Below are 72089 nucleotides of genomic sequence, written 5' to 3'. Positions count from 1 at the left end.
GGTCTCTCTGACAGCCCGGTAGCTTTGTTCTGGACCTGGACCCTTCCTCTGACCTGAAGGTTTCAGGACTTGCGACAGAATCTTGCCATCATTCCTGCTTCTCTGGACGTCGTCAATCTCAACACCCTTGAGGAAGAAGGCTGCCATTGGACCTGCCATCTGGGATTCATCATCCACTGGATCTACTTGATCAAGGATAAGAGTCAAGACTGAAATCTGAGCCTTGTCTGCCTCTGCAATGGTGAGGTAGACTAGGGAGTAGCATGAAAACTCTGTAAAGTGGTTCTGAGAATCTACGTGCCGAGGGGCCTAGATTTGATGGCCGGGTTCCAAGCTTGTCTCTCTGGAGCCCTCTGTGAAGTGAGTGCCTCCTCCAACGTGTTACCATTCTTGCTTCTGAAGAGCTCTTTGTCCGTGTGTGCTAGCACGGTACATCTCAAGAAGGACTACAGGGGATGGATAGATCGTTAGCATTACAGAATTGATACATAGCTTAAATCACTGAATCTGAAACTGGTGATTTCCAGCATAAATGCCCACTGATTCACAATCAAGAATCAATTGACAACAGAAAGTAAAACAGAATTATTTCTATTATCTGTTCTGAGACAGACTAGCAGTCGCCACTATATGCCATCTTGTGGACTGCTGAGTGACCTGCCACCTTCACTCTCCCATCATGGATAGTCCACCTAGTGATTGGTTTTTGGTTTTGGTTTGTTTTTTTAAAATCATTTCTTTGGGGGCTCTTACAACTCTTCTCATAACCCATACAACCATCAATTGGGTAAAGCACATTTGGTATATTTGTTGCCATCATCATTCTCAAAACATTTGCATTCTACCTGAACACTTAATGTCAGTTCCTCATTTTTCTCTCTCCATCCCCACCCGCCACACTCATGACCCCTTGATAATTTATACAATATTATTATTTTGTCATATCTTTGATAGTCCGATGTCTCCCTTCACCCATTTTCTGTTGTCATTCGCCCAGGGAGGAGGTTATATGTAGATCCTTGTAATCGGTCCCCCTTCTCTACCCCACCTTCCCTTCCCCCCTCCCAGTATCACCACTCTCAGCACTGGTCCTGAAGTGGTCATCTTCCCTGGATTCCCTGTGTTTCCAATTCCTATCTGTACCCTTCTACAGATACTCTGGTCCAGCCAGATTTGTAAGGTAGAATTGGGGCCATGATAGTGGCAGAGAGGAAGCATTTAAGAACTAGAGGAAAGTTGTATATTCCATCATTGCTACATCGCACCCTTACTGGCTCGTCTCCTCGCTACAACCCTTCTGTTGTCATCGCTGTGTTCTCTTTTGTCACTTTGTCTTGCTATGCCTCGTATTTTTGGTAAGTATTATTATCTCTTCAGCTCTCTCTAGATGAGATTGGCTAGATGAACAGTGTGGAAGAAAACAATTGGTCTGATAGTTCTGGGGTGGGGGTGGAGAGGACGGACAGTGATTGGTTTTAAAGTGTGCTCTTATGTTCTACAGATTAGCACATTGTTCTCAATAATGTTGATTTTGATGCATAACCAGGATATTGCTATTTTTGTTTTATTAACCGCGATGTTATATCAATGTTGTACCATGTAAGGCTCACTAACAATGTAGAAAAATAACATTCATTTTCCTTTGTGGTTCTGTCCACTGTTGATTGAGTCTTAGACAAATGATGTATGAGTGTTTTGCCTTTAAAGATAGACTCAAATGTCCACTTCAGACTGCAACCAGAGTCACCTTTAGTAGATAACTTAATAAAGGGTCTTTAAATCATCAAGACATGCTCATGGCTGTCATCTATTGGAACCAACCAAACTTCTGCCAAAATGCTCATGTCTGAAGGGCAAGTTTAAATCTTAGTCTTCAAACTCTCACCGGGCCCCAAACATCATGTCCCACAAATGAAGAGATTGTAAGGAGGACAGACTCTATATTAACCGTTGTCTATATACTTTTCATTGGATAAATTCAGGCAAAGCTTTCTTGGGCTGCGAGCCTACTCCCACCTCTCCTTTCTCTACCACATCTAGAGAACGACGTGCTCTGTCTTCTCACTCTTATAACTTTGATGATTTAGCCCCGGGCAGCATGTTTCCCTCTAATACTTCAGTTTGTCTTTGAATTGTTCTGTTAGCTCGTTCTTTCATCAATTCTACCATTTGCTTTAGCTATGATTTTCCCAGTGGCAACATTCAGAGTCTCTTGATGTCCACCTTGGTCATTCTTCCTTTTCTGCCTTGTGAAGGATGTTGTTCTCTTCATAGTGATATTATTGATGTCATTCCACAGCTGGTCCAGTTCCCTGTAGTTAGTGTTCAGTTACCCATACCTGTTCTTGGGATGGTCTTGACATTCATGCGGGATGTGTCTCAGGTTATATTTGAACTCTTGTGTATTGGATTCATTTGTTCAGCTTCATGGTCTCAGCTTCATTTTTGACTGCACATAACGAGCTCCCCCAAAATCTCCTTTATGTTAGTGGTTAAGTCTGAACATTTCCTTTTTGGGAGGGTAAACATAACATTGAAATGCAAAAAAAAACAACAACAACCAAAAAACGCCAAATTAACTACAAATTCTTTATTAAATTCCTTGAGATCATGGAACAATAAAGCAGATCATCTTGCCCACAGGGAGAGTGCATTGGAGAGTGGGTTACCTCCACCCTCCTACAGGCCATCCTGGGAGCAATAGTCTCTCACCAGATTGGGTGTGTGCTTGATGGTTAGTCCAGTACTGGAAGTTTCAGTCAAAAGGCATACCCTAGCCCTGTTGCTTAGGCGGCCTTCTTTGGAAAGATCAATCATCTAAGCTATATGAAGGCAAAAGTATCTTTTTAAATCTTGGACTTCTTTGGGTTTCCATAATCCCTCCTCCTATTGTGATTAATGAGCTTCCAATGCTTCATGACCTTGAGAGTTTCCTGTATTCCATGACTTAGTGACAGAATATCCTGACTGAATCTTTGGACTCTACCATGGCTTCATGCTAATAGCATTCTTCATTGAGATCATGTATGTTTGGTTTCATTTTGATCAATTTCATACTGAGATGGTTTGAAGAATCCTTCAGTTCTCTCGTTTAGCGATTGGTGAACAAATTTGACTGTTCAGTGTATTGACAAGACTTTCATGTCCTCCCATAGATAATATCCCTAAACAGAGAGCATAGTAATTCAATATAGATGTAAAATTTCCATTTGAGGAATGCCCAGCCATTCCTTCTGAATTGATCTCTCCTGCACAGTAAGCCATAGGATTGTTGGATTCTATATGCAACCACCATACTTCCTACTGATCTTTGATTTATGCATTTCCACAGCTGCTGAGGTCACTGTCCACCATCGGACCTGCCTATCTTGGATTCTACAACTCGAGGACCCACTTGAGTCTGCGAAAGTATCCACTTTGAAAACTTTCCTGCCCCTACCTTGCCAGCCTCTACCACTGTGAGTTCATAACAGGAGTGGCATAGCCAGGAAGCTTCCCTCTGAGGAGCTAAAGCGGGCAGGTTCCGGATTTCAAAGTGCTGGAACAACCAGTGTGGCTGTCCCAGAAGTCTGAGCACACCCCTCTTTTTATTCACAGGTCTGGACTCTCTGTGGAGCTGTTTGGTCAACATGAGCAGCAAGAACCCACCCAGGCTCCTGGACCTGGCCATCCAGAGTGTGTTGCAGGATGAGGCCTCAGCCATTGGTACCCTGGAGTGGCTGCCCACAGAGCTCTTCCCCCCGCTGTACATGGCATCTGCCATTGGGGGACACGGAGAGACAGTGAAGGCCATGGTGGGGTCCTGGCCTTTGATCCGGCTCCCACTAGGGGCTCTCATGAAGTCTTCGCATTCTCACCAGGACATCTTAAAGGCTGCTCTGGATGCTTTTGACATCCTGCTTTCCCCAAAGGTTCCCCCCAGGAGATGCAAGCTGAGAGTGCTGGATCTATGCCTGGACACTGACACCAACTTCTGGAAAGTGTGGTCTGGAACCGAATCCATTGCCTCTGTGACCTCATCAGAGGATCCAGTGGCCACCCGTCCCTGGACTCTGACCCACACCAGGAAGGATTCCAGAACAGGGGAGAAGCCTCAGCCCTTGGCCTCCGCCATGTTCCTCACAGACCTGCGTGTCCTAGAAACAGGCCCAGATGAAGTGCTTACCTTCCTCATGGAAAGGGCCCAACAGGGAAAGGACCTGCCCAATCTGTGTTGTAGGGAGCTAGAGTTTGTTGGTGTCCCACCACTTCCCGTTATGGAGGAGATCCTGAAGGCGGTGCAGCTGGGCGATGTGCAGAAAGTGGCGTTGCATTGCAGATGGGACCTGCACACCCTCGACTGGTTTCTTCCTTACCTGGCCCAGATGGGTCAGCTTCACACACTTCACCTCACGGGAATAATCCTGGAACCCCCGGTACCAGATCGCATGGCTAAGGTGGAGGAGCTACTTGAAAAACTGACCTCTCAGCTCCTCGGTCTGCATCAGCTCCAGCACCTCATCCTGGAATCGGACTTCTTCAGGGATGAACAGCTCGGCCAGCTGCTCAGAAGTCTGTCAGCCCCCTTAGAGTCCCTCACCCTCTCGTACTGCGTGCCTGTGGACTCGGACATGAGTAGTCTGTGCTCGTGTCCCTGCACCAGCCTCCTCAGCTACATCAATCTGAGTGGTGCGCTCAGTGCAGGCTTTAGCCGTAGATTCCTCCCAAGTCTGCTAGGGAGGGTCTCAGCCACCCTGACCCACCTGAACTTAGCTGACTGCGAAATTGAGGACTCTGAGCTCCGTGCCTTGCAGCCTGCTCTGGGCCACTGTTCCCTGCTGAGCACCTTGGTGTTGGGTGGAAACCCTGTCTCCCTAGCTGCCCTGCAGGACTTCCTTCTTCACACTTGGCCACTGTGCAAGTTCTCCCTTCTGGAGCTGCCTGTCCCTCAGGATTGCTATGAGGGTTTCCAAGTGTCTCTGTGCCAGGATTCTCTTATAGAGGCAATGCAGGCGCTCAGGGAGACCCTGCAAGCCTATGAGCCTCTCTATGTAAGCTTTGCTGGCAGCACTCCTTACAGAGATTGGGATGCAATCATCATTCACATAGACAGCTCACCTTCCGTACCGGCTCTTCTCAATCCTCACCATTGATTCTGAGTTTCTACCCCATTTGTCGAATGTTCATGTTTCTGATGTATACGGGATCATTTGGGACTGGGTTCGTGATCATGACATATGTGCTATGATAATGTGACTACGTGGAGGTGACGATTACGGCAGGCGTCTCACATCAGCAGCTTCACCCGAGACCACCCTTGCTGACATCCCATCTCTCTTCTGAAGCCATGAACAGAGAGGCCAGCACACAGATAGGTGCAGATAGGAGACAGAGCACAGCCTGTTTTGTGGACACAAGGTCCCTTCCTGCCTTGGGAACCTCCTGGACTCTGGAATGTGGATAACAAGACTCATGGAGATTTCCAAGGGAGAGGGGCGCTCCAGACGTTGAAAAGAGACCACTCCCTCCCACTACAGATGCTCAAATTTCTCCAAACCCATTCTGCATGCCTACAATAAAATAAACATCTCTTTGTAAAGCTACTAACTATCGTGTTCACTTCTTCTCCAGACTAAATACAAAAATCAAGCATTCATGACCTGGGAGGTGTTTAGTCTTTCCCGCAGAAGTAGGCATGAAAGGATGCCCATTAGGGTGCTGTGCCTGGGTAGTGGGTAGTGTTGGTCTATGAATCACTAGTTGGAGGCTTCTAAACAAGTAACTTCTACAATGCAAAGCGATGAGAGTCTGTCTCCACAGAGACATAGAGCACCAGCTCAGCCAATCTATGGGGCTTGGTGTGGCCGTGTACTCCTGGAGAGATTGACCATCCTTAGGAAGCCAAAGAGGCTCTTCGACTTGTTTGAACTGGGTCCAGACCATGCTTCACCTTCACCTAGCTCCCCCCCAAAGATGGCCTGCTGGATCGTGCGGCCCCTTCTCCTCGCCTCTCAAGGCCAGAACTGGATTCTGCAGTCCCTACCTCCAGCTTTCCAAGGAGCGTATCTCTCTGTAGCCCCTTCCCTCATTGTTCCAAGATGATTTACTCACAGACCACGTCCTGACTCAGACCCTGCAACTGCATCGTCAGAAGGCCTCCCTTCCCCTAATCAGTCCTTGGCTCAAGCGCTGCCTCACTGCCAGGAGCGATTTCCCTGACCTAATTCCTTTTGTCTCACAACCGGCCCAAGGGCTCAAGATGCTCCCCTGCTCTCCCTTCCTTCCAGGGAGTTCTTTTCCTGCCTCAATAAAATCTTTCTCAACTTCACATTCCTGGCTAAATTCTTTCTGTTCCATGCCTCCATCTCCAACCGTTCATCTTGGTGCTGACAGACCCAGGACTGACAGATGGGGACCCCGTCCATCCTCTGGGGAGTGCACTCCTGTCCTCCGTTTTCAACCTCTCAACTTGGTGCATGAATGTGGCTGGAGTAAGAGGTGTGCTGACGCGCCCCACCCACCCTTCCCAACTTCCCTTGAACCAGGACCTCTCAGCTGCCATCCTCCGCATCTACAAGTGAGTACCTAGCAGTCCCTGCACCTCTGACTGGACTAGAGTTCAGTCTGTCTGAGCTCTTTCTACCTGTTTGTGTATCTTGTGCTGGCAGTTCTGTGGTGCCTGCTCTCAGATTTATTCTAAAATCTACCTCCTCCTTCTCCCTACCAGTTCTGCAGTGCCTGCTCTCAGACCTTATCTAAAATCAACTCCCTCCTAAACTACTCCTCTGACCGCTCTTCATACATCTGGCCCAAAAGCCAGGCCACTCCCCTCCCTAGCTTCCTGCAGTGTCTTTCATTGTCACTGACCCAAAGTCCCTGTGTGCTAGTTAAAGCGAAAACTGCCAGGGAACCTTCCTGTACGGTGAGTCCAGTACTCTCCCACCGGACCCCTAGCTGTGACCGGGACGCCTCTCAAGTATACCAGGTCACCCCCTGACTGACGGGTGTGGACAGGGACCAGTAGACGCCCTTCTCTGATCCTACCCCTTGCAGCTTAAGACATCATGGGGAGCTCGCTCTCTAAGCCTCCCAAGACCAGTCCCTTGGGAAGCCTCCTGACCAACCTCACTGAACGGGGCCAGGTTCCGGATATTCCCCCTAAGCACCCGGTCTTTTTCTGTAAGCAAGTGTGGCCACAATCCCAATTGGACAATGAGTCACATTGGCCAGGACTTTCGATTCCAACATTCTCTGAGACCTCACAATTTTTGTCACTAGACTCCAAAATGATCTGAGGTTCCCAATGTTCAGGCCCTTTTCTTTCTTCGCTCCCTTCCCTCTCTATGTACTGCCTGTCACCCGGCTCAAGTTCTCTTAACCAAACACTCTCTTAATCAGGCCCCTGACATTACTCCCGTTGATCTTTCTCTAACCCCCCTGACTCCTTGTCTGCACCCCCAGTAAGGCCTCATCCATATTCTGGGTGCCCCTCAGCACCACCTCCCTCAGCTCTCAGTGGCGACATCCACAGCCTCCCAAACCTCACAGTCGCCCGCCCTAACTCAGGCTTACAAGCCATCGCTCATAAAGCAGTAAACTCTGACAAGCTCCAGGAAATTACCAAGCAACCGAGTGAGAATCCGGCAGCTTTCCTCACTCGCCTAGCTGGAGCCTTACCTGAGTACACCAGGCTAGACGCTCCCTCTCAAACGAGGCCTCCGGTGCTAGCCACTCATAACATAGTCAAATACCCAAAAGAAACGTAAGAAAGCTGAGGATGGACTTCAGATGCCAATACGTGACTTAGTCAATGTGGCATTTAAAGTTTTTAGCACCTGAGAAGACCAGGCTGAGGCAACTTGCGAATTCTGAGGCAAGATGGCAAGCCCAAGTCTTGAAGTCGTCTGGAGGGAGGGGTCAGAAGAATTCAGGAAACAGCAACTTCAGCAGTCACTTCACAGGCGGCCAGAAAGGGCACTAGACTAAGCATTGCTCACATCCCCGGCCACCCACCTACCCTTGCCCATCGTGCGGTCAGCAGAGCCACTGGAGAAGTGACTGTCCTTCAGTGCCTAGTCATGGAGAGTCAGTCCCTCCAAACCTTGAACCACTATTAACACTGCTTGACCTGGCCTCCAATGACTGATGAAGAAGCCCCTCACTCAGCAACCTAGTGACCCCTCCTTCTCCGTGCTCAGGGTAGTGACCAGGGCAGCAGGTAAGCCGGTTTCCTTTTGGTGGACACGGTCTTTTCAGTCCTCCCCTCCTTCTCGAGCCCGACTTCCCCTTGCCAGGTCTCAGTTATGGGAGCTGATGGTCATCTCTCCAAGCCTTTAGGCACCCCACCTTTAATGATGCCTTTGTATTACCATCCCCCTTAACCCAGCTTACCAGCATTCATTTGCCGTTACCTGCAGCCTCTCCTAAAACAGTTCTAAAGCAGACACAGCCCAACTCCCTTAACTTCTCTCTCCCTCCAAGCAGCAGCCTTCCTGTGCTACAACCCAAATGATTCCCAGCAGACCGTTAACTCCTTGCTGACACTTAGTTAATAAAAAATGTAAAAGATATCAAGTGGACAGTTCCTCGGGAACACAGGAAAGCAACAAAACAGACAAGGTCACTCATTCAAACCAGCCACCTGTGCTAAACCTGCAGACTCCTCCCCATTTACTCAAAGCAACTTTTTAACAAACTCTCCTCCAATCTCCGCCTTTACATTTACCAAACCCAGTAAACCTTTTTTACTTTACACGAACGCAAACCAAGGAAATAGCAGTTAAAGTCTTGACTCAGGTCCTGGGACCCACCCACTCTCCAGTAACTTACAAGTCTATACAGACAGATATGACAGTCAGAGGCGGGCAGCCGTGCGTTGGGACCTGGCAGAAGCTGCCGCCCTTACAAAAGAAGGTGTCAAACTAACACTAAGAGAGCCTATCCAGACGTTATCTACCCACAAACTGCAAAACCTTCCCTCACACCAAGTCCTGTCTTTGCTGTCTCCCAACAACCTACAAAAAATCCACCTTAAGTTTATTGAAAACCCTAATAGAACCCTGTGCCAGGCTCCCTCTCTCAACTCTGGCTGGTCATAAACTCTTCCTCAGAGTCTCTCACCTCCTTGAAGCAACAAATTGCATCCCTGGCTCAGGTAACCCTTCAGAACCACCATGCATTAAATCCGCTAACAGCTGACAAAAAAGTACACACACTCTATCAATGAGTCAAAAGCTGTTAAATAAAATGTTAAAGGACTCTATAACATGGTCAGGGAAATAAGGAAACCTCAGTGGGGCACCATCAACCCCTCCTCACTGAGTGCTGTAAAACCACGTCCTGGATTATGCCCCTCGAGGGATCTTTGGGAATAATTTGTGTACTGTTACTGTTGCCCCCCTCTGTTTAAATTTTTCCAGGACCAAATGAAAGCCATCTCCAACCTGCCCTTTAGCCAACTCTTGCTTCGCCCTTATAGTCTGCTGCCAACTAAACTGGCCCGAACTTTCCAGCTCTTAATCCCCCCTTCTTTGTCCTATCACAGCAGGAAATAGTGAACCATAGAACACCACACCTATTTCCACTATTAAGAGTTTTGATGTTTGGGCCAGGTCCGAACCATGCAGCCTCTTCCTCTAACTCTCCCTGAAGATGGCCTGCTGTTCTCTGGGGCCCCTTCCCCCCAGCTCTCAAGGCCAGAGCTGGACTGTGCAGTCCCTGCCTCCAGCATATTAAGGAGCTCATCTCTCCAGGCCGGGTCTGTACAGCCCCTTCCCTCAGTGTTCCGGGACTATTTACTCACAGACCACATCCTGACTCAGACCCTGCACCTGCAGCCCCAGAAGGCCTTCCTTCCCCTCATGAGCACATACATCCTTGGCTCAAGCCCTATATATGTCCCACGATTCACTGCTAGCAGCGATTTCTCTGATCTAACTCGCTGTGTCTCAGAACCTGCCCAGGGGCTGAAGATGCCCGTCCTTCCATGCTCTCCCTTCCTTCCCAGGAGTTCTTTCCCTACCTGAATAAAATCTTTCTCAACTTTACATTCCTGGCAGAGGAAAGTTGTATGTTTCATCGCTGATTCCCTGCACTCTGTCTAACTGGTCTACTCTCCACAACCTTTCTGTGAAGGGGTGTTCAGTTGTCTACAAATGGGCTTTGGGTCTGCAGTCTGCAATCACCCCCATTTACAATGATTAAACATATACTTTGTATTGAGCCCTTGATATTGGCTACTCTTTTTTCCTCCCTCCCCTGACCGTTGTGACACCTTGATAAATTATGCACTACTATTTTAGCAGTTCTGAAACTTTTATATCTGTAATCATTAAATTTTTTATTCTGATTAAAGAAATCAGATCTTTCCCAGGCATAGTGAGCCTGTAGGGCAGAGCAGAACTGTCCCAGTGGGTTTCTGAGAGTACAAATCCTGTTTTTAGTGGTTCTAGAGTTGGATTACAAACATCTGGAATCTATGTACCAGAGACCGAGAAGGAAACACGTCCCAGACCCGGGCCATTCTTACAAACTTTTTGTTTTAGCACAGCACTGCAGGCCCTGGGTCAATCCATCCCCTTGAGGGCCTTCCTCGTTTCACTGCCTCTCCAGATTGCCAAGTATGATGTCCCTCCCCAGAGACCACTCTCCTGATCACACCTTCAAAGAGCTCAAAACATAGCGGCACCAGCTTCGTTTCTAAAGAACACTCTGCTTTCAACAAGTACAAGGTCAGGCAAGGGACAAAACGGTGCATGCAATCTGCTCAGGAAACATGCTACTGAACTGGATTCAAATTTTTATGGTTTGACTGTGTCCATGTTTAAAACAGCAGCTATAGCATTGCTTTCCCCTAGAGAATGATTTGCAAAAATGCCTTGTGTGTTATTTGAGTGTCCTGGTGACTGAGAATTCTTCAACACCATCATCATAATGTACATAAAAATAAGACATGAAGCACATCTTGTTTCAGCTAAGGATACCCTGGCATTGTGAACTAATTTTTAATGATATCCAAGTAAACATGTTTTATTAAAGTTACACAGTGTAGTCTATGTTTTTAATTTTACAATTTTTACATAAATGCATTTGAATTAGAGGATAGTCACATCAGTCCTGGAAAATGCAGGTGATTGAATGATCGTCTATAGCAGTATCACGTTAGCAGACCAGCAAGCTGTTCCACTTTCCCAAGTCCTGGAGTGTCCGTTTCAGCTTGGCCATATACACGGGAAGCTTCTCCTGTTGGAGAGGGCCCTGGAGGTCCAGGTAACACTCAAGAGGGATAGAAAACTGCAAGAGTTGCAGCTTGCACAGAGGGAGGGTGTGCCGCAGCAAACCCTCCAGGGTAGCCACTGGGACCGGGATTCCATAGAACCTGAAGAGCTGGAGCTGGGAGCAGTGTCCAAGGGCAGGCAGGATGGCTTTGAGCTGGGAGTCTGTGATCCCACAGCCACCCAAGTTCAGCATCTGGAGAGTGTCTGAGGCGCTCTCCAACAGAACTTGCAGCGACTGAGGATTGAAGCCAGTCAACTTGATTCTACTCAAATTCAGGGATCTTGGGGACTTGGTGCTCAGACACAAGGACAGATCTATGAAGTCAGACTCAGAAAGTGAGCACTCCGTTATCCAGAGTGTCTTCAAGGGGGCCTCCAAGCATGCAAACACCTGGTCCACGTGACCTACCAGGAACTGAGCAGGGTCCAGATACAGCTCCTGGAGCTGGTGTAGATGGTGTAACTGTGAAGCCAATAGGGAGACTAGATTCCTCACTTCATCCTCCTCCCTCCAGGAGTTCAAGACGATTCCAGAGAGAATCAGTCTTCTCAGATGAACCATCTGGCCCAGGAGAGGAGCTAGCCTGGCCAGGGTAGAGAGTTCCCACGTGCAATTCACTGCCACCTCCTGGACACGGTTCAACTGCGTCATTTTCAGGACCTTCTCAATAATTTCCATTCTAGTTGACTTATTAAAAATGTCCAGCTTCCTACAACAGAGAAGGAGCTGGCCCTGTCTCTGACTGACCCTTTTAAGGAGGAATGTGAGCACTTTATCCAAAGTGGCTTCGAAGAAGCAAAGTTCTAGGACCAAGTCCACAGAAGGCCTGTTAGACATTGATTTAGACCTTCATGCCCTCTTTCGAGGGGGCTGGGCTGCCTCTAGGTCGTCTGATGAACCTTGGTCACCTGGATCAGACCACAGGTTCCAGGAATTGCTGTGCGCGTGTGTGCAAAAATCTAAAACTTTCAGCTGACATCTCCCAAGGTGAACCTTCTGGGCAAGCAGGACATCTAGTCCATCCAACACAGCTTTTAAAATGTCCTGGGGGAGCTTCTGAGCTCCTATCAGAGCCCCTAGGGGCATGCGTGTGAAAGGCCAGGTAGCCACCATCACCTTCAATGTTGCAAGGTGCCTTCCAGTAACAGCTGCTTTGAACACAGGCAGGAAAAGAGGACTGGGTTGAGGTCTCGTGTTTGGTAATCCACTGGGGTGCTTACCACCAAGTCACTGGTTCAAAGCTCTCAGCCAATCGGAGGGACTTGATGAGGCCTCTACTCCTGGAGAGATCGACAGTCATTAGGAAGCTAAAGAGGCACTTCAGTTCTGTCCCATAGTTGACTCCTAGTTGGAAGAGGCACAGAATACAAGTAATTTTGTGCTTTGGGAAATTAATTACACAGATGGGTATCCTTAAGGACAAAACCCTGTCCCATATGTGAGATTCTGGGCTCTAGAGCCATTTCTGCTTAATCCAATTGCTTAATCCACTCTCAGCAGCTAACCCACTCCTCAAAGTTTTCTATGTTGTTTCAATCACAGTGGGGAAGGTGTGATGGCTGAGAGTTTGAGTCACCAGGGTTGGGTCCAGAATCTAAGGGGTTGGTTCTTTTCAATAGCATCAGCCTCGTTGATGGAATTTCATAAAATGCCTTCAATTCCAAGCTGAGACATACTGTGAACAGCCAATGAGGGGGAAGAGAGCTACCTTGTGGGTGTGGCCTCATGATTTAAAAGGTCTCTCTGACAGCCCGGTAGCTTTGTTCTGGACCTGGAACCTTCCTCTGACCTGAAGGTTTCAGGACTTGCGACAGAATCTTGCCATCATTCCTGCTTCTCTGGACGTCGTCAATCTCAACACCCTTGAGGAAGAAGGCTGCCATTGGACCTGCCATCTGGGATTCATCATCCACTGGATCTACTTGATCAAGGATAAGAGTCAAGACTGTAATCTAAGCCTTGTCTGCCTCTGCAACGGTGAGTTGGACTAGGGAGTAGCATGAAAACTCTGTAAAGTGGTTCTGAGAATCTACGTGCGGAGGGGCCTAGATTTGATGGCCGGGTTCCAAGCTTGTCTCTCTGGAGCCCTCTGTGAAGTGAGTGCCTCGAACGTGTTGCCATTCTTGCCTCTAAAGAGCGCTTTGTCCGTGTGTGCTAGCATGGTACATCTCAAGAGGGACTACAGGGGATGGATAGATCGTTAGCATTACAGAATTGACACATAGCTTAAATCACTGAATCTGAAACTGGTGATTTCCAGCATAAGTGCCCACTGATTCACAATCAAGAATCAATTGACAACAGAAAGTAAAACAGAATTATTTCTATTATCTGTTCTGAGACAGACTAGCAGTCGCCACTATATGCCATCTTGTGGACTGCTGAGTGACCTGCCACCTTCACTCTCCCATCATGGATAGTCCACCTAGTGATTGGTTTTTGGTTTTGGTTTGTTTTTTTAAAATAATTTCTTTGGGGGCTCTTACAACTCTTCTCATAACCCATACAACCATCAATTGGGTAAAGCACATTTGTTATATTTGTTGCCATCATCATTCTCAAAACATTTGCATTCTACCTGAACACTTAATGTCAGTTCCTCATTTTTCTCTCTCCATCCCCACCCGCCACACTCATGACCCCTTGATAATTTATGCATTATTATTATTTTCTCGTATCTTAGATAGTCCGATGTCTTCCTTCACCCATTTTCTGTTGTCATTCGCCCAGGGAGGAGGTTATATGTGGATCCTTGTAATCGGTTCCCCTTCTCTACCCCACTTTCCCTCCCCCCCTCCCAGTATCACCACTCTCAGCACTGGTCCTGAAGTGGTCATCTTCCCTGGATTCCCTGTGTTTCCAATTCCTATATGTACCCTTCTACAGATACTCTGGTCCAGCCAGATTTGTAAGGTAGAATTGGGGCCATGATAGTGGCAGAGAGGAAGCATTTAAGAACTAGAGGAAAGTTGTATGTTTCGTCCTTGCTGCATCGCACCCTGACTGGCTCATCTCCTCACTACAACCCTTCTGTTGTCATCGCTGGGTTCTCTTTTGTCACTTTGTCTTGCTATGTCTTGTAATTTTGGTAAGTATTATTATCTCTTCAGCTCTCTCTAGATAAGATTGGCTAGATGAACAGTGTGGAGGAGAAAACAATTGGTCTGATAGTTCTGGGGTGGGGGTGGAGAGGACGGACAGTGATTGGTTTTAAAGTGTCCTCTTATGTTCTACAGATCAGAACGTTGTTCTCAATAATGTTGATTTTGATGCATAACCAGGGTATTGCTATTTTTATTTTATTAACCGGTATGTTATATCAATGTTGTACCATGTAAGGCTCACTAACAATATAGAATAATAACATTCATTTTCCTTTGTGGTTCTGTCCACTGTTGATTGAGTCTTAGACAAATGATGTATGAGTGTTTTGCCTTTAAAGATAGACTCAAATGTCCACTTCAGACTGCAACCAGAGTCACCTTTAGTAGATAACTTAATAAAGGGTCTTTAAATCATCAAGACATGCTCATGGCTGTCATCTATTGGAACCAACAAAACTTCTGCCAAAATGCTCATGTCTGAAGGGCAAGTTTAAATCTTAGTCTTCAAACTCTCACCGGGCCCCAAACACCATGTCCCACAAATGAAGAGATTGTAAGGAGGACAGACTCTATATTAACCGTTGTCTATATACTTTTCATTGGATAAATTCAGGCAAAGCTTTCTTGGGCTGCGAGCCTACTCCCACCTCTCCTTTCTCTACCACATCTAGAGAACGACGTGCTCTGTCTTCTCACTCTTATAACTTTGATGATTTAGCCCCGGGCAGCATGTTTCCCTCTAATACTTCAGTTTGTCTTTGAAATGTTCTGTTAGCTCTTTCTTTCATCAATTCTACCATTTGCTTTAGCTTTGATTTTCCCAGTGGCAACATTCAGAGTCTCTTGATGTCCACCTTGGTCATTCTTCCTTTTCTGCCTTGTGAAGGATGTTTTCTTCATAGTGATATTATTGATGTCATTCCACAGCTGGTCCAGTTCCCTGTAGTTAGTGTTCAGTTACCCATACCTGTTCTTGAGATGGTCTTGACATTCATGCGGGATGTGTCTCAGGTTATATTTGAACTCCTGTGTATTGGATTCATTTGTTCAGCTTCATGGTCTCAGCTTCATTTTTGACTGCAGATAATGAGCTCCCCCAAAATCTCCTTTATGTTAGTGGTTAAGTCTGAACATTTCCTTTTTGGGAGGGTAAACATAACATTGAAATGCAAAAAAAAACAACAACCAAAAAACGCTAAATTAACTATAAATTCTTTATTAAATTCCTTGAGATCATGGAACAATAAAGCAGATCATCTTGCCCACAGGGAGAGTGCATTGGAGAGTGGGTTACCTCCACCCTCCTACAGGCCATCCTGGGAGCAATAGTCTCTCACCAGATTGGGTGTGTGCTTGATGGTTAGTCCAGTACTGGAAGTTTCAGTCAAAAGGCATACCCTAGCCCTGTTGCTTAGGGGGCCTTCTCTGGAAAGATCAATCATCTAAGCTATATGAAGGCAAAAGTATCTTTTTAAATCTTGGACTTCTTTGGGTTTCCATAATCCCTCCTCCTATTGTGATTAATGAGCTTCCAATGATTCATGACCTTGAGAGTTTCCTGTATTCCATGACTTAGTGACAGAATATCCTGACTGAATCTTTGGACTCTACCATGGCTTCATGCTAATCGCATTCTTCATTGAGATCATGTATGTTTGGTTTCATTTTGATCAATTTCGTACTGAGATGGTTTGAAGAATCCGTCAGTTCTTTCTTTTAGCGATTGGTGAACAAATTTGACTGTTCAGTGTATTGACGAGACTTTCATGTCCTCCCATAGATAATATCCCTAAACAGAGAGCATAGTAATTCAATATAGATGTAAAATTTCCATTTGAGGAATGCCCAGTCATTCCTTCTGAATTGATCTCTCCTGCACAGTAAGCCATAGGATTGTTGGATACAATACGCAACCACCATACTTCCTACTGATCTTTGATTTATGCATGTCCACAGCTGCTGAGGTCACTGCCCACCATCGGCCCTGCCTATCTTGGATTCTACAACTCGAGGACCCACTTGAGTCTGCGAAAGTATCCACTTTGAAAACTTTCCAGCCCCTACCTTGCCAGCCTCTACCACTGTGAGTTCATAACAGGAGTGGCATAGCCAGGAAGCTTCCCTCTGAGGAGCTAAAGCGGGCAGGTTCCGGATTTCAAAGTGCTGGAACAACCAGTGTGGCTGTCCCAGAAGTCTGAGCACACCCCTCTTTTTATTCACAGGTCTGGACTCTCTGTGGAGCTGTTTGGTCAACATGAGCAGCAGGAACCCACCCAGGCTCCTGGACCTGGCCATCCAGAGTGTGTTGCAGGATGAGGCCTCAGCCATTGGTACCCTGGAGTGGCTGCCCACAGAGCTCTTCCCCCCGCTGTACATGGCATCTGCCATTGGGGGACACGGAGAGACAGTGAAGGCCATGGTGGGGTCCTGGCCTTTGATCCGGCTCCCACTAGGGGCTCTCATGAAGTCTTCGCATTCTCACCAGGACATCTTAAAGGCTGCCCTGGATGCTTTTGCCATCCTGCTTTCCCCAAAGGTTCCCCCCAGGAGATGCAAGCTGAGAGTGCTGGATCTATGCCTGGACACTGACACCAACTTCTGGAAAGTGTGGTCTGGAACCGAATCCATTGCCTCTGTGACCTCATCAGAGGATCCAGTGGCCACCCGTCCCTGGACTCTGACCCACACCAGGAAGGATTCCAGAACAGGGGAGAAGCCTCAGCCCTTGGCTTCAGTCATGTTCCTCACAGACCTGCGTGTCCTAGAGACAGGCCCAGATGAAGTGCTTACCTTCCTCATGGAAAGGGCCCAACAGGGAAAGGACCTGCCCAATCTGTGTTGTAGGGAGCTAGAGTTTGTTGGTGTCCCACCACTTCCCGTTATGGAGGAGATCCTGAAGGCGGTGCAGCTGGGCGATGTGCAGAAAGTGGCGTTGCATTGCAGATGGGACCTGCACACCCTCGACTGGTTTCTTCCTTACCTGGCCCAGATGGGTCAGCTTCACACACTTCACCTCACGGGAATAATCCTGGAACCCCCGGTACCAGATCACATGGCTAAGGTGGAGGAGCTACTTGAAAAACTGACCTCTCAGCTCCTCGGTCTGCATCAGCTCCAGCACCTCATCCTGGAATCGGACTTCTTCAGGGATGAACAGCTCGGCCAGCTGCTCAGAAGTCTGTCAGCCCCCTTAGAGTCCCTCACCCTCTCGTACTGCGTGCCTGTGGACTCGGACATGAGTAGTCTGTGCTCGTGTCCCTGCACCAGCCTCCTCAGCTACCTCGATCTGAGTGGTGCGCTCAGTGCAGGCTTTAGCCGTAGATTCCTCCCAAGTCTGCTAGGGAGGGTCTCAGCCACCCTGACCCACCTGAACTTAGCTGACTGCGAAATTGAGGACTCTGAGCTCCGTGCCTTGCAGCCTGCTCTGGGCCACTGTTCCCTGCTGAGCACCTTGGTGTTGGGTGGAAACCCTGTCTCCCTAGCTGCCCTGCAGGACTTCCTTCGTCACACTTGGCCACTGTGCAAGTTCTCCCTTCTGGAGCTGCCTGTCCCTCAGGATTGCTATGAGGGTTTCCAAGTGTCTCTGTGCCAGGATTCTCTTATAGAGGCAATGCAGGCGCTCAGGGAGACCCTGCAAGCCTATGAGCCTCTCTATGTAAGCTTTGCTGGCAGCACTCCTTACAGAGATTGGGATGCAATCATCATTCACATAGACACCTCACCTTCCGTACCGGGTCTTCTCAATCCTCACCATTGATTCTGAGTTTCTACCCCATTTGTCGAATGTTCATGTTTCTGATGTATACGGGATCATTTGGGACTGGGTTCGTGATCATGACATATGTGCTATGATAATGTGACTACGTGGAGGTGACGATTACGGCAGGCGTCTCACATCAGCAGCTTCACCCGAGACCACCCTTGCTGACATCCCATCTCTCTTCTGAAGCCATGAACAGAGAGGCCAGCACACAGATAGGTGCAGATAGGAGACAGAGCACAGCCTGTTTTGTGGACACAAGGTCCCTTCCTGCCTTGGGAACCTCCTGGACTCTGGAATGTGGATAACAAAACTCATGGAGATTTCCAAGGGAGAGGGGCGCTCCAGACGTTGAAAAGAGACCACTCCCTCCCACTACAGATGCTCAAATTTCTCCAAACCCATTCTCCATGCCTACAATTAAATAAACATCTCTTTGTAAAGCTACTAACTATCATGTTCACTTCTCCTACAGACTAAATACAAAAATCAAGCATTCATGACCTGGGAGGTGATCCGTCTTTCCAGCAGAAGTAGGCATGAAAGGATGCCCATTAGGGTGCTGTGCCTGGGTAGTGGGTAGTGTTGGTCTATGAATCACTAGTTGGAGGCTTCTAAACAAGTAACTTCTACAATGCAAAGCGATGAGAGTCTGCCTCCACAGAGACATAGAGCACCAGGACAGCCAATCTATGGGGCTTGGTCTGGCCATCTACTCCTGGAGAGATTGACTGTCCTTAGGAAGCCAAAGAGGTTCTTTGACTTGTTTGAACTGGGTCCGGACCATGCTTCACCTTCCCCTAGCTCCCCCCCAAAGATGGCCTGCTGGATCGTGCGGCCCCTTCTCCTCGCCTCTCAAGGCCAGAACTGGATTCTGCAGTCCCTACCTCCAACTTTCCAAGGAGCATATCTCTCTGTAGCCCCTTCCCTCATTGTTCCAAGATGATTTACTCAGACCAAGTCCTGACTCAGACCTTGCAACTGCATCGTCAGAATGCCTCCCTTCCCCTAATCAGTCCTTGGCTCAAGCGCTGCCTCACTGCCAGGAGCGATTTCCCTGACCTAATTCCTTGTTTCTCACAACCGGCCCAAGGGCTCAAGATGCTCCCCTGCCCTCCCTTCCCTCCAGGGAATTCTTTCCCTGCCTCAATAAAATCTTTCTCAACTTCACATTCCTGGCTAAATTCTTTCTGTTCCATGCCTCCATCTACAACCTCTCATCTTGGTGCTGACAGACGCTGGACTGACAGGGGGGGACCCTGTCCATCCTCTGGGGAGTGCACAGTCCCGTCCTCCGTTTTCAACCTCTCAACTTGGTGCATGAATGCTGCTGGAGTAAGAGGTCGGCTGACGCGCCCCACCCACCCTTCCCAACTTCCCTTGAACCAGGACCTCTCAGCTGCCATCCTCCACATCTACAAGTGAGTACCTAGCAGTCCCTGCACCTCTGACTGGACTAGAGTTCAGAGTCTGTCTGAGCTCTTTCTACCTGTTTGTGTATCTTTTGCTGGCAGTTCTGTGGTGCCTGCTCTCAGATTTATTCTAAAATCTACTTCCTCCTTCTCCCTACCAGTTCTGCAGTGCCTGCTCTCAGACCTTATCTAAAATCAACTCCCTCCTGAACAACTCCTCTGACCACTCTGCATACATCTGGCCCAAAGCCAGGCCACTCCCCTCCCTCGCTTCCTGCAGTGTCTTTCATTGTCACTGACCCAAAGTCCCTGTGTGCTGGTTAAAGCCGAAAAATGTGCCAGGGAACCTTCCTGTACGGGGAGTCCAGTACTCTCCCACGGGGCCCCTAGCTCTGACCGGGACGCCTCTCAAGGATACCAGGTCACCCCCTGACTGACTGGTGTGGACAGGGACCAGTAGACGCCCTTCTCTGATCCTACCCCTTGCAGCTTAAGACATCATGGGGAGCTCGCTCTGTAAATCTCCCAAGACCAGTCCCTTGGGAAGCCTCCTGACCAACCTCACTGAACGGGGCCTGGCTCTGGATATTCCCCCTAAGCACCCGGTCTTTTTTTGTAAGCAAGTGTGGCCACAATCCCAATTGGACAATGAGTCACACTGGCCAATACTTTCGATTCCAACATTCTCTGAGACCTCATAATTTTTGTCACTAGACTCCAAAATGATCTGAGGTTCCCAATGTTCAGGCCCTTTTCTTTCTTCGCTCCCTTCCCTCTCTATGTACTGCCTGTCACCCGGCTCAAGTTCTCTTAACTAAACACTCTCTTAATCAGGCCCCTGACATTACTCCCGTTGATCTTTCCCTACCCCCTGACTCCTTGTCTGCACCCCTAGTAAGGCCTCCTCCATATTCTGGGTGCCCCTCAGCACCACCTCCCTCAGCTCTCAGTGGCGACACCCACAGCCTCCCAAACCCCACAGTCGCCCGCCCTTACTCAGGCTTACAAACCATCGCTCATAAAGCAGTAAACTCGGGCAAGCTGCAGGAAATTATCCAGCAACCGAGTGAGAATCCGGCAGCTTTCCTCACTCGCCTAGCTGGAGCCTTACCTGAGTACACTAGGCTAGACGCTCCCTCTCGAACGAGGCCTCCGGTGCTACCACTCATAACATAGTCAGTCACCAATACTCAAAAGAAACGTAAGAAAACTGAGGATGGACCTCAGATGCCAATACGTGACTTAGTCAATGTCGCATTTAAAATTTTTAGCACCTGAGAAGACCAGGCTGAGGCAACTTGCGAATTCTGAGGCAAGATGGCAAGCCCAAGTCTTGAAGTCGTCTGGAGCGAGGGGTCAGAAGAATTCAGGAAACAGCAACTTCAGCAGTCACTTCACAGGCGGCCAGAAAGGGCACTGGACTAAGCATTGCCCACATCACCGGCCACCCACCTAGCCATTCCCATCGTGCGGTCAGCAGGGCCACTGGAGAAGTGACTGTCCTTCAGTGCCTAGTCATGGAGAGTCAGTCCCTCCAAACCTTGAACCACCATTAACACTGCTTGACCTGGCCACCGATGACTGATGAAGAAGCCCCTCACTCAGCAACCTCAGTGACCCCTCCTTCTCCGTGCTCAGGGTAGTGACCAGGGCAGCAGGTAAGCCGGTTTACTTTTGGTGGACACGGTCTTTTCAGTCCTCCCCTCCTCGAGCCCGACTTCCCCTTGCCAGGTCTCAGTTATGGGAACTGATGGTCATCTCTCCAAGCCTTTAGCCACCCCACCTTTAATGATGCCTTTGTATTACCATGCCCCTTAACCCAGCTTATCAGCATTCATTTGCCGTTACCTGCAGCCTCTCCTAAAACAGTTCTAAAGCAGACACAGCCCAACTCCCTTAACTTCTCTCTCCCTCCAAGCAGCAGCCTTCCTGTGCTACAACCCAAATGATTCCCAGCAGACCGTTAACTCCTTGCTGACACTTAGTTAATAAAAAGATGTAAAGGATATCAAGTGGAGAGTTCCTCGGGAACACAGGAAAGCAACAAAACAGACAAGGTCACTCATTCAAACCAGCCACCTGTGCTAAACCTGCAGACTCCTCCCCATTTACTCAAAGCAACTTTTTAACAAACTCTCCTCCAATCTCCGCCTTTACATTTACCAAACCCAGTAAACCTTTTTTACTTTACACGAACGCAAACCAAGGAAATAGCAGTTAAAGTCTTGACTCAGGTCCTGGGACCCACCCACTCTCCAGTAACTTACAAGTCTATACAGACAGATATGACAGTCAGAGGCGGGCAGCCGTGCGTTGGGACCTGGCAGAAGCTGCCGCCCTTACAAAAGAAGGTGTCAAACTAACACTAAGAGAGCCTATCCAGACGTTATCTACCCACAAACTGCAAAACCTTCCCTCACACCAAGTCCTGTCTTTGCTGTCTCCCAACAACCTACAAAAAATCCACCTTAAGTTTATTGAAAACCCTAATAGAACCCTGTGCCAGGCTCCCTCTCTCAACTCCGGCTGGTCATAAACTCTTCCTCAGAGTCTCTCACCTCCTTGAAGCAACAAATTGCATCCCTGGCTCAGGTAACCCTTCAGAACCACCATGCATTAAATCCGCTAACAGCTGACAAAAAAGTACACACACTCTATCAATGAGTCAAAAGCTGTTAAATAAAATGTTAAAGGACTCTATAACATGGTCAGGGAAATAAGGAAACCTCAGTGGGGCACCATCAACCCCTCCTCACGGAGTTCTGTAAAACCACGTCCTGGATTATGCCCCTCGAGGGACCTCTGGGAATAATTTGTGTACTGTTACTGTTGCCTCCCTCTGTTTAAATTTTTCCAGGACCAAATGAAAGCCATCTCCAACCTGCCCTTCAGCCAACTCTTGCTTCGCCCTTATAGTCTGCTGCCAAATAAACCGGGCCCGAACTTTCCAGCTCTTAATCCCCCCTTCTTTGTCCTATCACAGCAGGAAGTAGTGAACCATAGAACACCACACCTATTTCCACTATTAAGAGTTTTGATGTTTGGGCCAGGTCCGAACTATGCAGCCTCTTCCTCTAACTCTCCCTGAAGATGGCCTGCTGTTCTCTGGGGCCCCTTCCCCCCAGCTCACAAGGCCAGAGCTGGACTGTGCAGTCCCTGCCTCCAGCATATTAAGGAGCTCATCTCTCCAGGCCGGGTCTGTACAGCCCCTTCCCTCAGTGTTCCGGGACGATTTACTCACAGACCACATCCTGACTCAGACCCTGCACCTGCAGCCCCAGAAGGCCTTCCTTCCCCTCATGAGCACATACATCCTTGGCTCAAACCCTATATATGTCCCACAATTCACTGCTAGCATCGATTTCCCTGATCTAACTCGCTGTGTCTCAGAACCTGTCCGGGGGCTGAAGATGCCCGTCCTTCCATGCTCTCCCTTCCTTCCCAGGAGTTCTTTCCCTACCTGAATAAAATCTTTCTCAACTTCACATTCCTGGCAGAGGAAAGTTGTATGTTCCATCGCTGATTCCCTGCACTCTGCCTAACTGGTCTACTCCCCACAACCTTTCTGTGAAGGGGTGTTCAGTTGCCTACAAATGGGCTTTGGGTCTGCAGTCTGCAATCACCCTCATTTACAATGATTAAACATATACTTTGTATTGAGCCCTTGATATTGGCTACTCTTTTTTCCTCCCTCCCCTGACCGTCGTGACACCTTGATAAATTATGCACTACTATTTTAGCAGTTCTGAAACCTTTATATCTGTAATCATTAAATTTTTTATTCTGATTAAAGAAATCAGATCTTTCCCAGGCATAGTGAGCCTGTAGGGCAGAGCAGAACTGTCCCAGTGGGTTTCTGAGAGTATAAATCCTGTTTTTAGTGGTTCTAGAGTTGGATTACAAACATCTGGATCTATGTACCAGAGACCGAGAAGGAAATGCGTCCCAGACCCGGGCCATTCTTACAAACTTTTTGTTTTAGCACAGCACTGCAGCCCCTGTGTCAATCCATCCCCTTGAGGGCCTTCCTCGTTTCACTGCCTCTCCAGATTGCCAAATATGACGTCCATCCCCAGAGACCACTCTCCTGATCACACCTTCAAAGTGCTAAAAACACAGTGGCACCAGCCTCGTTTCTAAAGAACACTCTGCTTTCAACAAGTACAAGGTCAGGCAAGGGACAAAACGGTGCATGCAATCTGCTCAGGAAACATGCTACTGAACTGGATTCAAATTTTTATGGTTTGACTGTGTCCATGTTTAAAACAGCAGCTATAGCATTGCTTTCCCCTAGAGAATGATTTGCAAAAATGCCTTGTGTGTTATTTGAGTGTCCTGGTGACTGAGAATTCTTGAACACCATCATCATAATGTACATAAAAATAAGATATGAAGCACATCTTGTTTCAGCTAAGGATATCCTGGCATTGTGAACTAATTTTTAATGATATCCAAGTAAACATGTTTTAATAAAGTTACACAGTGTAGTCTATGTTTTTAATTTTACAATTTTTACATAAATGCATTTGAATTAGAGGATAGTCACATCAGTCCTGGAAAATGCAGGTGATTGAATGATCGTCTATATCAGTATCACATTGGCAGACCAGCAAGCTGTTCCACTTTCCCAAGTCCTGGAGTGTCCGTTTCAGCTTGGCCATATACACGGGAAGCTTCTCCTGTTGGAGAGGGCCCTGGATGTCCAGGTAACACTCGAGAGGGATAGAAAACTGCAAGAGTTGCAGCTTGCACAGAGGGAGGGTGTGCCTCAGCAAACCCTCCAGGGTAGCCACTGGGACCGGGATTCCATAGAACCTGAAGAGCTGGAGCTGGGAGCAGTGTCCAAGGGCAGGCAGGATGGCTTTGAGCTGGGAGTCTGTGATCCCACAGCCACCCAAGTTCAGCATCTGGAGAGTGTCAGAGGCGCTCTCCAACAGAACTTGCAGCGACTGAGGATTGAAGCCAGTCAACTTGATTCTACTCAAATTCAGGGATCTTAGGGACTTGGTGCTCGGACACAAGGACAGATCTGTGAAGTCAGACTCAGAGAGTGAGCACTCTGTTATCCAGAGCGTCTTCAAGGGGGCCTCCAAGCATGCAAACACCTGGTCCACGTGACCTTCCAGGAACTGAGCAGGGTCCAGATACAGCTCCTGGAGCTGGTGTAGATGGTGTAACTGTGAAGCCAATAGGGAGACTAGATTCTTCACTTCGTCCTCCTCCCTCCAGGAGTTCAAGACGATTCCAGAAAGAATCAGTCTTCTCAGATGAACCATCTGGCCCAGGAGAGGAGCTAGCCTGGCCAGGGTAGAGAGTTCCCACGTGCAATTCACTGCCACCTCCTGGACACGGTTCAACTGCGTCATTTTCAGGACCTTCTCAATAATTTCCATTCTAGTTGACGTATTAAAAATCTCCAGCTTCCTACAACAGAGAAGGAGCTGGCCCTGTCTCTGACTGACCCTTTTAAGGAGGAATGTGAGCACTTTATCCAAAGTGGCTTCGAAGAAGCAAAGGTCTAGGACCAACTCCACAGAAGGCCTGTTAGACATTGATTTAGACCTTCATGCCCTCTTTCTAGGGGGCTGGGCTGCCTGTAAGTCGTCTGATGAACCATGGGCACCTGGATCAGACCACAGGTTCCAGGAATTGCTGTGCGCGTGTGTGCAAAAATCTAAAACTTTCAGCTGACATCTCCCAAGGTGAACCTTCTGGGCAAGCAGGACATCTAGTCCATCCAACACAGCTTTTAAAATGTCCTGGGGGAGCTTCTGAGCTCCTATCAGAGTCCCCAGGGGCATGCGTGTGAAAGGCCAGGTAGCCACCATCACCTTCAATGTTGCAAGGTGCCTTCCAGTAACAGCTGCTTTGAACAGAGGCAGGAAGAGAGGACTGGGCAGGCAGCGCAGCTTGGCAATGGCTGAGGCCTCGTCCTTCAGGAAGCTCTGGCTTGCAAGGTCCACAAGACTGGGTGGGCTGTACCTCTTCATGCTGATTCAGGTGCTCCAGCAGGAATGTGAATCCTTGTTGACCAGAGAAGTGTCCAGGAACTTCTCTCAACTCGAAGACAGCCAAGGTGCTGAAGCGTCTCAAGGTTTTAGGTTGGGTGTAAGTTTGGGCTCTTCTGACTACTGTCGTTTCACAATCTTATGCCAGGTCAGAAGGCCTGTGGGGTCCAAGCTGTCAGTCAGGTGATGCCAATCTAGTTGTAGTATCCTAACCATGGAAAGAAAAGCAAAGAATGCGCTCAGAAAGGTCTCATTTCTGCTGAGTCAAACACAGCACCAGGGAATTCCCTATCGATTGTGTTTCCTATAGAATCCCACCACAGAGGGGATTGTAGCATATGAGATTTCATCAACAAAACGATGTTGTTATAGCCAACTGCAAGTTCAGGGGTGACTTCATCATGACAGTGTTGCTAAACCACTGAGATCAATGACCCAGACTGTGGGACTAATGTTTCTAGGAAACATCATCCTTTTCTGGTGACTTGGATTCACCTGTGTGCGCAGTTCAGTACGTCAACAAATGCATCCTTCCCCCTCATTCTGGAAACACTGACCCCAGCTCAGGTGAGGTCTCCTCAGTCAGAGCAGTTTTTAACATGTACCTAGAGAAGGCATACAATACTTTTCTGAACTCACCAGGTAGACTTTGCCAAGGCCTAAATGGAAATTCAGATGCCAGATGATGGCTATTCTTGACTCAAGTTGATCAATCCAAGATGGGCAATTCACGTGGCAGACTGCTCCCGCACAGGCTGTGCAAGCTGACCAACAACGTAGACAGTTTTGAGAGAGAGTCCACACATGCATACAGAGTGATCTCAGCACAGAGGTGATTGCACCACAACAGACAACATCAGGGCCAATTACAACATCATAAGGAAAACTCTCTGAGAATTCTAGCCCATAAACCTGACACAGAATCTACCCAGTCACACAATACTCACTAGCAACCAACACCTGTGTTGTAGAAAACATAAGACATGTAGAAAAGGGAGTGTTGAGAAGCCATAGTTCCAGAGATGGCCTCATCACCGTGAACTTCACATATGCAAAAATGATTAAGTCTGCTGGGATTTATGAAACAGATTCCCCTTAGACAAACAGTCATATTTATTCCCCTTCAAATATGAGAACGGTGTTAAATCATTCCCAAAGTTTAATAAAGTCCATTGAGAGTAGAGAGTTTCAGAGCAGACATTAGACACATTAATTGGTCCAGTGTTGTGAGACAGCACTTCTTGTTAAAAGTGACTCCATCAGTCATGTGCCCCTAGTGACTACGTCAACTTTGGATGGATCTGCTTGGAGCCTCACACTCAACTTTACAAACATATGGGGATCATTTAACTCTGCCTTGCAGCTGTTCCTGGAGGCAATGCACAGGAAGGGTTGCCCCTCATTGTAATCATTCGGTGCTGGGGGGGGGCGTTTCTTGTAGCACCCATGTTTCCAGGTGTATGAGGACGACAGTGCAGGAACTGGGGGTCCAAACGCCACACTGGATGCACCTCGTTCTATCTTCCAGATAGTAATTTTTACCCCAAGTCTCTGTGGACTGTATTCCCGTTGTGATAATTCATTTCATGTTTAAATGTGCTGGAATCAACAACAGGGAAAATCCCCAGGCTTCTGTCAGCACTGTTAAAGGCATTAAATGTTTGAATTCTGCCTTTAGTCCCTTTACCAAACATTGCCTTATCATTTCATAGTTCACTATGCTGGAAATTGACACAAAGCAGAACTACATCGTCCAAAATAATAACACGCAAAGTTCACTCTCTTTGAGTCTCTTGCAAATCACTAGGGATTCCAAGGCTGCCGACTTTCACAGTAACAAAGAGTCATCTTTACTCAGGAGACGTTGCAGGGGTTCATCCTCCAGTCTCCGTCTGACACACAAGTAAGACACTCCAAGGCCAATTCACTACCTTCGTATCCACTCTGAGTCATCACAACCCTGTAGGATGAGTAGAACAACCCCTTTGGGCTCCTGAGACTGTCAGTCTTTATAAGAGTATAAAGCCTCCTAGTTCAGTCAAGGCGTGCTGGTGATTTCAAACCACTGACCTTGCAGTAAACAGCCCAATGCTTAGCAGCTAAGCCATCAGGGCTCCATGGGTGTGGGTGGTGGTCGGTGTAATTTTTTAGGTATGGGATTTTTTTTCCCGTTGTGTCTGTGAGTGAACTGATGTCCAGCCTGCCTCAAATCTCTCCACTCCTGCTCACACGTTGTTTGATACGGACCTGTGCCAAAGCCTCAGTGAGAGCCACGCTACTGAGCCCCACACTCCAAACTCTAGGTCCTCCCCCCTGATTTCCTAGAGACTCTATGGGCTTCTCTCGTCCCAGTAGTTCTCATTTCAACTCACAAATGTAGTGCCCGGCAAGCCCTCAATATAAGTTGGGATATCACAATGGGATCTTCTACTGACCCCAGTGACTCCACCAGTTGATGAATCCAAGATGGGCAGGTGAGTAGCAGGCTGCTTCCTTGAAAGCTGCGGAAGCCGTGCAAGCTGAGAAATCCAAGATAAACAGGCAATAAGACCATTTACTCTCTCAGTTCCAGAGATCTGGAGATCCAGCCAAGGGTCCGAGAGCTTTGTGAGTCACAGCCTCACAGATACTACCTCTCCATGGTTGTCTTATCACAACAGATCTCATCACAGTAGGGATGGAATTAGAGGGAATGCCCACAACATAACAGAAATACCTGTGAGAATTCTGGCCCACAACCTTGACATGCAACTTCAGCAAAATATAACCTTACACGCATCACACATGAATGTCCAAACCATCTCACGAGCAGATTTGACTAATTGATCACTAGTGACAGGGACCTGGGCTGGCTGTAGGATGCCATCACTAACATCATGCATGAAGAAAGCAAAATCATTCACCAGACAGAACAGAACGATGAAGGTGGAAATCAGAGACTCAGAGTCTGCCATTGGTGGGGACGTCGTTAAAGGAAAAGCGAGAAATGATGAAGGAGCAAGACTGAGCATAACATTTCAAAGGGCAACTTAAGAAGACAAAGGAGCATGGCAAAAGCTTGCTGTCCAAGGGGAAAATAATCAAATCGATAAAATGAGGACAAAGGGAATTTGAATCCATACATGTACTACAGAAAACAGAGGTGGAAAAGGGCAGATACCCCAACAAAGCTTTGCCTGACATAGGCCAAAGGAAAATGTAGGCAAAGCCAATTACAGACATATCTGTTTGTGGTTTCTTCTTTTCAACAAACTAAACATAAACAGACACTTCTGCCAAGATCTTTGCTAATAGCTTTGTAATCAAGAGGGCACTTTTTGCATCCATCAGGTCAGAATTGAGGACAAAAGACTGAGCTCTCTCATTTACATGTCTTAGACTACAGGGGAACCTTCTTAGGTCTCTACCCTTTATTTTTGAGGTACCTTCATTCATTTACCTGTATTCTCATAGCTATCTGCTCCTACTTGTTTCCAGGACTACCAGGGAGATTCAGAGCTACTGCTTTTACCTGTATCCTTGAAAATTCAACGCTAGAGTTTACTGGTCAGGAAGTGAGTGTGGTGTTGTCAAGAAGGCAGTATGACTATTCCAGGCCTTAGGAAAAACTGAGGAGCCCTGACATGGAAATCGTTATATGTTGGGCTACTAGTTCACATAGTCAGCAGTTTGAAACCACCAGCAGGTTTCCAGGATATAGACTGAGCTTTCTACTCCCATAAACAGCTACAGTGTCGGCAATCCACACGGGGTCTATTTGAGTGAGCATTGACCCCCTGCCAGTAGGTTTTATTTCAAAACGATCGTCAAAATGCCTGTACGGTATAAGCACTCACCCTGTGGGGAAACTGAAGAACCCCCTGAGAATTTCTTTAAGCGGAACAAACTGAAGACCTTTAGCTGATAGAAGTGGAGGGAAAAAAATTAAACACAACTAAAAATACACGGTCACAAGTTTGAAATATTAATTTTATGAGCCACTGTGTCCTTCCTGACCCATAAAGCAACCCTCTGCCAAAGAAAAGGAAACACTGCCCAGTCCTGTGCCATCCTCACAAGGGACCAGGGTACAACAAGCTGGCCGAAAAGTGGCTGTAGAAAGATGGAGGGACCATAAGTAGAAGATGTAAGGACACAAAGTGGCCAAACCAAAGAGAGCTAGACCATCAACCATTTCAACAGAAAGCATATGACCAAGAAACAGTGGTACCAAGAGAAAACCTTTGCAGCCATTGTGTCTGGGGATGGGTCTTTTTAGCTGTTCAATATCCATGGATCTGACCTCCCTTGAAGAGGCCATGTGTCTTCCCATCAACTTACCTTGAGTCTAGGAACTGGGTCGGGAAGTGGGCAGGATTTTCAGGTTCACCGGAGCACGTGTATCCAGGTCAGCTCTCTCGGTTGCCGTGAATTTCTCTCTCTGCTGGCTGTTACAACTGATCGTCTCTTGTCAAATGACAAATTCTGTAGCTGCCTCCACAGAAAACTCCCCTCCCAAGGATCTAATCTGTGCTCTGAAGATATCAAGGTCTTAGTGTCCCACCCTGCATCGTGTCACACCTGGCTTATTTATCACCTAGGCTGACCATGTAGGAGATCGTTAGATGCCAAAGTCTGCCATTAAAAATATGAAATAAACCAAACTCACTGGTCATGGAGTTTATTCCCAATTATAATGGTCCTGTGGTCATTACAATTACTGTTGATATCACTGAAGACAGACGTGTGCGTAAGAAAACGTGGTGAAGAAAGCTGATGGTGCCCGGCTATTGAGAGTTATAGCCAGAGATGTAGGTGCAGAGTCCCCACACTAATTCAGCTTCAAGGAATTCCTTTGGGATCAATGTCCAAAGAAGCAGATCATCTCACCCTTAGGCAAAGTGAATCAGAATTGGATTACTTCCCTCTTTCTCCAGCAGCCTTGGGGAAAGTGGTCTCTTAGGGTCTCTTATCTGGGTGTGTCATTGATGGGCTTAATGAAGTTTCCATAGTCAGGAAGCAGAGGCTAGCAAACTTTAGAGCTGGAAGAGCAACAATTTAAAAAGGATTCCAGTGTCTTGAAGCTAGTCTTACAAACAAATGAAATCACCATGATGAAAATATTACCCTTCAAATACAACTATGATAAGTTAATTTAAAATTTTATTTTAGAGACACATGTATGTACTGAAAGATCCTCTTAAGCAGTGGTTCTCAACTTTCCCAGTGCGTCAACCCTTTAATTCAGCTTCTCATGTGGTGGTCGCCTCCACCCGTAAAATTATTTTCGTTGCTACTTTATAACTGTAGTTTTGCCCTTTTTGTGAATCATTATGTAATGATCTGATATGCCGGAGGCATTTTCATGGTTACAAGTTGCACATAATTAAAGCATAGTGATTAATCACAAAACAATATGTAACTCTAAATTGTGAAATATTTATTTCTAATGACAAATAAGTGAAATTTTTTCTTGAAGCATGGTGTCGCATGGGGAACAGTCTTCACAACGGGTACTGTTATGTGAACTTATATGCATGTGGGCGGACCCATCTGGAGAGGGATAGAGGAGTGGTGTCTAGGTTACTAAGACCATGGGAAACATGTGTTTTCCAATGGCCTTTGGCAACCGACCCCTGTGAAAGGGTCGTTCCACCCCCAAAGGGGTCGAGACCCACAGGTTGAGAACCGCTACTCTTAAGGCTCTCAAGCCCAAGTTTGCTAACCCCTGGTCAGGAGTCAGACCCTAGCAGATATACACTGACTGCATTGGTTACAAGTACCTATCTTGTAATCTCTAATAAAATATGCATGTCTCATTCATGACCCTGTTGTGGTTTCCCCTTAGTGTTTTAATCATTTTTGGGTGGTACATACAATTCTTATCACAATCCATACATCCATTGTGTCCAGCACATTTGTGCATTTGTTGCCATCATCATTCTCAAATCCTTTGCTTTTTATTTGAGCCTTTAATATCAGCTCCTAATTTCCCCCCTTCCTCACCACTTCCCCCTCTCTCATGAACCCTTCTTAATTCATAAATAGTTATTAATTTGTCATATCTTACACTCCCCGACGGTTCCCTTCACCAACTTTTGTATTGTCCAACCCCCAGGGAGAAGGTTATATGTAGATCCTTATAAACGGTTCCCCCTTTTTACCCCACCTTCCTTCCAACCTCCAGGTATTGCTACTCTCACCACTGGCCCTGAAGGGATCATCTGACCTGGATTGAATTTTTGACAATTTCCTGTATTCCATACCTTACTGAAATACTCTTTATTTTTTTCTTTTTAAAATAATTTTATTGGGGGCTCATACAGCTCTTATCACAATCCATACACCATCCACTGTGTCGAGCACATTTGTACATTTCTTGCCATCACCATTCTCTAAATATTTGCTTTCTACTTGAGCCCTTGGTATCAGCTCCTCATTTTTTCCTCTCCCTCCCCATCACTCACTTGTTCATGGACACTTATGAAGTAGTATTATTTGTCATGTATTAAAGTGTCCGATGTTTCCCTTCACCCACTTTTTTCTTGTCCATCCCCCTTGGAGGGGGTTAAATATAGATCCTTGTGATCAGTTATCTGTACCAGTGTACATTCTCTGGTCTAGTCAGACTTGTAAGGTAGAATTGGGATCATGATAGTGAGGAAGGGGGCGGGGGATCATTAAAGAATTAGAGGAAAGGTGTAAGTTTCATCAGTGCTACACTGCACCCGGAGTGGCTCCTTTCCTCCCTGCAAAAATTCTGTAAGGGGATGTCCAGTTGCCTACAGATGGGTTTTGGGTCTCCACTCCGCACTCCCCCTCATTCACAGACAGGAACTAGAAACACAAGGAATCCCGGACAGATAAACCCCTCAGGACCTATAATGAGAGTAGGGACACAAGGAGGGCAAGGGGTAGGTTGGGGTAGAAAGGGATAACTGATACATTCAGAAGCATCGTGGAAGCATTCAACTAAATTCAAATAAATAAAGGGTATGAAAGAAAAGACCACCTTAAATATTAAAATAAGTGAGAGGGAAGATTTCTCTCATGGAAAAACCGAGAGAACTTTCTGAGGAGTCCAGAGGGAGGTCACCTGAGCAGGTCTTCCATAATACCACAATCCCATCGACTACAGGAAAGTTTACAGCAATCTCCTTCTGACAGAGACGCGTTTCACTTCCCTCAACTGTGGCCAGAGGAGATGTGCCAGAGGCAGAGTCCGACTAGGTGCTCTGCAGCTGGACGTCAGGTGCTCTCTCTTCCAATGCCTTCTACAAAGAGGGGCTCACAACCTCATTTCTGATACTTTCCCCCTTCTCCATACTTGCATTTTGTTCTCCATTCTCTTGGGACGTCTCACAGACAGCTGTGCTTCTTCCATGTGGACTTAGTTGATGCCGCTTTTAGATGGCTGTTCATTTGAATGCCACAGTAAAATGTAAACAAACAGATGGGTCTTGGCTGTTTCTATGACAGCAATCACATGGAGTAATGTCTAATGGGCATAGTCCTAAATGAGTAGACCCTACTCCTACAGTGCAAAGATGGGTAAAGGTAAGGCTCTCAGCAGTGATACTCTGGTGAAAGGGAAGAATGTTGTCAGTGAGGTCCCTAATCCAATGAGGGCACAGAGGTGGATAGAGACGCCAGAGTTGGCAGGAGAAGAAAGAGGTGGGTAGATGGCCTAGAGAGCCATGCAATAGCTAAATATACAGAATGGCCTTGAATGAACCACATGACCCTCAGAAATATGTATCACTACACTCCATTTACTTAACATTTTATTACTGTTATTCACTTAATTCCACACTTTTTGTTAGTAACATTAAGGATTACTTAATAATATTTCTATTTTTTATCTCCTTCAATCCGTTCACTAATCCTTGTCTTCACTAATGCCCCAGCTTCTCCATGTGACTGTTAAAATAAGAGATAACCATCAAAATCCCTTCTATTTGAAAACAAGATTTTGTTAAGGTATATTCTGTAAATAATTTCTGTGGAAGACAAATGGAAAATCTTCACGAGGGTGTGAGTGGGGGAGGGAGGTGCAATAAGAGGACCTTAAACCAAGGGCTCAAGTATAAAATGTTTGGGAAATGATGTAGGCAGCATATACAGAAATATGTCTGGTACAATTGATGTATGGAATGTTATAAGAGTATAAGAGCCCCCAGTAGAATGATTTTTTAAAAAGGCTCCTGAGATCCAGCCCCAAGAGTGACCAGATGTACAGACAGACATGCAAGCTCCAGACCGAAGCACATGTACTATACACCCTGTATATTTACAATGTGGTGTATAAATGGGACAGCCCTCCAAACCCGTTGGTTGTATGATTTATTTCTTTTTATTTTTTAAAAGAATATCTGAAGCTGTGTCTCCCTCATGACTGACTAGGGGCTCAGCCCGCAGGCCTCTTGGGGCGCCTGTCTCCCCATCCCCAGCATGGGCCCCTACCTAATCCATATGCTAGGTGTTCAGTGGTGTATATTTCTCCTCCTGGACATGGGCACACGCTCCCTGGGACATGATCCTGTCCTTAGTCTTAGCTCATGGGGCTCACTTTCATACCTGGGGGCAGGGAACGGGCACTGAGCTGAAGCCAGGGCTGGCAGTATTCCTGGATGCGGGAGTGCTTGGCTGTCCAGCTTCCTGCCAAGAACTGCCACTGGGGTCAGAGCTGTGCTCCCAGGAAATTCCTCCTCCCAGGACCCCTTTGCGTGAGGCTGTGTCTGCATATTCTATACAAAAGTACTTGTCCTCTCCCTTTGTAAACTACGTTTGACATGGATTAGACAAATATAAACCACTGAAAGAAAGGCATATTTGAACCTAATTCATCTCTGCCCTTTTGATGTGTTTGGTGCTATTATGTAGCGTTAGAGATGGAGAGATGCAGAGAGTGTAGAAAAGCTAGTGGTGGTAAGTTGAACATCGAATATGGTAAACCAAGGAAATATGCATGCACATAAATTACCGTGATGGCCAGAATATCAAAAGTAGTGTGGTTGGCCAATCAACAAATCTCACTTGGAAGAAGGACAAAGAGAATATTCCTTAGGGGCAGCAATGAAGATACTGTGTATTACATTCTGTTGCGAAGTTATCTGCAGAGAGAAATCCCTGGAAAAAGACACCATGCTTGGTAAAGTAGAGGGGCAGTGGATAAGAAGACCATCAACAAGATAGGCTGCCACATGGCATGAAACAATGAACTGAACTTCAGAACACATTGACGGTGGTGCAGGACTAGCCAGTGCTTCCTTCTGTTGTCCATTGCTCCGTATGACTGAGAAAGGATTACGTAGCACCGAACAAGAGCGATGGAAACTGATGAATACAGGGGATGGAGGTGTAGCAAGTGATAGAGACGACAGGTGGACAGAGAGTAGTGGTGGGTAGGTAGCCTAGAGAACAATGCAGTAGATCACCCTATTTCTTAACAGTTGCGTCTCTGAGCATTGACTGTAGATTTCTGTGAATTGGGACTCTGGATAACTTAATCTTTCCCCTGTGTGTCATCCTCTTCCTGCTCTAGTTATGTGAATTTTTGCTTTCTTCATGAATTATCCTCCGTACTGAAAGCTGCACAATTTAATCTGCCTCAGAAAGTACTGCAAGCGATTCTTCTTTTTCCATCGAGCTGGCTTGTATGGTCTCCATTTCATAGGTTTATAGTGTGTCTTCTCCCAATCCTCAGGCCACATTGCTCCTCATGTAATCAACTTTATTGCACATTTGAGCAGAATTCAGATTCTGAATAGGATAATGATCACCTTTCCTGATTGAACACCACTCAGTATCCCTTGAGGTGATTCTCCTCCTGCGGAGTCCAGGACCATCAGTAATTGAAAGCCCAGCAAAGTGCTCGATCCTCCTCATTAGCGTCAACCGCACCCCAGTCACACTTCAGCTACTTTTCAGTGGCAGCATCTCATCGTATCCGTGGCTCTATATCAGACAAATGTCTGCTACTCTTCAGTGTCTAATCCCTCAGCAGGGGACCATTTCCTCCTGCCTTCTTGTCTGTTCTTAGCCTCTAAGTTCAGCTAAAACCCGTTCACTTGGAATTCATCGCTGTATTTTCAAATGCTGGTGACATAGCTTCCAGAATCATAGACACACAGAAGCCCCCACAGTTCAGCAAATAGCTTCCGATCACAGAGAGAGAACTCAGGCAGTGCGTAATGGAAGAAACACTTGCTGGTTAATCATCTCTAGATTTTTGTTACTGTGGTCCAAATATCTTTGTCCTCCCTAACTTGGAAAACTCCTACTTATCCTTCAAAACCTAGTTCCATAGATAACTCGGACATGAAGTATTATACCTTCTTCGATGCAGAGCACGATCACCCATATCTTCCTGCGGAACCCCACCCCCCAATTGTTGCATCCTACACCATTCATCATCCATCTCAGCGGGGAATTCCTAAATCCACATAAAGCAGTTGAAAAAATGAATATGTCAACGCCTCTGCGTCACCGGAAGTGCGTCACCGGAAGTGCGTCACCGGAAGTACTCTGGGCATTGTGGAATTGGGAATAAAACCCGAGCCTACCGAGTTCTCCAGTGCTTGTGAGCAGAGAAAGAGGCTGAATTGTCAGGAGTGAAGAGTTTTGAGCAAATACTGCCGACCAGACTTGCACCCCAAGAAGATCCCCAAGCTCATGATGCCCAAGTACCAGCTGTATAAGGTGCAACTGAGGATCCCCTTCCACATGAAATGTAAGACGTGCGGAGAGTATGTCTACAAGGGCACGAAGGTCAGTGCGCGCAAAGAGACGGTGAACCATGAGGACTACGCTGGCCTGACGATCTCCTGCTTCTACATCAAGTGCAAGCACTGTGGGGAGGAGTTGACCTTCAAGACAGACCCCGAGAGCACAGACGACGCCCTGCAGCTGGAGCCTCGTGTAACTTGCAGGCTGAGACGCATCAGGAAGAGAGGGTGCCAAAGGAGCCGGAGCACCCCGTGAAGGTGATGGGGAGGCGCACCGAGGACTCCCAATTGGAGATGGAGGTGCGGGAGATCCTGCAGCGGCTGGACCAGCGGCAGGCCCACGTGGATTTCAAGGTCGTGATGCAGCAGCACCGCCTGACAGAGGAGCAGCAGAGGCAGAAGCAGGAGGGAGACCAGAAGGAGGTGGCGGCCCTGATGGAGGAAGTAAAGAAGCATCGACTAGGGGCAGTCACCGGGCCCGGTCCTCCCGCCATCCTGAACCAGCTGCCAAATGCCAAGAGGTAAGAGAGCTATGAGCTGAGTCTAGGGAGTCTGGACAGCACAAGGTCTCAGCTGCCTGGCCTGGTAGTTTTAACAAGGACCAGTGAGGATAGCAGTCTACCACTGGGCCTGAGGGGGCCAATTCCCATCCCTGCTTGGAGCGGGTAGGCAGCTATCCCGAGATTGAGGACAGTCGCGCCAGAGGCCCATCCCTGAGCCTCCACTACAAGTCCAACCATGCTAGCCGGGCCAGAGCTCCCATAACTGGGACGTAGCAAGCAGCAGGACTTGGTGCCCCACCTCCCATATTCTGTGACCCAGGGGCCTGGCGCTGAAGTTGTAGAATGGGACTGTTCTGTTTTGTATATAATTATTTCATTTGGAGAAACCAACAAGAAAAGTACACGAGCTACTACTACAGTGTCTGGAGAAAATGTTCTAGAATTGAATTTGAAGGCAGAGGTACAGCTCTTCCTTGATCTTATTGAATCGTATCACATTTTCGATGCAGTGAAAATGAAACTGGTAAAACCAATAATGCTAAAAAAGTTTGACTGTTGATAAGAATCTTCTCCAACATCTTATCTTTGTTAGAGCCTAGATCCTGAGCACACAGTCTGGACGACACTTTAAGAGAAAAGAAAGAAAGAAAGACTGAAATCATCTGCAGATTAACCACACCCGACTGAATTCCTTGGGATCAGAAGACAAGGAAGCAGCTAATCTAGCCTTTCCCATCCCAAGATTTCCCGCTGAAAAAAGGAGCGTGATGTGAACAGTCCTGTTATCTCACAGGAAACCACGTGAATTCGATTATGGCAGACATTGTTTTTTTCAGCGTCATTCAGTCGGCTCCGAGGCACAGGGACCCGCGCAGGAGAGAGGGAAAGACTGCACACTCTGCGCCATCCTCACAACCGTGTGTAAGTGTGAGGCCTTCGTTGCAGCTACTCTGTGAATCCATCACGTCAATGGCCTGCTTTTGTCTCTCTGTCCTTTTCCAGGAACTGATCTCTCCACAAAACAGGTCCAAAATATGTAGCTTGACGTCCCATCATCCACATCTGTAAGGAGCAATCTGGTTATACTTTATATATAGATAATATTATGTTATAATATTAAAAACACAAATAAAAGTATATATACTTGTCCGTTTGGCATACCCTTCCTCAATAGAAATTGAGCACTGTTTCCTTGTTATGTTGCACAACTTTCTCTTGATCCACTTAACCATTCAACGACGAAGTATTTCGGAATGCCCCTTCTCATGGCTATCCATACTTTGTTATCATGCACAGTTTCTGCATTGGAGGCAGCCAGAGTCTGTTGACGCTTGGCCTTAACTTGCTCTTTTTGAGGATATCTTCAAACGGGTGCAACAAGACTGTGTCCACAGTGTGGCAGTGTTTTGCAGCTGGAACTGCTCAGCCTGCACTGATTTGCCTCTTGTTTGTACCAGATGGTTCATGTGAGAAGTCTCAGACTGTCTGGACACATTTTGGGCTCATCACATAGGAGGTGGAGAGCCAGGACTCCAAATGTACAATGGTGACAAAGAGATACAGTCATCTCCTACAGGGAGTCCCCTACGTTTATCCTTCTACAAGGGATATTAGGAAAGAATGGGTTTATGTTTGTGAAAACCTTACATGTATTGCAATTATTTCTTGTATAATGGGCCTGTGAAACACAACACGAGCATGTTTACTTTTTGGGTGAAGTGAATGTGTTCTATGTTGCATTATGCACCTATGTATTTACTTGCTCTGCTCAATAGAAACAGTACAAAAAATTAGAGTGTATTGCTTACCTTCTAGAATTCATAGGTTTTCAACCTGTGTGTCTTGACCCCTTTGGGGGTCTCAAAGGATCCTTTTGTAAAGGTTGTCCGATTCATATCAATAGCAAAATGACAGTTATCAAGTAGCAAGGGAAATAATCTTATGGTTGGGCTCGTCACCACAACTTGAGGAACTCTATTAAAGGGTCGCGCATTAGGACGGTTGAGAACCACTGCCCTACATCTTTCACACCTCCATACCTATTGAGGGTCCTTGATACGTCTTTATAACTTGTCTATGTGCAAGGGTACAAGATCTGTGTCAACTTGCTGATGTCACGACTCTCATTAGTGTGGAAGGTATGTAAGCATCTCTGTTTGGAGTCGAAGTTTAGGATTGGAAGAACAAGCACACATCCTGCCAAATGCAAATGATGCAACCCAACTAGCTGGAAGGCAGCCAAACTTGAAGCACTTCCTGATGCAGATGGGAGACAAAGTCTGGCCAGGATCTAGCGTCCCACAGATGTTGCAAGGTTATAAGGAAGGTACCTCAGAACCCACGGGGAGAGAACCTTATCTTTCAGGTGAGGTCCTGAAGTTGGATTCCACCTACCTAAACAGTAAGACAATGATGTTTCCTTGTTTTATAAACCATAATTGGTAATGCTTCTGACATAAGAGCCGTTGAGAAGAGAATATACTGTGCCCTTCTCCAGAGGTCAGTCCTTTAAACATGCCCAATGTGATCCAATCATCCCTGCAGTGCTCCAGATAAATGCAATTGATGTGGCATGCTTGGTAAAGCATTGGGGCGATTGCCACCAGGGTACTCATTCAAACCTACCAGGCAATCTGTGGGGCTTGATGAGGTCATCTACCCCTGGAGAGATCAACTGTCTGTAGGCAGCCAAGGAGGCACTTTTACTCTTTCCCATAAGTTGGCTCTATGTTGGAAGAGACAGAGTACAAGTGTGTTTGTGCTATGGGAAATGAGTTACACAAATGAATATCCATAAGGGTACTATTTTGCATATGGGACAATCTGTGGACTAGAGCCATTTCTGTAACCAATTACTTAATCCACTCTCATCTGCTAACACACCTCCTCAAAATGTTCTATGTTCTATCAGTCACAGTGGGTGAGGTTTGATGGCTGACAATTTATCTCAACAGGGTTGGGTCTGGAGGCTAAGGGTGTGTTCTGTTAGGATGGCATCAGCCTGGTGGATAAAATGACCAAAAATACCATCACTTCCCTGCTGAGACCTGCTGTGAACAGCCAATGATGGGGAAGCTAGCTATCTTGTGGGTGTGGTTTTATGAATTAAAATGACTCTGAAAGCTCTCTAGCTTTGTTCTGGACCTGGACCCTTCCTCTGTCCTGAAGGTTTGGAGACTTGAGAGAGAATCCTGCCATTATCTCTGTATCTATGGAAATTGTTGGTCTCAACACCCTTGGGAAGAAGTTTGTCCTTTGACCTGCCATCTTGGATTCATCACCCACTGGAAATACTTGATCAAAGATAAGAGTCAAGATTAAAGTCTGAGCCTTTTTAACCTTTCCAATGGTGATTTGAAATAGGGAGTAACATGAAATCTAAATAGTTCAAAGGTGCTGAGTGGGGAAGGTCCTAGAGGTTGAGGTGTGGCATTCCAAACTTGTCTTTCTTTGAGGCCTATGTGAATTGAGTGCATTCAATATTGCATTATGAATATATAAATATATTTGCTCTACCCAGTCTAATCAGGGTGTTGTGTTTACCCTCTATCTCCTTCACACCTCAGTACCTATTCAGGGACTTGATGCATCTTAATAGCTTGCTTTTGTGCAATGGTTCATTAAATGTATCATCTTTTTAAAATACATTTTATTAGGGGCTCATACAACTCTTATCACAATCCATATATATACATACATCAATTGTATAAAGCACATCTGTACATTCTTTGCCGTAATCATTTTCTTTTATTCCCCCACATTTTATTAGGGGCTCATACAACTCTTATCACAATCCATACATATACATACATCAATTGTATAAAGCACATCCGCACGTTCCCTGCCCCAATCATTCTCAAAGCATTTGCTCTCCACTTAAGCCCTTTGCATCAGGTCCTCTTTTTAAATGTATCATCTTGCTGAGATCATGATTCTCTGTAGTGTGGCAGGTAAAGAAGGGTGTCAGTTTGGGGGATGGGCTCCAGTGTGGAGTTATTCATCTATTAATCAACTGTTGGAGTTTTCAGAACCACCGCTGTTTCCAGTTCAGAGTGATGAGAACCTGCTCCCATAAAGACATTTAATAGTGGTCCCCAAGTAGGTGATCCCGTCCACTGAGGTGAAATGGAATGGCCCATTCAGTGATACCTGTATTTTAAATAGCGGAGAATGATGGGGCTTTCTTCTCCCATTCAGAATTACAGTCGTGGAATCCCATAGGGGTGGTTTACTCTGTCCTGTGTGGTTTCCATTCATCTGCATGGACAGTGGCAAGAAGCTCCTTTTACTCTTTGTTTGAGAGCATGCACTTTAGTGCAAACCTTGTGCTTGCTTAATAATTATAGACAGCTTCTAAGTGAGTGTTTGCTTTTAATGATGGACTTAAATATCCACTCAAGACTTCAATCCTAGAATTGTTTTTAGATTCTCGATGTCGGGTGACAACTGAATAACAACTCTTCTAAATTATCAAGGCGTTTCAGTGGCTGTCTTTTTTGTGGACCCACAGCAATGCTGCCGAAACTCTCATGTGTCTGAAGAGTAAGTTGAAGCCTTGCTATTCAACCCTCTCAGAACCCCACCACAAACCCTAAAAGCAGAAAATTTAAGGAGGGTAGAGAATCATGTCCTAGACATGTAAACCAGAGATAGCTTAGTCTTCTGTGGTCAATTTTCACCTGGTGGATGAATAAGACCCTCTTGATTACAAAGCTATTAACTGAAAGCTGTGCAGAAAATGCCTGTCTGACTATGCTTCTTTGGATAAAGTCAGGCCAAGCTTTCTTGGGGTGTGAGCCTATTCCCACCTCTCTTTTCTGTGCCACATCTACCGAATGACATTCTCGATGTTCTCACTATTATAACTTGAAGGATTTCCCCCTTGGGCATCATGTTTCATGTTAATATTTTAATTTTTCTCCTGAAGTTGCTCTTTGAAATGTTCTGTTCAGCATTCTTTCATCATTTCTTCCATTTGCTTTAGTTACATTTCTACCAATGGCAGGATTCAGAGTCTCTTAGATGTCCACTTTGGTCATTCTACCTTTTGTGTCTTGTGGAGGACTTTTCTTTCTTCATACAAGATGTTATTGATGTCATCAAACAGCTGGTCCAGTTTCCTGTTGCTAGTGTTTACTCAATCCTATCTGTTCTTGAGATGGCTTTGACATTCATGTGGGATGGATCTCAGGTTATATTTGTGCTCTCACGTAGTTGATTCATTTCTTCAGCTTCATGGCCCCAGCTTCATTTTTGACTGCACATAATGACCTCCTCCAAAATCTCTTAAGTTAGGGCTTAAGTCTCAGCACTAAGTTTTTTGGATGTTACACATAACTTTCCACTGCCCAAAACAAAACAAAACAAAACAAAAACCCCAAATCAAAAACCACTTCCGGAAATGTCTTGAGATCATGTAACAATGAAGTTGTTCATCTTGCCCTCTGGTAGGGTGCATTGGAAATTGCATTACTTGCATGCTTCTAAAGATGGTCCAGGGAGAAGCAGTGTTTTAGGGCTCCCTGGGCCTGTCCTTGATGGACAGGACTGTCGGTTGCATAATCAGGAGTCCTACCTTGCTCAGATGCCTCATTTGAAATCAACAATCTTCTAAACTCTTTAGAACATAAACTATGTGTCCCAATCTTGGTCCTCCTCTGGCTTCCATAATTCCCCTCTTATTGTGATTAATGGTCTTACAATTACTCATGAATTTGTACAGCTTCCAGTATTCCAGGACGTAGTGAAGTAAAATCCTGTCTTTGAATGGTCTGAAGAACCAAGACTTCATGGATTGGCATCCCTAATGTGTCTGAGTCTTTGTGTCTTTCATAAATGAAGGCAGTTTGTCCCCAACTTATCTTTGGTGTTAGGGTCTCTTTTGTACTGAAACACTTGTCCAACTTCTGTAGTGGATTTGATTTCTGAAGATTGCACAGGCAGAAGTCAGTCGTGCATACCTGCCATTTGGTCCATAAAGGTTGCTGGAAAGATGGAAGAGCTGAGTCCAGCCCTGGCTAGCAGATTCTCTGTGTCCTGAGATTTGAACGGCCGTGCAGCCTCACACCCACGCCTGTCCCAGTACAAGCCCAAGTGCAGTTCCTTGCAGCAGGATGAGCTGCACCGTCGTTATTGGAACTTCAGAAATGCAAGCGACTGGCCTCTGTGAACCACACCAGAATGCTGGCTGAAGATGACTGGACTAGAGTGGAGAGTGAGGAGGAGGAACACAGGAAAGATGATGAAGACATGGATGTTGATATTGACGAGAAACTCCCCAAGCGCTATGCCAATCAGTTGATGATCTCTGAGTGGCTGATTGATATCCCCGCGGACTTGGGGCAGGAGTGGATTGCGGTCTTGTGCCCCATTGGAAAAAGAGCGCTCATCGTGGCCTCCAGGGGTTGCACCAGCGCCTACACCAAGAACGGTTACTGCGTGGACAGGTTTCCTTCCCTCCTGCCGGGAGGCAGCAGGCAGAGCTCATGGACAGCTACCGACGACACCATTGTGGAGTGCATTCACAGCGAGGCGCACCAGACCTACTACTTTCTGGACCTGATGTACTGTCAGGGACATTCCCGTTTATGACTGCCCCACTGATTTCTGGTTCTACTGGATGCATGTGTAGTTAGCCGAGGAAGGCGACCTGGGAGAGCAAACAAAGCTCAATCCTTTTAAATTTGTGGGACTCCGGAACTTCGAGTGCTCCCCAAGAGGCTGTGTGAGGTTCTGGCCACAGGCTTCCCTTTTGTGGCAGACGGGCTACTCTTCAACCACAAGCAGATCCACTAAATCAGGGGCACCATCCCCCTGGTGGGCTGGCTATGGCCTTACATGGTGCTGCTGGCCTGCAGACCACCCAGCAAGAGTACACAAGGCACCAACTGCAACAAATCAGCCAGCAAAATTAATGCTGTTATTCTTTAGAGTTAGTGAATGTTGCAGGGTATAGCATTGATAACAACATCCTGGTTAATAAAATAAAAATTGTACCATCATGGTGAAAACATTAAAGGGAACAAGGATATTAATTAAAATGTTCTGATTTTGATTACATAGGAGCATATTTAAAAATAAATAAAAATAAATGACTACTGGGACTTGCTGACATGGGGGTTGGGGGAAGGAGGCAGGTTATCCATCAGTCAACAAGATGGCCTTAATGTGGCTAATGTTTGTCTAAAGTATACTTGCAAATTTTACCTTGTGATTTCCCGAATCCTTCTATCACCAAGACCATATTTTCCAACTGTTTCCCCTACCTCATTGTTTCCTAATTTCTCACTCCAATTACCAATAATTATCTATGCCTCTTGACTACATGATGGGTCAATTTCATACTGAAGTGATTGGAAAACTACTTCAGCTTCTTCATTAGTGAATCGTGAGGAAATTTTACTCATCATTGTATTGACAAGACTTTCTTGTACTCCCATAGATATCCATCACAGAGAGCATTGTAGTTCAATACAGATCTCCATGTTTCCATTTGTTGAATGCACCATTATGCCTCTTGAGTTTGCCTTTCCTGTAGAGTAAGCCTTGGGATGGTTCGATTCAATGTGCAATGACCACATTTCCTACTGATCTTTGATTTATCCACCTCACCAGCTGCTGAGGTCACTGTCCACCATCTGTCTGCCCATATTGGATTCCAACACCTTAGGATCAACATAGACAGAGGAAGTATCTAGACTGAAATGTAAGCCTCACATGGGTCTTGCGAGTCTCTCCCACTGTGAGTTGATAAGAGGAGTAACAAAGCCAGAAAGCTCCCTTCTGAGGAGCTCTGGGTGCCATGATCCAGTTTTGGAGGGCAAGGACAACCAGTGTAGCTCTCCCAGAAGTTTGAGCAGACGTCTCGTACCATTCACAAGTCAGGATTGCTCTTGGAGCAGATTGATCAGCAGAAGCAGCAGGAACCCACCCAGGCTCCTGGACCTGGGCATCCAGAGTGTGTGGCAGGATGAGGCCTCAGCCATGGCCGTCCTGGAGTCGCTACTCACGAACTCTTCCCACCACTGTCATGCAGCAGTGGTCGGTGGACACAGACACGCAGCGAAGGCCACGGTAGTGTCTTGGCTTTTTATCCTGCTCCCGCTAGGGGCTCTCATGAAGTCTTGGCATTCTCAACAGGATATTTTGATATCCTGCTTCCCAGATGATTCCACGCAGGGGATGTGAACTCTGAGTTGTGGATATATGCCTGAACACTGACACCAAGTTTTGGAGAGTGTGGTCTGAAACCCAATCCATTGCGTCCAGTAACAACGCAGCCCAGGACTGTGACTCTCAAAGGGAAGGATCCCGTAGCAGGAGAGAAGCCTCAGTGTTTGGCCTCTATGTATTTGCTCAAAAGCATTTGCCTTCTTGAATCAGTACCAGATGAATTGCTCACTATTATCATTACAAGAGTCAACTGTGGAAAGACCCTGCCACCCCTCTGCTGTCAGGAGTTAGCGTTTGAAGGAGATCTGTCACAGCTTCTGATTATTGAGGAGATCTTAAATGGGGTACAGATGGATTCTGTGCAGGAGGTGGGAATCCACTGCAGATGGGACCTGCAGAGGCTCAACTGGTTTACTGCTTACCTGTCCCAGATGTGTCACCAGAGCACACTCCATGTTTCCCACGTAAGTCCCACATAAGTCCAGATCCCCTGGTGTCATGTACCATGGACAAAGTGGAGAAGTGTCTTGCAAAACTGGCCTCTCATATCCTCAGTCTGCATTACTCCAACACCTCGTTCTGGAATCAGTCTTCTTCCTCAATGACCACGTCTATCAGCTGCTCAGTTGTTGGCCTACACATTCGCAGTTTCTCTCTTTAAAAGCACTGCATTACTTTGGACTCTGGCCTGACAGCCTGTGCTTTTGTCCCCGAACCAGCCAACTAAGGTCCCCGCATATGAGTGGTATGTTCAGGGATTCCTTAAGACATGAATTCCTCCCAAGTCTGCTAGAGAGGGTCTCAGACACCGTGAACCACCTGAATTTAGCTGACTGTGACATCGATAACTCTGAGCTCACTGCCTTGCAGCCTGCTCTGTGCCAGTACTCCGCGCTCACCATCTTAGAGTTGGGTGGAAACCCAGTCTCCATGGCGGTCCTGCAGGACCTGCTTCAGCACACAAGCTCTGTGTAAGTTCTCCCTTCTGGGGCTCCTTTTGCCTCAGGATTGCTATGAGGACACGGAAAGTTCTCTGTCTTAGGATACTCTTTTAGATGCAATGGAGGATCTCAAGATGACCCTGCCAGCCTACAGATTCCTCACTTTAAGATTTTCTCCCAGTAAGGGAAGTTGGGATCAAATCATCATGCATGTAGAAAGCTAATGTGGTTGCCTTCCTTACTAATCCTCACTTATGCTTCTGGTTTACTGTACCACGTGGAAAACCCTCATGCAAATGATATTATTTGGAATTAGGTTCAAGAGGATTAGGCTATCTTTGCTCTAACAATGTGGTGATTGGGGTTGAAGATTACAGGAAGCATCTGACCTTTACGCCCTTAGCCCAGTCATTCCTTGCTGGCTTCACATCTCTCATTAACAAGATATGAAAAGAGAGGCCAACAGACAGGAGCAGAGCATGTCCTTGGAACCCAGGGTCCCTGCAGGGGAACATTATAGATTCAGAAGAACCTGGATGCCAACACTCATGGAATCCCCATGGAATGCACACAGATGCTGAAAGTTACCAGTCCATCCCAGTACAAGACAATCAACATCCAATCTTTCATATCCATGTCTAAGCTTCTGACACTAACATATTTTTCCTAAGATAAAATAAATGTCTCTTTGTAAAGCTATCCTCTTGTGGTATTTACTTCTCCTGGAGCAACACTATTAAAAATGTGCATTCAATTTTGGGCTCTGTTCCCTCGACCTAACAGAAATGGGCACGGAAGGATGTCAGTTTTGGAGTTGTGCCTAGGTGGTGGGCTGTGCTTGTCTATTAATCAATAGTTGGAGGCTTCCAAAACCACTAGCTTCTACAATGGAGAAAGATGAGAGTCTTCCACCTCAAAGACACGCAGCATTGTTTACCAACAAAGCTCATACAGCCCTTGAGAGAAAGTGGAAAGCATCCCATGGGGCAAAAGCAGACAAGACACTTTATATATGGGAGAAAGATGGGGCTTTCTACTCCCACACAGAGTTACAGTCATGGAAACTCTTAGGTTGATGCTTGTATTCTGAGAGCACTTGAGATTTAAGACAGTGTGTGGGATCCTTCGGCAGAGGTCAGTCCTTCAAACATTGGTCAGCACACCACCAGGTCACTGGTTCAAATCTGTCAGCCAGTCCATGTGCTTTAATGAAGCCATCTACTCCTGGAGAGATTGACAGTCAGTAGGAAGCCAAGGAGGCATTTCTACTCCTTTTCATAAGTTTGTTCATAAGTCGGATGAGCTACAGTGGACGAAAGTTTGTGCTTCAGGAAATGCACTACAAAGAGGAGCACCCATAATGACAAAACTATATTGCATGTATGAGAAACGGGCCAATAAAGCTATTTCTATAAACACCCACTTAATCCTTTTTCACCCTCCAACACAACCCTCACCATCTTCTGTGTCCTCTCCCTCCCCGTGCATAAGGGCTGATGGCCGAGGACTTGTGTGAACAGGGCTGGGTCTGGATTCTCAGGAGTTGGTCCGTTCTGATGGCATCAGCCCGGCTGATGAGATCTCACGAAATGCCATCACTTCCATGATGAGACCTACTGTCAACAGCCAATGAGGGGGAAGCAATAGCTTCCTGGTGGGTGTGGTCTTATCCTTTAAAAGGACTCTCTGAATGCTCTGTAGCTTTGTTCTGCACCTGGACCCTTCACCTGACCTGAAGGTGTCTGGACTTGAGACGGAACCTTGCCAACATTTTCCTGGCTTCTCTGGAAGTTTTCAGGCTCAACATTCTTGACGAAGAAGTCTGCCGTTCGACCTGCCTTCTTGGATTCTTCATGCACCGGATCTACTTCAACAAGGACCGTGGCCAAGACTGAAATTGGAGCCTTGTCAGCGTCTGCAACTGTGAGTTGAATGAGAGTTACATGAAAACTACCTGAATGGTTGCGAGGAGCTGATGGGGAGGGACACAGATCTTGGAGGGCTGGTGTAAGGAGATGGGAGAACACAGCGGCCTCTCCGTGGGAGACCAGATCCATGGATGGACAGAGGGAAAGGGTCTTGTCCTAGAATCCCTGTTTCATACGCTACTTCTTGTCATGGTTGACTGTCTCCTTCTTTTAGGAAACCCACTCTGTGTGTTCCTTCATCTTGTTTTTGTGGCCCCTGCATTTTTCATCGAATATTTGTGTGGCAGTTTGTTTCACAGTGGTGGCTTGGGAGGACAGGACAGAACAGTGCTTCCTTCGTAGGTTATAGGATTTCTGTGCATCTGGAATGACACAAATGCTCCTAACCAAAACAGCATCTTTCAAAATTGGGAACCATAGAATTTTGATTGTGAAATTTGCACTTTCGATTCGTTCTGTTCTGTCTTGTTTTGTTTTGCTTCTAGCACTTGTGGTCTTCTTCAGTTCCTTGCGCTTAAAAAATTCTAAGGAAGGTTCTTCAGCTCTGTCTGCATTGTGTTTGACCTTACATGTCGAGCACTTTCTGACAGCCTCTCAGACTGAAGCACACTGCCATGGAGTCACTGCTGACTTTCAGCAACCCCTTAGAATTGCTGGTGCGATAACTCTTCATGGGACAAGAAAGCCCAGTGTTTTTCCTGCGAAGCTGCTGGTGGTTTCAAACTGCTGACCATGCAGGTCACAGCAGCCCATTGCATAACCAGTGCCTGCGAATGCTCCCGAGTCTGTCCTAATGCAGGGAATAGTCCCACTGCCTTCTTGAGAACCAACACTCATTTTCTGACCACCAAATACTCATGTTGAACTTGAAAGGACACGGGGAAGATCAGTAGCTCGGAATCTCACGGTGTCCTGGAAGCAAGGTGGAACAGATTGCTCTGGGAAAGACAGGTAAATGATGCTGAAGCACAGGGGCAGAATGAGAGTGTAGACTTAAGGGAAGTCTCCTGTAAACTAAGACATGTAAATGAGCGAAAGCTTAGTCTTTTGTCCTCCTCAATGATGACGTGATGGATAAAAAAAGTCCCTTTTTTATTCCAAAGCTATTAACAAAGATCTTGGCAGAAATGACTATTTATGTTTAGTTTCTCTGTCGAAAGGAGGAAACCCCAAACGAATCTGTATTTAATTGGCTCTGCCTTTATTTTTCCTGCTTTTATGTAAGACAAAGCTTTAACTGGGTCTCAGCTCCTTCCCACCTCTCCTTTATCTGTTACATGCACGGAATGGCCTCCTCTTACCACCTCTTTGACCTCCTATTGTCACTGGTGATTTTCACCTTGAGCAGCATATCTCACTATAATAGTGTAATTTGTCTTCTGTTTTACATGTTATGCTCAGCTCTTGATGGTTTCTTCCATTGGCTTTAGCGATGCTTCTACCAATGTCAGGATTCAGAGTCTCCTTTGCGTCCAGCTAGGTCATTCATTCTTTTCTGTTTTGTGAAGGATTTTTCTTTCATACATGATACTATTGATGTCATGCTATAGCTGGTCCAGTTTTCTGTCGATCGTATTCACTTGATCACATCTGTTGTTGAGATGCTCTTGACATTCAAGTGGAATGTGTCTGAGGTTATATTTGCATTCTCCTGCATCTGATTCAAGTCTTCAGCTTCATGGCCCCAGCTTTGCTTTTGCCTGCTGATAATGAACTCCCACAAAATGTCTTTTAGGTAAGGGCTTCAGTCAGAACATTTCATTTTCAATAAGTTATCAATAACAGTCAAATCAAGAAAACCACTTCAGCTAGATGGCTGCTTATTTAACTTTAAGCCCTTAACACCTAAATGCTATATCTTTTCATAGACAGGCAGCTTTCCCCACCTTTGCTTATGCCCACATTTCATCTTACGTTATGGTATCGGGAAGGTGAGCATCACAGAATGCAGATAATTAGGACCAAGTGACTTTTGTTGAGGTAGTACTTGAATCTAGGCCCCATGTCCATCGGCAACCTTAATTCTTAACATATAGATATAAGTACATGGATTGGTTTCCCTCTCATTGTATATAAACAGGGTCAAGTATAAAGAAAATGTTTTGAAACCGATGATATTAGCATCCCTGCAAATGTGCTTGACACAATGAATGCATGTGTGGCTTACGATAAGAGATGTAAGAGTCCCCAATAAACGTATTTAATAAAAGGAAAGAAACATCTGTCTTCCATTAAAAGAAATTTTTAAAAAGTGAATGCGGACATCCGGCTTCTTACTCAGAAAGTAAGTTTTGAGTGGAATTTCTATTTCCAGATGATTTCACTCTGTTGTGATGTTTGAATATTCTGCATTCATGATCTAGGGAATGAGCGATGCAGATGAATCCAGAGAGGCAAAACCATCTGTTGTCAGAGCCCCTGAGCTGAAAGGATGAGACCTCCAGTCCCATGGATAAGTGTTCCCTAGCTCTGAAATGTCGGGCCCTTTCGTCTCACTCTCAGTCTTTGAAACTTGAGGTAGTGTCCCCCAAATTTCCTACTTATTTTTGCTTCATTCACCTCCCCAGCTGCTGAGGTCACTGTCTGCCATCAGACTCCTGACTGCCCATCTTGGATTCCACAGCCTCTGGGTCAACTTGAGTCAGAAGAAAAAGAATCCAGTTTGAAATCTAAGCCCACGTGGACCAGCCTCTACCAGTGTGAGTTACTGGAAAGATTAGCATGGTCAGCGAGCTCCTCTCTGAGGGGCTAAGGGGATGACAGTGGAGTCCAGAGTGTGGAGGGCTAGGACAACCAGATTGGCTCTCCCAGAACACTGAGCAGACCCTTTCTCTTCATTCACAGGTCAGGATCGCTCTTGGAGCTGATTGATCAGCATGAGCAGCAGGAACCCACCCAGGCTCCTGGACCTGGCCATCCAGAGCGTGTTGCAGAATGAGGCCTCAGCCATTGCCTCTCTGGAGTGGCTGCCCACAGAGCTCTTCCCTCCCCTGTTCGTGGCAGCTGTTGTCGGAGATTACAGAGAGACAGTGAAGGCCATGGTTGGGGTGTGGCCCTTCCTCAAGCTCCCTCTGGGGGCTCTGATGGAAGATTGTCAGTCTCCCCCTGACATCTTAAAGGCTGCCCTTGATGGCCTTGCTATACTGCTTTCCCAGAAGGTTAAGCACAGGAGATGCAAACTGAAAGTGCTGGATTTACAAATGAACACTGGGACCAACTTCTGGAAAGTGTGGGCTGGACGCCAGTCTACTGCCTCTGTAACGTCATCAGAGGATCCAGAGTCCACCCATCCCAAGACTCAGATCCTCAAAGAAGACAAATGTAGGTCAGTGGAGAAATATCCAGCCTTGGCTGGCATGACGGTGCTCACTGACCTGTGCTTTCAGGCAGACATCCCAAATGAAATGCTCACCTTCCTCATCGAAAGGGTCAAGCAGACAAAGGACCTGCCACACCTGTGCTGCAGGAAGCTCGAGCTTGTTCGGAATGTTGCCCCGCTTCCCATTCTTGGGGAGATCCTCAATGTAGTGCAGCTAGACTCTGTCCAGGAGATGAGATTGCTTGGTAGCTGGGACCTGCAAAGCCTCAACTGGTTCGCTCCTTACCTGTCCCAGATGGTCCAACTGCATACACTCCTCCTCTCTGAATGCACCCTGTATTGCATCGTCCCCGGGGAGAACGATGAGGACGAGGTGCAGAAGCTACTTCAACAATTCACCACTCAGCTCCTCAGTCTGCATCAGCTCCACACCCTCATGCTGCACTCTGTGAACTTCTTTGGTAACCACCTCCACCAGCTGCTCAGATGCTTGCAGGCGCCCTTGGAGACCCTGCACATACGCCGTTCCTTGCTTATGGACCAGGACTTGACATACCTGTCCTCATGTCCCTGCACCAGCCACCTGAAATCCCTTGACTTGAGTGGTGTACGCAGGCCTGGCTCCAATTACGAGTTCCTCCCTGCTCTGCTGAACAGAGTCTCAGCCACCCTGGTCCACCTGGATTTGGCGGACTGTGGCATCACGGACTCGGACTGCGATTACTTGCAGCCTGCTCTGGGTCACTGCTCTCAGCTCAGAACCTTGAAACTCTGCGGAAACCTGTTGTCCATGGCTGTCCTACAGACCCTGCTGTTTCACACGTTCCCAAGGTGCAACTTTGCCTTTCTAGAGCTTCCTGTCCCCCTCAATTGCTACATGGACCCCCAGTTAACTCTGCCCTGGCATACCCTTGCAGAGGTGATGGAGCAGCTGAGGCTGACCTTGCAGCTCCATGGACCCCAAAGAATACGCCTTGCTTACAGGCACTGTCGCACCCTGTGCGATGCAATCTGCATCCGTATGGACAACTAGTGCCACAACCCTTTGCCATCTGTTCTCAATCCTGACTTCTACCTCGGGATCCCAATGTCGTATTTGGAAAGACTAGTGTTTCCTAAATTAGAGCGGTTTGGATTGAGTTCTTGAGCTTGAGGTCATGTTTGCCATGATGACGAAGGAGGTTGGAGGTATCGGTCAGAGGATGCATCTAACGTGATCAGCCTTCCTGAAGTCAAGCCTTAATTGCTTCACATCCATCTTCTGAAAGTGATGGAAAAGGAGATTCAGCAGCAGGTAGCAGATGTGCTCACCCATATCACGAATCAAAGCCAGGAGCAAAATACATCCCTGTCACCCACGGCCCCTTCCGTGGGCATATGCAGGATCTAGGTGACGTGGATGCCCAGGCACATGGAGTTCTTCAGGACTGCAGGTGTCCCCGATGCTAAAAAGCGACATGACTTTCCGCTGACTCCTTTCCAGGGAGAAAACAAGTGCCGAGAGCCCTGCCCCACATTTCTGTCTCCTACCACTTGCAATAGTAGAAAATAAACGCATGTTCCAAAGCCATGCACCCGTGCTATTCATTTCTCCTGCTGCAAGAGTGCCGAACTTAAGAACACCCAGTGATGCTCACCTTCCCGACAGGATCGCTGAAGACAAAGTGGGTGCATAAGCAAATGTGTTGGAGAAAACTGATGGTGCACGTCTATCAAAAGATATAGCATTTGGAGACTTAAAGGCTTGAAGATACACAGTCAGCCATCTAGCTGAAAAGCAAACATGTCCACATGGAAAGACACCAGCCTGTGTGATCATGAGGTGTCAATGGGATTATTTTACAGGCATTTGAGACCCAGAGCAAAATCATACTAATTTCAATAGGGGTGCAGCGGGTGGTGGGGAGGATGCACAGTGTGGAATCCCCAAGCCCATCTGTAGACAATTGGACATGCCTTTACAGAAGGTGTGTCGGGGAGAAGTTGAGACACTCAGGGTGCAGTATGAATGAAACATACAACTTTCCTCTAGTCCTTTAAGGCTTCTGCCCACTCCCCCTGACTATCATGATCCCATTTCTACCTTAGAAATCCAGCCAGACCAGAGGATGTACACTCATAAAGATCAGAGCTGGAAACACAGGGAATCCAGGATCGATAAAGACGTAGGACCAATAATGAGAGTCGGGATGCCAAGAGGGTAAGGTGTAAGTGTGGGGAGGAAAAGGGAATCGATCACTCGGATCGACTTGTAACTCCCTCCCAGGGGGAGAAACAACAGAAAAGTGGGTGAAGGGGGACAGCGGATGATGTAAGACATGAAAATAATAATTTATAACAAAGGGTTCAAAAAGGAGGGAGGGAAAAATAAGGAGCTGATATGAACGGCTCAAGTAGAAAGAAAATGTTTTGAAAATGATGTTGGCAACATATGCACAAATGTGCTTGACACAATGGTTGGATGTGTGGATTGTGATAAGAGTCGCAAAATATTTAATGATCATGATAATAAAAACCTTGAGCATAACTACTGATGTTGGTGTGAGTTACTGTAGGATCACACCCCACCCGTAGCAACCCTCTTCACAACAGAACCAACACGGACCAGTCGTCTCCATCCTCACAATTGTTCCTATTCCTGAGCCCATAGATGCAGCCACCGTGTCAATCTATCTCCATGAGGGCTTTCCTCTTTTTATCCACCCTCCACTCTGACAAGCAGGAAGCCCTTCTGCGGGGACTGGTTTTCCTGACAATATGTTCAAAGTACGTTCAGGAGAAGTCTTGCGCTCCATGCATCTAAGGATCACACTGGCCACACTTTTATGAAGGCATTTTGGTTTGTCATTTTAGCTGTCCATGGCACCTTTAATGATCTTCTCCAGCGCCAGAATTCTAGTGCACCGGTTTTACTATGGTCTTCCTTCTTCAGTGTCTAACTTCCATATGTGTAGAAGACCATGGAGAATACCATGGCTTGGTCAGGAATACCTTAATTCTCAAAGGACTATCTTGCTGTTCTGCACCTCAAGAAGGTGTTGTGCAACAGATTTCCTTAGGATAAAATGTCTTTTGATATTTTGAATACTGTTTCCATACCATTGATTGTGGATCCAGGCAAGAGAAGAATCCTTGACAATTTAAAATATTTCTCCATTGATTATGCTGTGACATACTGGTTCAGTTATGACAATTTTGGGTTTTTTGACATTGACTTTTAATCCCTAGGTTTTGTGATTTTAACTGCTGGAACAAACATAGGACAAGATACATCTGATCCTCAGTGGTCTCTTATATCTTTTGGGGTGTATGCCCCCAAATGGCACTGCTGGGTTGTATGCTATTTCTATTGCCAGCTCTTTTAGGAATCACCAGATTCCTAAATGTGTTTGTACATATTTAAATGCCCACCAGCAATGGATAGTGTTCCACTATCTCTACCCCTTCAATCATTTGTTGTTCTTTATTTTTAAATTTTTATTTTTATTAATTGAGATATAGTTTTGGTTATTACATGGGATTTCATTATTGTCCATTATTTTATCAATAAATATATTTTCCCAGTGTGTGGATTCTTGTTTTAATCTTTTGAGGAAATATTTTAATGTACACATATTTTCTTTTAACAGGTTCCACTCATCTTTTGTGTTCTCCATGGTGTCTGCTCCCTTTCTTAGATCTGGTAGCCTGTATATTCCCTGCTCTGGGGCCCTTAGATATATCCCATGTTTTTCAAAGATGATCATGACCAGATCCAGTTCAAAGCCATAGAGTTTCATAGAATCCTTAAACATGGGGAGACCATGGTCATGAGGAAATTACCTCCGAGTTCCCTGGCTCACAGTACATCTCCACCTGGACTTCATCATGTGATATCAACCTCACCACCAAGACCAGTGCATTATACCAGACCAATCCCTGAGCACGCTAGGACATGCTGACACATCACCTCAACCCTTCTCCATGACTGCATGTGTTGACAAGGGATTCATTTAAGAACATAAAGGAACATGTGAAAGGCAGTGTAGGAGGAGGAGGCTAAACATTAGTCACCTGACACAGAATCATCATGCTCAATCTCAGGTCTACATATAGTTTTGTCCTGTTGGATATACATCTGTCTATCTCAATCCCTATAGCACACGCCAGAGCAACCACAATCAGGGTGCTTCCAACACCTAGGGAGCCTACACCACAGGGAGCAACTGCCCCTCGGGACTGACACAGCCTCCACTTACCCCACGAAGTGAGTCATCGTTTACAACTTCTGGTGTTGTGCTCAGTCAATCTCAAAAGCACAAATACTGTATGAGAACACTATTGTAGGAATAAACACTAACACAAAGGTTGACACCCACACTGTGGTTATGGGGTAATTTGATAAGAGTTGTGTAAGCTCCCAATAAAATGATTTTTAAAAACAAACGAATATTTGGGAAGACGTCAGTGGAAGAATGTAGCCTGTATCACATCACTACCTATTCATATTTGACACAATTTCCATTCTGACATTGCAAAACCTAGCCTGCCTGGATAGTTTTATTGATATAAATATCGCATATCATACACCTCCATAGTTTGGTTGCCTTTAAAAAGGGTTGCATATGCATCCTCACAATCGACTCTGTGCCCCCCTCCTACTTTCATTACTTGCTCTCCTATTCCCTTCACCCTCTCCATCCTCTGTCACTGATAAACCGTTGCGTCAGATATTATCTCGATGCTTCCACTCTTTCAGCTTGTCCACTGATTATAAACCAGACCGGTTTACTGGGGGGCCTTGTTTTGATTTGTTTGTGGAAAACAAACAAAGAAAACACACAGTGTAAAACGAACAAACAAAGCAAAATGAAAACATTAACCGTCATCCCCTTGGGGTATTGTGCAATTGTGCTGACAGAGGCATTAATTGATCCATTGGCTTAGATAGCGAGGTAATATGGAGAAGAGTGTATGTGAGCCCAGTGCAGGTGTGAACCACAATCTGTGCGTGGTTTCATTGCATGCATTGGATGCTGAAATGATCAAGCTCTGTTTTCATTGAGTCAGGGTTGCATTTCCTGTAACGTTCTTTACAAGGGTGGCACCTTGTCGATCAGATTCATACCTGTCAGAAGAATGCAAGGAGAGAGCTGAGTAGTAAATATATGGATGTTCTGGAGCCATTTGATTGGACACCCAAGAAGCCAGGGGTCCCACCCAAAGTCCAAAGCAGGCCATTTTCACCGTGTGGGGTGGCCATTGTTTGCTAGCACTCCCATCAAGGAATCTCAGTCCTAAGTCAGAAGCCACAGCAAGGTCTGACTGAGATGTTCCCCGGCCTTCAGTCAGGCTTCCACACCGAGTTCTTCTATTGTGAAGCCATGTTCCCTGTACGGTCAGCACCTGGGGTCATCATAGTCCTTAGTCCGTGGCATGGATCAATGAGCTTTTCATAGAATGTTACTCAAACGTTTCTACTCAGGATCATAGAACTGGGTGTACTCCTCCCTTAATTTCCTATAATTACTGTTTAGCACACCTTCCCCGTATGAGGATGCTCCTCTCCATTGACCCACCAACAGAATGGTCAGTGCCTCCTCTGAAATGGACATGCCCCCTGCCCTGGTCTTAATCTGATTGCCCAGTAAGGTTCCCCTCTCAGTCCTGTGGAGGGCCTGCTGATTTTGTCCCAGCCTTGTCTCGATGCTGTACAGCATCAAGTGGATGGTCTTCACCCTGTTCCTCCTTCCCATAGGATGACCCTCGCTGAGGTGAGGTCTCTTTCCAGTTGGATGGTACGAAGTGCTTATAAGGACAGTGCTCTCTGCATTAGGGACCGTAGGCAGACTTTCTACCAGCGTGTTTTGAATCGGCCTCTAAGATTTGTTTAATTGGTGTCTTTCCTTATACAGGTGGATTCGCACAATACCTATCCTTCTGTGATGGACTGACTTCACTCAGCCTAACGGGTTCCAGGTCCTCCCATGTCTCGCGGGGTTTCATCCTTTTATCCACCGTGTTCAGGAAAGCGCAGGATCCATTGTGTGGATGTGACACAGTTTCTTGTTCCTTCCTCTCTTTCGTTCTCTTTCCTTCCTTATTTTTTTTAGCAATGAAGAGAAACACTGCAGTTGTATTTATTTATTTGTTATTTTTAAGACATTTTATTAGGGACTCATACAACTCTTATCACCATCCATCGTATTCATACATCAGTTGTATAAAGCACATCTGTACATTCTTTGCCTTAATCATTTTCAAAGCATTTGTTTTCCACTCAGGCCCTTTGCATCAAGTCCTCTTTTTTCCCCTCCCACCACGCTCTCCCCTCCCTCTTGAGCCCTTGGTAGTTTATAAATTATTATTTTTTCATATCTTGCCATATCCGGCGTCTCCCTTCACCCCATTTTCTGTTGTCCATCCCTAAGGGAGGAGGTCACATGTGGATCCTTGTAATCAGTTCCCCCTTTCCAACCCACTCACCCTCTTCCCTCCCAGTGCTCCTAAGGGATACTTCAGTTATTCCCTGATGTCATTTGGGGAGTCCTATTGCATAGTTGCATAGTGCCTTATCGCACGTGGTGCTGTGAAGGAAGTTCTGGGCAGATAAGCACAAGATCTATGGAATTATCCGACCAGGTCCTCCACAGGGAAGGACGAATTTATCTGCTTCAAACAACATTTATGACCTCAGATATCAGAGATGCGTGGTTGCCTATGATGGAAGAGGTGGCTGTTGCCAGTGCTTGTATCGATATACAAACCAGGAGATCACGGCTTGAACACATGTCTTCCTACGTTGCATGGGCTGAGTGCATTCCAGGGTGCATTCATCAGAGTGCACTTGGTTGCTGTACTCAGCATGAATGGGATATAAAGTTTGGACTGTATCTTTCTGCACGCACGGTTCTTGCAGCAGCTGTCTGTCTTATCTTTTGTGCATATCCCATCTACTTTCGGTGGGGATTTCTCTATGTCTACTTGGATGTTACAGGATATTCTGTAGTTTGGTAGTGAGGTAAGTATATATATTTTAGAGCGCTAATGGTGTAACGACTTATATGTGGGCTGTTATCTAGAAGGCTGACAGTTCAAATCCAGACCTTTCTCCACCAGAGAAATATGGGACTGAGTACTCTTACTAAGACACTGGGAGAGATGAGAGTTCTCAGCATAAGGAATCCAGGACAGATAAAACTTCAGAAGCAATCATGGGTGTTGCGATACTATGAGGGTAGAGTTGAGGTGTGGGCAGAAGTGGAGGGGATGGGCAACCGATCACAAGGATGGATATAGAACCCCCGCCCCACCCCCGAGTGAAGGAAACTAAAAACAAATGGGTGAAGGGAGAGAGCAGACAGTGTAAGATATGTAAATAATTTATTATTTATCATTAACTCTGGAGGGTGGGAGAGTGGGGAAAGGAGGGGAATAAAGAGGAGTTGATAGGACGGGCTCAAGTCGGAAACGATGTTTTGAAAATGTTGGTGGTGACATTTGTACAAATGTGCTTGATACAATTGATGTATGGATTCTTATAAGAGGTGTAAGAGCTCTACCAATAAAGTTATAGTATATATATATGTTACCGTATATATACAATTAAATATATCTATGCCGTAGATCCCTTGGAGACTCACAGGGACAGTTCTACACTGCCAAATATAGTCTCTCTAAGACAACAATGTCTTTAAGGTAATGGAAGTGATGCCCAGGCGGATGACTGATAACGTTCTGTAACGTAAAATGACAATGATTTTTCTAAGTGAATCATATATATATATAAAATTTAGATGCATGAATGGTGAGTGAGTTTGCACTTAATTCTTGCCCCATTCTAAGAACAGTCAGCTTTTAGGACATCTTCCTGCTTGATGCTCCACTTCCTCAAGAGAAGAGATCTCTGAAGATACAAGTGCAATAGCATAGTATAACGTAGTAATTCGTGGGTGCCTGGACCTCAAAAGAACAATGTCTGGGTTCTTAAAGCTTTACGTCCGAAGAAGTAAGCTTCTAAATCAGTGCCCATTACGTTCCACAACTTCCATTCAATCCATTGATTGTAAATAATATAACCCTGTGCTATATGATGGAATCGCATCACAGCTTCAGTTGTGCACACCTGCTTTGTAGTAGACTAGAGCTGACAGGGAAAGCACACAGCCCATTTGCGCTGATCACAGGTAAATTACACTCCCCATGACTGCCCTGTAATCACCATGGAGGGATGCGAACAGCCCTGTTATCTCACAGAGAACAGTGTGAATTCAATGATGGCCGACGTCGCTGTTGTTCTGTGTCACTGAGTCACCTCTGATGCGCAGGGACCCCATGCACGACAGAAGGGAAGACTGCACACTCCTGTTCCATCCTCACGACTGTAAGTTTCAGGCCCTTGTTGCCGCCACTCCATCAATTCATCACGTCAAGGGACTTCTTTAGTCTCCCTGTGCTTCTCCAGGGAATGATCCCTCCCCAAAACCTGTCCAAAGTATGTCAATTGAAATCCCATCATCCAAGCCTGTAAGCAGCAATCTGGTCACATTTCTTTCAAGATAGATAAGCTTGTCCTTTTGGCACACCTGCGCTGATTAGAAATCATCCACTAATTCCTTATTGTGATCACAAATGATTTTTCATCCACGTAACCGTGCAACGACGAAGTGCTTTGGAATGCCCCATCTTCTAATCGCTATCCCTAATTGGTGATGATGCACACCGTTTCTCTGTTGGAGGCAGCTGAACTCTATTGGGGGCTGGACCTTTGCAGGGGGATTAGACCAGCTATCCCACATCAAGCTGGGTTCGAACTAAGGCGTGCAGATGAAAGGAAAAGAAAGAGTTATGTATAAAGCATGGGATAGGGAGGACTCCAATCCAATGGACTGAAGTCTCCAGTATATTGGAAGCTTGGTATATATACTCTTCTTACACAGGGACTTAGTTACAAAGCAAACATCAAAGCACTTAAACATTCCTAACCTCTTATCTATGCAAATGTAATGTGACCAGTCACAGTTTCTTAACCTTAGAATAATAAAAGCGCTAGGTTCAAAGACAATCACAGGGATATGCAAGATTCAAGAGAGCCTCAAAGAGATCCCAATTAACTGAGTTATCCCTCAATGCTTTTTAGCAGCAAAGTCACAAATAGTCAGTGTGCAACACTTTTGTCTGCAGAGACACAGAGGCTCAGGGGACTAAATAGTCACCCATTAGTAAACACCTTGGTCAGCTGGATGCTTTCTAAAGACCTTAACTTGCTCTTTTGGAGGATTTCTTCAAACTGGTGCAACAAGAGTGTGTGCACGGTGTGGTGGTGTTTTGCAGCTGCCACTGCTCTGCCTGGACTCGTCTGGTTCTTATTTGGACCTGACGGTTCATGTGAGACGTCTTAGACTCTGGAAATATTTTGGACTCAACACATTTCCTGAGGGAGCAGGAGGTGAAATGTCAGGTCACCAAATGTGGAATGGTGACAAAGACTTTGATCCAAATCAACAGAGAGATAATGTGATCCCCTACAGAAGCGGTTCTCAACCTGTGGGGCGCGACCCCTGTGGGGGTCAAACAATCCTTTCACAGGGGTGGCCTCAGACCATCGGAAAACACGTAAACATTTCACAGAACATAATTACATATTGTTTGTGATTAATCACTCTGCTTCATTGTGTTCAATTTGTAACAATGAAAATACATCCCGACTATCAGATATTCACATTATGATGCAGAACAGTAGCGGATTACATTAAGTTAGTAACAATGAAAATAATTTGATGGTTGGTGTCACCACAACACGAGGAACTCTGTTAAAGGGTCATGGCATCAAGAAGGTTGAGAACCACTGACCTGCAGGCAGTCCCCTAAGTTTATCTTTCTACCAAGGGATAGTAGGAAAGAATGAATTTATGTTTGTTGAATCCTTACATAGTTCGCAATTATTCCTTGTATAATGGGAGAAAGATTTTGTGATACTTTAACCTGCATCATAAGCTACGGGAAATAAGTTTTCAGTTGTCAGCAAGAGTATGCATATTCTTTCTGTGTTCCTGGGAAGGGGGCATGGAGTGATAACAATAAGCCCGGGAGCCTATGATGCATAACATTGGTTCTCAACCTTCCAAATATCGCGATCATATAAAACAGTTCCTTCTACTGGGATGACGCCCAACCATAAAATAATGTTTCTTACTACATCATAATGGTAATTTTGTTACTGTATGAATCATAATGTAAACATCAGACACATAGAAATTTCATTTCACAAATGGAACATAATTAAAGGATAGCCATTAATCACAAAACAATACGTAATCATGCTATGTGAAATAATTATTTCTAATTACAAATAGATGACATTTGGTCTTGAAGCATGGTGTAGCATGGGTAACTGTCTTCACACCTGGCACTAGTATGTGGGTGTATGTGCATGTGGACAGACAACCCAGGGGACGAATAGAGGAGCGGTGTCTCTGTTGCTAAGACCTTCAGAAATATGTGTTTTCCAATAGTCTTAGGGAACCCCTGTGAAAGGATCGTACAACCACTAAAGGGGTCGAGACTCATCAATTGAGAACCGGTCAAGTTCAGCCGGGAGGCAACTAGGGATCCGGCTTGATGTGTCCTGCAGGTTGGCAAGGAGGGGGAACAGATGCAATCTCGCTGAGTTTGGTGTATTTTATTTTTTATGAGACAACGTGGGATCCTGGAACGGATCTACAGGGCACTCCCACCAGGTGCTCCACAGAGAAGTACATGTTCCATGCTCCAGGCACTAATTACGCCCTCAGAAACCATGGAGGGGTCTTGCACATCATGGGATGCTGCACTGTATCAATGGTTTATCTATTGGGATCCAAACCAGAAGATCACGGTTTGAACATCAGCCTTTCTGTTTTGCAGGAGCTGCATGCATTCCAGGATGTGTTCATCCGAGTGCATTCAGTTGCTCTACTCAGCATAAACAGGGTATAGAGACACGGGGAGACTTGTCGTTCCCTATATCTTTCTGTCCTCATTGCCTTCGCACCTGAGTTTGGTTTGTGTTATTGTTTTGTGAAATAATGTGGCTTCCATGAATAGATCTGTTATAATGGAATCCGGTGTGAAGACATTGCTTAGTAGAAGGATCAGGGTGGGATAGTACTCCTTAGCATCTCCTCAATTTATGTCACGTGGATGTCGGGGGAGTTTCTTGAGGAGTCAATCCTGAAACTTCTAACTCCCAAGTGATTTTAGGGAAGTGAGCAGAGAGAAGCCTGATCTCCCTGCAGAAAGAAAGGAGATGAGGAGGTCAGGAGTTCCGCGGGGCAGCTGTGTCTGGCATATCCAAGCACTCATCCCTTCACAACCCCAAGGAAATAGAAAGGAAGCGAGTTTCTCTGAGGTGTGGCTAAAATAAACTTTCATCTCTCATGGGATTCAAGGACAGCACACCCTGCTGATGGAATACATAGCTGTCTGCAGCCAGGAAAGGGGTGTGGATCAGGGTGTGACTCTGGATTGGCAATCTCTTCCCAGTGATCTACCTAGACCCAGGCAAAGCCAGATGCTAAAATACAGTCAGATTTCAGGGTCAGTTCACACTCTCATATGCTGTCAGTATACTGGGAAACGGTCCCACACCCAAAAGAAGACAGAGCATTCTCCTCAGGTAGGTGCCCTGAATTTGGGCTTCACACACCATAATAAGACAATTACTTCAGGGTGGTGGTGCTTCTATCACTGTGAAATGATTAAGGATCCTAGTCAAAACCCTTAATCCTTTAAAATCCTATGTGCTGCAGTGAATTAATTGAGATCTCTCAGCAAACCATGGGTTTTTAATGAGAAACTGCTGAGGATCACGACTGTTCTGAGAAAGGAAAGGTAGAGGGGACTACGGACAGGATTCCGTTGTAAGTGATTATTACAAAGGCTAATTGTGATGGACGAAGCCTGATCTCTTAACACATAGATGGGTCACTGTCCCCAACCTCACTCTTGGCCGTCAAGCCCATTCCAACCCAGCAAAGCCATGGGGCAAAGAATTGCACTTCTAGTCTGGGAATTCTTGTATTTCCCCTCATATGTGATTGGTACTTTTCTCTGTAATGAGACTATCGTTCTGTTTCCTGGAACATATATTGATCTAATAAGAGGGAGAAATAAAATTCACAATCAAGAAGAAATGAAATCAAAATACAACACCACCACCACAAAAAGCACTCAATGATATACTGTGAGAAAAATATCAGTGACAACCACACACAAGTCTGAAGCGATCATTTCCTAACTAGCACCAACACACACATGGAGAGCCACACCCCACGCAAAAATGTTATACACGAAGAACAAAGAAGCTTAACACAATACACTTACACACTCTCACACAACATGTGCAAACATAAGGCAAAATTTCTGGAATATACATATCAATAACCTCACCCAAGATCAATGGACTAATTCTAAAGTTAAAGGAATGAGAGAAGCGGGTGGGTCAGAAAAAAAAAGCTATCAAATGCTACCTCATGCTTCCTCTGACCTCATACACCCAGACCTGGAACAACTTAAAACCAGAGGCAGCCCAATGCATATGAAGCATAGAGCAACCAGAGGAAAGCCGGGACCGTACTTTTGATAAGTGTTTAACTGAATAGCAGAAGAAAGGAGACCTAGACCAGGGAGCTTCTCTGGACCTGCGGTTCCCGCCTGGCGAACTTCTTAGGCCCTAGTTAAGGCTGAGACCCAAACACACAGTGCTCGCCAAGGGAGGTCCAGCGCAGAGATGTTGCAAAGAGAAAAGGAAGACACCCTAGAGCACACAGGGAGAGTCTTCTCCTGCAGGTGATGCCCTAGATTTGGATTCCAGCTACCTAAACAGAGGGACCATTAATGTTGGTTGTTTTAAGAACCCTAATTGGTGATGTTTCTCTCATCAGAGCACTTGAGAAGAGAATGTACAGGGCTCTTTCCAAAAGTCAATCCTTGAAGCACGGCCAGTGTGACCTAATAATCCCTACTGTGCTCTACGGACATGCAATTGCAGTCTCGTGTTTGGTAATCCACTGGGGTGCTTACCACCAAGTCACTGGTTCAAAGCTCTCAGCCAATCTGAGGGACTTGATGAGGCCTCTACTCCTGGAGAGATCGACAGTCATTAGGAAGCTAAAGAGGCACTTCAGTTCTTTCCCATAGTTGACTCCTAGTTGGAAGAGGCACAGAATTCAAGTAATGTTGTGCTTTGGGAAATTAATTACACAGATGGATACCCATAAGGACAAAACCCTGTCACACATGTGAGATTCTCGGCTCTAGAGCCATGTCGGTAACCTATTGCTTAATCCACTCTCAGCAGATAACCCACTCCTCACAGTTTTCTATGTTGTCTCAATCTCGGTGGGGAAGGTGTGATGGCTGAGAGTTTCTGTCAACAGGGCCAGGTCTTGATTCTAAGGTATTGGTTCTTTACGATGGCATCATCCTTGTTGATGGGATTTCATAAAATGCCATCAATTCCAAGCTGAGACTTACTTTGAACAGCCAATGACGGGGAAGAGAGCTACCTTGTGGGTGTGGCCTCATGATTTAAAAGGTCTCCGTGAGAGCTCTGTAGCTTTGTTCTGGACCTGGACCCTTCCACTGACCTGAAGGTTTGGGGACTTGGGACAGAATCGTTTCATCGTTCCTGCTTCTCTGGAAGTTGTCAGTCTCAACACACTTGAGGAAGAAGGCTGCCATTGGACCTGCCATCTTGGATTCATCATCCACTGGATCTGCTTGAATACCGGTAAGAGTCCAAGACTGAAATGTGAGCTTTGCCAGCATCTGGAACTGAAAGTTGAAACAGGGAGAAAGCAGAAAATTCTCTAAGTGGTTCTGAGGAATGAAGTCGGGAGGGAACTAGGCGTTTGTACACGGGGTACCCATCTTGGCCCTCTTGGAGACCTACGTGAAGTGAGTGTTTCTATATTGTGTTTTGAATATATGGATGTGTTTCCTCTACTCCATATAAGAAGGGTAAACAGATTAAGGTGTCCTGCTCACCCTCAATCCCCTTCACACCTCAGAATCTATTCAGGGACTTGATGTGTCTTAATATCTTGTCTTTGTGCAATGGTCCATTATGTTCTCATCTTGCTGGGTAGAGGTGCTCCGTAGCGTGGCAGGTATGTAAGGATGTCAGTTTGGGAGCTGGGCTCCAGTGTTGGCTTATTCCTCCATCAATCAAGGGTTGGAGGCTTCAAAACCACCAGACTCTGCAGTTCACACCGATGGCAGTCTGCTCCCAGAAAGACATACAGCAGCGTTAACCAAAGTAGGTCATTCTGCCCACTGAGGTTAAATGGAAATGCCCATTCATTGCAAAAGAGATGCCTGTACTTTATATATGGGGCTTTCTGTTCTAATTAAGAATTATAGCATTGGAAACACGTAGGGGCAGTTTACTCTGTTCTATGTGGCTACCATTCATGGACAGGGACAGTGACTGTAAGATTTTGATACTTTATTTCAGCTTTCCCACAAAAGGTTTCAATGACCAGAAAGTGTATGAGTAACTTTTCTGTTTTCCTAAGAAGACTGCTCACACGAGGGCTAATAAGTGTACAAGCTTGTGATATGTAACCTTGAGTGGACTAGAGAGCAGTTGTAACATGTTCTACAGTATAGCCATGAGGGGGTATAGCATGAAATGACACTGGATTCAGTTTATTTCCTTTATTACATTAAACTGTGGTAGCTTTGATTGGATCTGCTATGATGGGATCCTTTAGGAAGCTGGTCCAAGTTGAAAGGATTCTGTGTAGGATAGCACTCCTTAATCCTTTCTTAATCTTTACCAGATTGATATAAGCAGAGGTTCCTGAGGTGTGAATTCAGAACCTTTCACCCAGCTAGGGATTGGAGAAAAGTTGGCAGAGAGAAGCAGGATCTGTCTGCAGCAAGACAGGTGACTTGGATCTGGGTGCCTCTGTAGACCTGCAGCCCCTGCTTGGTGAAGCTCCTGAGCTCATTAAGGCTGATGTTCAAAGACTCTGTGATCCCTAGGCAAGTCAAGCCTAGGCATTTTGCAAGAAGACAAGGAACTGGGCCAGAACACACAGGGAGAGAAACCTGTCCTTGAGCTGAGGTCCTGGATTTGGATTGTATACAAATGAACAATAATACAGCACATCTTGGGGGTTTTAAGACCCCCAGTTGGTGACGCTACTCTCATAATCTCCCTTAAAATCTGAGAGAACGTGCTGGACTCTTCTCCAGAGAGCAATGCTGCATAGACACCCAGTGGTGTCCACGAATCCCTACTGTGTTTGAGAGGGATGCAATCTCGGTGGCATATTTTTTTAGGCTTTGGGTTGCCCCCCGTTAGGTCAGCAGTTCAAATCTGATCTGTGATGATGCATGAGCACAGGCTCTCTTGGAATGATTGACAGTCCTTAGGAACCCAAAGAGGCATTTTGCTTCCATAAGGTTTCTCAAAGTCAGAAGAGAGTCAGTGGGTTTAAGGTTTTGCTTTGGGAAATGAGCTACCCACATGAAAATGCAAAGGAAAAACTATACTGCACATATGAGAATTTTGGTGATGCAGCCTTTTCTGGAAACAATTGCTAAATCCACTCTAATCTACTAACACTCCAAAGTTTTCCATGTTCTCTCACGCACAGTGTGCACAGAGATGGCTGAGGGCTTGTGTCAACAGGGTTGGGGCTGGATTCTCAGGGGTTGGTCAGTTCTGATGGCATCAACCTGGTTGAGCAGATTTCCAAAAGTCAAAATTCCATGCTGAGCCCTACTGCGATCAACCCATGAGGGTGAAGATAGCGTCTTTGTGGGGGTGGTCGTATGATTTAAAAGGACTCTCTGAAAGCTAATGATCTTTGTTCTCTCCTAGGCCAGTCTTCTGACCTGAAGGTTTGGGAACTTGAGACAGAATCTTGCCATCCCTCCTGCTTCTCTGGGAGTTGTCAGTCTCAACGTCCTTTGAAGAAGAAGCCTGTCATCTGAGTTGCCCAGCTTGGATTCGTTAGCCACTAGCTATCAAGGGTAAGAGTCAGGAATGAAATCTGAGCCTTCTCAGTCCCTCCACTGTGCGTTAAATATGTATCATTAACATGAAAGCCCTCTATTTGTAAATGATTCTGAGGCTAACATGGGAGAAGGACACGGTTGTCGGATGGCGGGGTCCACAGAGTGGCTCTCCTTGAGATCTGAGCAGACCTGTTTTCCCATCCACAGGTGAGGAATCCTCTTGGAGCAGACTGATCACCATGAGCAGCAGGAACCCATTCAGGCTCCAAGACCTGACCATCCAGGGCGTGTTGCAGAATGAGGCCTCAGCCATTGCCGCTCTTGAGTGGCTGCCCACACAGTTCTTCCCTCCCTTGTTCATGGCAGCCGTTGCCAAGGGACACAGTGAGGTGGTGAAGGCCATGGTGCACTACTGGCCCTTCACACAGCTCCCACTTGGGGCTCTGTTGGAGGATTGTGTGTTTCGAGAGCTCATCTTAAAGGCTGCACTCGATGGCCTTGATATCCTGCTTGCCCAGAATGCTCAGCACAGGAGATGCAAACTGAAAGTGTTGGATTTACAGCTGCAAACTGGCACCAACTTCTGGAATGTCTGGGCTGGAGCCCCATCTAATGACTCTGTGATGTCATCAGAAGAGTCTGAGGACACACCCCGCAGAATTCAGATGGAAAAAGGACCCCATTCCAGATCAGGAGGGAAGCACCAGCCCCTGGCCTTCGTGGAGGTGCTCACAGACCTGTGGTTTGAGGAAGCTACCTCAGAGGTACTGCTCACCTTCCTGATTGAAAGGGTCAAGCAGAAGAAGGCCCTGCCAACACTGTGCTGCAGGAAGGTGGCGTTTCTTGGACCTCTCCCACAACTTCACATTCTTGGGGACATCCTGAAGGTGGTGCAGCTGGACTGTGTCCAGGAGGTGGAAATTCATGGCAAATGGGACCTGCACAGCCTCAACTGGTTTGCTCCTTACTTGGCGCAGATGGGTCACCTGCAGACCCTCTTTCTCTCTGGAGTCATCTTGGGTTGCAAGGACTGTGGCAAAGACTGCAACGTGGAGCAACTCCTTGCCCAATTCACCTCTCAGCTCCTCAATCTGCATCAGCTCCAGCACCTCTTCCTGGAATCTGCCTGCCTGCCCAGGGGCTGCCTCATCCGGCTGCTCACACGCTTGCCATCTCCCTTGCTGACCCTCAGCCTGACTGATTGTGTGCTTTTGGACGAGGACTTGACTTACCTGTCTTTATGCCCCTGTACCAGCCGCCTAAGGACCCTGGTATTGTGTGGTCTATCCAGGCCTAGCTCAAGTTATGCATTCCTTCCGGGGCTGCTAGAGATTGTCTCCACCACCCTTATGCACCTGAACTTAGCTGGCTGTGGGATCCAGGACCCTGACCTCAGGGCCTTGCAGAATGCACTGGGCCGCTGCTCCCAGCTGGTCACCTTGATGTTATGTGGAAACTCCGTGTCCTGGGATGTTCTGCAGCAGCTGCTGCAGCACACCAACCCTCACTGCAAGTTCTTGGAGCTCCCTGTCCCACTGCATTGCTACTTGGGCCCCCAAGGAATGCTGCACTAGGAAGCTCTCCTCCCTGTCTTGGAGGAGGTGATGGTGATCCTGATGCCCAACGGGGTCATTTCTGTAGAATTCTGTAACCACAGAGGTACTGACAGATCATTGCATGCCATCCTCATCCAAATGGACAGCTGATGCCATCATCTCCTTCACGCTATCTTGTCAGTCCAAAACGTCCAGCTGTGGGTGCCTTGCCCCATTTTAAAGCGTTCATGTTCCCTATGCCTAAGTGATTTGTTCTTGAGGTACACGAGGGTCAGGAATCTTCTCTGTGATAAAGTCGCCTTCAGATGTGAAGATTTCAGGATGCATCAGACATCACCCTCACCCAAGTCAACCCTCGCTTGCTTCACCTGCCTTGTAGAAGGCATTGAAAGAAAGATTCCAGCAGACTGGATGCTGACCCCCCTCAATAAAGGATGGCAGGACGGCACCATGTTTTTGGAATTGAAGGTCTGATCTTGGGCATCTTCTCGATTCACTGCAACCTGGATTCCACCACCTAGGAAACTCTCCAAGAAATTCAGAACCCCCCTTGTTGAGAAGAGACCAGCCCCTTTCCTTCCAAGCCACTGAAACACATTGTTCAAAGCAGGGGTAAATTTGTGTACACTGCGTTCAAATAAACATCTCTCCGTAAAGCCATTCATTGTGGTATTGATTCCTCTTGCAGCCTGAGTGAACATTAATTATTCATGACATGGTTTGTGGTTGCACACTCAGAAGAAATGGGCATCCACATTTGGGGGCACTGGTCTCCCTCTTCTTTACCTCCAATATTACCACGTTCAAAGCTGGGCTTTGGCCAACTTCGCAAGTACCAGGACGCCTGGTTTCAGTAATGCACCTAGGGGATACTTCAGTTATTTCCTGATGTCATTTGGGGGACCCTATTGCATCGTTGCATAGCACCTTATCCCTGGTGGGGCTTTGAAGAAAGTAATGGGCAGATAAGCACAAGATCTGTAGAATAATCCCACCAGGTGCTCCACAGGGAAGGACGAATTTATCTGCTTCAAACATTTATGTCCTCAGATATCAGAGATATTGGCTGCCTATGATGGACAGGGTGGCTGTTGCCAGTGTTTGTATCAATATACAAACCAGGAGATCAGGGTTTGAACATAAGTCTTCCTGTATTTCATAGGCTGAGTGCATACAGGGTGCAGTCGTCATCGTGCACCTGTTTGCTGTACTCAGCATCAACAGGGTATAAGGACGTCGGAGCTCATTATCCCTGTACCTTTCTGCACTCACGGTTCCTGCAGCAGCTGTCTGTCTTGTCTTTTGTGCATATCTCATCTACTTGCGGTGGGGCTTTCTCTATGTCTACTTGGACGGGACAGGATTTTCTGTAGTTTGGTAGTGATGCAATTATATATATTTTAGAGCTCTAATGGTCTTGCGACTTTTGTGTTGGGCTGTCATCTAGAAGGTTGAGAGTTGAAAACCACAATTTTCTCCCCCAGGGAAATATGGGATTGACTCTTTTCATGAAGACACAGGGACAGATGAGAGCTCTCAGCACAAGGAATCCAGGACAGATAAATCTTCAGAAGCAATCATGGGTGTTGCGATACCATGAGGTAAGAGTTTTGGTGTGCACATAAGTGGAGGTGGTGGGGAACCATCACAAGGATGGATGTAGAACCCACCCCACCCCTGAGTGAGACGAACAACACAAAAGTGGGTGAAGAGAGAGAGCAGATAGTGTAAGATGTGAAAATAATTTATAATTTATCATTAACCCACAAAGGTGGGAGAGTGGGGGAAAGAGGGGGGTAAAGAGGAGCTGAGAGCATGGGCTCAAGAAGGAAACAATGTTTTGAAAATGATGGTGGCGACATATGCACAAATGTGTATGGATTTTTATAAGAGGTATAAGAGTTCTACCAATAAAATTATATATAAAATATATTATATATAAAATTATATTACTGTATATATTCAATCAAATATACCTATGCTGTAGATCCCAATGCTGTAGTTCTACGATGCCGAATATAGTCTCTCTAACACAGCAATGTCTTTAGGGTAATGGAAGTGATGCCCAGGAGGATGACTGATAACGTTCTCTGACATAAAATGACAATGATTTTTCTAAGTGTTTTGGAATGCCCCATCTTCTCATCGCTACCCTAATTGGTGATGATGCAAACCGTTTCTCTGTTGGAGGCAGTTGAACTCTATTGGGACTGGACCTTTGCGGGGGATTAGACCAGCTATCCAGCATCAAGCTGGGTTTGAACTGAGGCGTGTGGATGAAAGGAAAAGAAAGAGCTGTGTACAAAGCATGGGACAGGGTGGACTCCAATCCAATAGACTAAAGTCGCCAGTACATTCAAAGCTTGGTATATATACTCTTCTTACACAGGACTTGGTTACAAAACAAACATCAAAGCACTTAAACATTCCTAAACTCTTATCTATGCAAATGTAACTCAACTAGTCACAGTTTCTTAACCTTAGAATAATAAAAGCACCAGGTTCAAAGACAATCACAGGGATATGCAAGATTCAAGAGAGCCTCAAAGGGATCCTTATTAACTGAGTTATCCCTCAATGCTTTTTAGCAGCAAAGTCACAAATAGTCAGTTTGCAACACTTTTGTCTGCAGAGACACAGAGGCTCAGGGGACTAAATAGTCACCCATTAGTAAACACCTTGGTCAGCTGGATGCTTCCTACAGACCTTAACTTGCTCTTTTTGAGGATTTCTTCAAACTGGTGCAACAAGACTGTGAGCACGGTGTGGTGGTGTTTTGCAGCTGCCACTGTTCTGCCTGAACTCTTTTGCTTCTTATTTGGACCAGACGGTTCATGTGAGGAGTCTCAGACTCTCTGGAAATATTTTGGATTCAACAAATTTCCTGAGGGAGCAGGAAGTGAAATGTCAGGACACCAAATGTGGAATGGTGACAAAGACGTTGATCCAATGCCAACAGACAGATACAGTCATCCCCTACAGAAGCGGTTCTCAACCTGTGGGGCGCAATCCCTGTGGGGGTCAAACAATCCTTTCACAGGGGTGGCCTCAGACCATCGGAAAACACATAAATATTTCACAATACATAATTACATATTGTTTGTGATTAATCACTGTGCTTTAAGTGTGTTTAATTATGTTCAATTTGTAACAATGAAAATACATCCCGAGTATCAGCTATTTACATTATGATGCATAACAGTAGCATATTACATTTAGGAAGTAACAATGAAAATAATTTGATGGTTGGGGGGTCAGGTCACCACAACATGAGGAACTCTATTACAGGGTCGTAACATCAGGAAGGTTGAGAACCACTGACCAGCAGGTAGTCCCCTAAGTTTATCTTTCTACCAAGGGATAGTAGGGAAGAATGAATTTATGCTTGATGAATCCTTACATAGTTTGCAATTATTCCTTGTATAATGGGAGAA

General features: G+C 46.1%; 3 protein-coding genes and 2 pseudogenes across 3 annotated transcripts; 4 read left to right on the top strand and 1 right to left on the bottom strand.

The window, feature by feature from the left end:
* Window positions 1-24079: 24079 nt before the first annotated feature.
* On the bottom strand, window positions 24080-28181 carry LOC142435702 (melanoma antigen preferentially expressed in tumors-like). The gene is made up of 3 exons (XM_075539890.1): window positions 28174-28181; window positions 25225-25523; window positions 24080-25050 (listed from the first exon to the last, which is right to left on the bottom strand). The coding sequence occupies exons 1-3, from the start codon at window positions 28179-28181 to the stop codon at window positions 24080-24082; spliced, it is 1278 nt and encodes a 425-aa protein (XP_075396005.1).
* A 7806-nt stretch (window positions 28182-35987) lies between these two features.
* Window positions 35988-36915, top strand: LOC142435701 (splicing factor YJU2-like; annotated as a pseudogene).
* Window positions 36916-42741: 5826 nt separating this feature from the next.
* On the top strand, window positions 42742-43679 carry LOC142435700 (snurportin-1 pseudogene; annotated as a pseudogene).
* A 7467-nt stretch (window positions 43680-51146) lies between these two features.
* On the top strand, window positions 51147-52142 carry LOC142435699 (PRAME family member 12-like). The gene has a single exon (XM_075539888.1). It carries the CDS (start codon window positions 51147-51149, stop codon window positions 52140-52142), a length of 996 nt encoding a protein of 331 aa, XP_075396003.1.
* A 15358-nt stretch (window positions 52143-67500) lies between these two features.
* LOC142435698 (melanoma antigen preferentially expressed in tumors-like) lies at window positions 67501-68673 on the top strand. Its single transcript, XM_075539887.1, has one exon. It carries the CDS (start codon window positions 67501-67503, stop codon window positions 68671-68673), a length of 1173 nt encoding a protein of 390 aa, XP_075396002.1.
* Window positions 68674-72089: the final 3416 nt, after the last annotated feature.

Source organism: Tenrec ecaudatus, chromosome Y (assembly GCF_050624435.1).
Source record: "Tenrec ecaudatus isolate mTenEca1 chromosome Y, mTenEca1.hap1, whole genome shotgun sequence".
Lineage (NCBI taxonomy): Eukaryota > Metazoa > Chordata > Mammalia > Afrosoricida > Tenrecidae > Tenrec > Tenrec ecaudatus.
The sequence above is the reverse complement of the archived record's forward strand: the minus strand, read 5'-3'. Positions and strand labels throughout refer to the sequence as shown.

Bases quoted from the DNA above. Each gene is read 5' to 3' on its own strand.
- LOC142435699 (XM_075539888.1), top strand. From the start codon at position 51,147: ATGACGGTGCTCACTGACCTGTGCTTTCAGGCAGACATCCCAAATGAA.
- LOC142435698 (XM_075539887.1), top strand. From the start codon at position 67,501: ATGGTGCACTACTGGCCCTTCACACAGCTCCCACTTGGGGCTCTGTTG.
- LOC142435702 (XM_075539890.1), bottom strand. The intron at 25,051-25,224 runs GTCAGCTGAAAG...AGTTGGTCCTAG, and splicing joins GAAGGTTCACCTTGGGAGAT to ACCTTTGCTTCTTCGAAGCC.